At 32.1% G+C, this 72,089-nt stretch overlaps 1 long non-coding RNA gene across 12 annotated transcripts; it reads right to left on the bottom strand.

The window, feature by feature from the left end:
• Positions 1-27,794: 27,794 nt before the first annotated feature.
• On the bottom strand, positions 27,795-57,816 carry LOC105773744 (uncharacterized). Of its 12 annotated transcripts, none has more exons than XR_008196811.1 (6): positions 57,471-57,816; positions 56,441-56,499; positions 56,180-56,258; positions 54,508-55,915; positions 39,081-39,160; positions 27,795-28,008 (listed from the first exon to the last, which is right to left on the bottom strand). It is a non-coding gene; the product is annotated as an uncharacterized LOC105773744 (long non-coding RNA). The 12 variants fall into 12 exon arrangements; XR_008196819.1 differs by having other exon boundaries at positions 55,810-55,915; positions 57,471-57,809; XR_008196809.1 differs by lacking the exon at positions 27,795-28,008 and adding an exon at positions 38,137-38,768.
• Positions 57,817-72,089: the final 14,273 nt, after the last annotated feature.

Here is a 72,089-nt window from a genome sequence, read left to right as displayed (position 1 = left end):
TAATTGACATTGCAATGATGGTTGGTCGCAGCCTCGCAAGTTGTCGAATTTAGTATCTATGTACGCGGACGAGAATGCTTCTAAGCTTAGTTCAATAGGGAAAAGTATGCCGATGAAATTATAAAACGTGTGGGGATTGCTTCCGCCGACTAAAACTCTTCCGCCACAATGTAACGTCGTTGTGGAATGGTACATCTAAGGGATAGTGGTTACGTTTTGAATCTCGAACCGTGAGCCAATATCATTTTAGGGTCGGTACAAAATCGGACTCAAAACTAAGTCCTGGCCCTGTTCCCATCCGGCTGTCCCCAACTCGGCACCGTTGATGAGCCAGACGTTGTTTGGAAGCAATACTATGTCACCATGACTCTAGCTAAAGGCATAGTCTCCATTACCCATTCTAGATTCGGGTCAGTTATTTTAATTCGAGCATATGTATCCAAGGCAGCCATGGAAATACCTTTTAAAGATTGAAGGTAAGATCCTTTAGGAGCACCACTACATACTAGAACTTTAGCTTCAATGGCTGAAGCTTTCAAGTTCTTCAATGGAAGCAAAACGACTGAAGTAAGGGTCCAGTGGTGAGGCAATGATGCAAAGAAGGAAAGGAAGGAAGGAGCTGCTATTTTAGTAATATTTTGAAAAAAAAAAAAGATACATATTTTTTCTAACAAGATTAATAGTTGGGGTAAAATAGATAATTATTTAATAGCTTATGTATTAGTTTTGACAAGAAAAAGTTAAGATAATAATTTGGGAAAACTAGTATAGTTTAAGTACCATTTTATTGTTTAAATCTTATTATTAGTAAAGACTACCATAAATACACGAGAATCAATCCAGCAAAAATCTATATAATATACGCATCATTTGAGTTAAAACTCAAATAATATATATATTACAATTACAAAAAAAAAAACTAGTAAAATTATTGATGAAACGTGGATCAAATTAAAGTTTGGATGATATTGTTATTATTGTTAGTACAGAAAAATGTGAATTTGATCACGCCGAAATATGTTTATTTTTTTATTTAAATGTTGAGGAGAAATTATGAATAATTTTTTATATATTATATCAAAAAATTATTGATAAAAGTCAGAAATGAATGAGTAAGCCCCACTAATGTTTGAGAATATCTAACATCCCTTAACCTACTTGATCGTCATCGTTCCCTTCCAAACACATTCCCATTGAAAAGGAAAAGTGGAAATATTTATTTGCCAAAAAGAAAAAAAGGAATTGACTCCATAAAGTAACAAAGATTAGCAAATAATGTTAAGAGATGGAGATGTATCACTACCCTCTTCTTTTCTTCATCTACTTTTTTTTTTATTGCTTTGCTTCCATCATTTCCCAATGTTTTTTCCCCTTCTTTTTTTTTTCACTTTAACTACCTCTAAAGATAACAAAAGTAAACCTAAACAGGAAGCAATGAACCATTACATCCTAACACACCAAAACAAATTAAAGGAAGAAGCAAAGTACAACTGTAGATAGAAGATATGATCACCTAAATCCATCATTGCTCCGATCAAACGTATATCAATTGTACCATAATCATGTTATACATATATAGGTAAAGATATTAGTAATTATGTCCCATTTTGATTGACAGTGAAATTGGTTTTGATGAGATTAAAAATAGTAATGATAGTAAAATTAATTATTGTTGTGGTGAGGTTTGATAGTTTAGCTGTAAGATTAAGTACCGTGAGATAAGGACGATGCTAAAGGGCAGGCAGGGGCTTTGGCTCCCTTTAAAATAAAAAATTATCATTTTAATCCCTTTAAAATTTTAAATGGACAAATATACATACAAAGATAAAATTTTAAATTTAAACACAATTGTAACACTAAAGTAAAAATAGAAAATGATGATTACCAACATTAAATTAAGAATTATACACAGTCAAGAAACATTTTACGTAAAAGTAAATTGGAAATGTTTGCATTACCTAAAAAGAAATGCCAAGTTCATGGAATATTAAATTATTTAGGCAACTAAAGTATAAAATGCTGATTCCTAGAAATCCCAGACTTCCACTTTTAAAAGTAGAGTTTGTAGGCAGCCACTATTTATTAATTTACTTTCTATATTATACCTTCAAAGGTAGGTTTTATATGCCAACCACTGGGAGATGAGATCCCCATCATTATTCAAAGAGCTCTTCAATGTGGGAAAAAAGGGAGTATCATCCCATCCTCCCTTTTTGCCTTGGGGGCTTGCTTACTTTCTTTTCTTGGATTATAGATGTTTTTATCATAAAATAAACCCAGTTTCTAACATAGACACATTCACAAAGAAGCAAAAGAAATAAAAATTCAAGCCCATAAAACTTTCCTTTTTTTCTTCATTCTTCTATGAAAAATGTAATGCTGTAAACATGAAATGAGAGCAGATACATAATGAACAAAGAAGAAAAAGAAATGAAAACAGATAACCTTTTTAGTGAAGTCTATGGGAGAGCCTTTTCAAAGTGGGGGTGGTTAAATGAGTAATAATTTAGGGAAAAAAATGTCTGATAAAGTGCTCATGCCTTTCTAGTAAGCCAGAAAAGAGGCTAAAACGGGTCCACCGATAGCATTAATTTTAGGACATGTGCAACTGAGTTGTGATTTTTTTTTTCTTTTGAGAATTACAATACGATAGAATTACATTATTATAATTATAAACATATATCCAAACAATTTTGAAATAAAATAAATTAATATAAGTCACAAACACACTAAAACCGTTTCATTAGATTAAAATCCATACATAATAATAGTAAATAGTGGAATTTGAATTTAAATACTCAAAAATTAATAACCTCAATTTTTACTAACAATACTAAAGTCTCATCATCTGAGTTGTGATCATTAAAGTGATGCGGAACTCAAATTGTAACACTCAAACCTGATCTAGACGTTACGATCGGATTATGAAGGTTACATTAGCCATCGTGATGGCTAAAACGCTCGCGCCTTTCTAAAATATTATTTAAACTCATGAAGTTGTCTTGTGAAAAACCCGTTTTATTTACTTCAAATAACTTACTGTTGCTAAGCAATTTATTACCAAAACGTTTGTTATTTTAAAGTCGAGTTACTTTAGAAATAGTGTTTTTAAATTACGCATTTTTGGAAAACTCATTTGTGCAATTTGATTTGCAGTGGAAAAATCAATAGCATATCAAATTTTGAAAATGGTCTTCATAATCTATTAACAATAAAATCATGCATCACATTTTTATCTTACCTACTAAAACCCAAGGTCAAAGTCCACTGTATGCCATAGCATAATGGCATATCAAATAAAACACAATGTACAAAAAAATATATGTCGTATCGGAGCAGATATCAGATGACATGACATGCTTAGCAATGCAAAGTATCAGACAGATCAGATCCTACCCACAACCGCTACACACCATCTTTGACCAACCATCATACCAAACAAGGTTACTAAGAACCCATTCATCCAACACACCAGATTGTGATCATAAGCCACTAGAGTATTATGCAAACGAGCTGCTAAGTATAGTGCAGAAGTACCTCCAGAAACAAATATTGCAGATTAATTGTCAAAATTAGAATTACGAGTAAACTGCCAGAATCGCAAATCGTAGTCTACCAGAGCTTCCTCTGTATCATACATATATCCCAACCCCAATGCACAAGTAGATGTCATAACTCAATTAAACATACTTAAACCAGACATGCTCATTTACAATTTTAACAACTCAAAATCATGCTAGTAAGAACATACAGATTAACAAATCAGAGGCATGCACATAGGCATATTCGAAATTACTGAACAAAGACATGCTTCTATGCACATACATATGAACCAGTAAACAGATTTACTACATTAACTAACATGCTTTCAAAACATATGCACACAATAACATACATGCCAGATTATGTTTACCAGACATTGAACGTATCCACATAGTAAAACAATATCAATGCACTCACACATTTAGCCAACACGATCTTGTCAAACCGTTCATGATAGGCCCAAATGCTTGTGTGTGGTGGCTACACACATTCAATTACCCTTTCCATTTACGAGCTTTTAGTTTAGGGACACTCACCTAGTTACTTTTGGGAGGTCGGCACTATAACAACAATCCATGTTCTGCATAAGACATCAACCTCAACCGATTAGCATGTAACACCCTTAACCCCTCTCCGTTGCCAGATTAAGGTTACGGACATTACTAACCAATCAGAACAATTTAATTCCATCGCAAGCAATGATACAACTTAAATATTAACATCACATAATACAGGGGCAATGTATGCTAATTTAATATTTCTATAATCGTGTCCTAAACATTTCAATGACGAATCATACTATAACATACTATTAAGTATGACTCCTATTTCAGTCAAATTTGAGAAATAATCTTCCAGTTAAACTCTACTTATTTGTTTCAATCAAACTCTGATTAGTCTAGATTATTTTATTATTATTTGACCTATGAATTTAGCCTATAAATAGGCTCTTTTACAACCTTAGAATATACACCCATTAGAGATTAGAACTCATAACACATTTAGAGAATTTTGTGTTTATGTTTTGAAGGTTCTTTGTTTTCGAGGTTTAGTTTTATCTCCATCATTTGTACTCATCGTTCTTTTTCCATTATAGTAAAATTATCTTTGGCCATGGTTTTTTTATCCTATTTGGAGGGATTTTTCCACGTTAAATTTGTGTGTTCAATTTCTTAAATTCTTTTGCTTTTTTTACATGCTCGTTGCTTAATCGGGGTCGATCCGTAACACATACCAATTTAGAGTAAAATCTACCCTTACAGTCTTTAAAACGAGATTACGGGACCTTAAAAATAGTCTAAAAATAGGCAGAGACTAATTTGAAAAAATTTTAGAAGTTTAGGGTGAAATTTCAAAATGCCTAAAAACAAAGGACACATGGTCGTATGGAATATCCTAGGCTGTGTGACTTTTGAAGTTGGGACACACGATTGTGTCCCAGCCCATGTAACTCATTGACTTGAGACACACGACCGTGTCCCAACCCGTGTAACTCGCTGACTTGGGTCACACGGCCATGTCGCAGGCCGTGTGTCAGCTCCTGTGAAAACTACACTTATGCAATTATTCTATATGTTCAGGGCACACGCCCGTATGTGTTACCCGTGTGTGTCATACAACCATATGACAAACCGTGCCTTAGGCCATGTGTACTTAAATGTACCTTAAAACACAAGTTTACCATTTCCTACTTGCTTAGGCGTTAAGCAACTCAAATACCAACCATTTAACCTATCCAAAACACAATTAAACAAACTCAAAACATGCCAAAACAACCATCTTAGGTGCCTGAGTAATGTACCCTCATTGGTACCACATTTTATATCATCAAACACCCTAGCAAATCATTTAACCATTCAAAGCTTCATTCATACCAAGTTTATCAATATTGGGCTAACATTTTAGTTAATTAGAATCTCAAACTTAAAGCTACCACACATACCAAAATCTCATGTCAAGCTAACATACCAAATACATATATATAGCTTCAACCGCAACATATATACAAATAATCATCATAGTACTTGAAACCTAAAATAGCACCACATTAACAAAAAAAAAATTATCAACCAAGGACTTCCTAGGTACATGCAATTACAAAATGAAATATCACCCCACTTGAGTTCAGGATTGAGGTTGGATGCTGAGTTGATTGTAAGCTGAAATGTACCTAACCTGCGCACAGAAAAACAAAACTGTGCGCTGAGTATAACTAGTGGTATTTCCATAATCCGAACAATATAAACTTGACAAAAGTAATTAAAATATAAAAATGCATCAAGTAAAGCTATGTACATGTGTTTCAATTCTATAATATAATTTTTTTATTTTTCTCATTCCTTATTCACACCTAATACAATTTTCAGATGTTCAATCACATACCAAAGGCATTTCATATAGCATTTGCTAATCTCATCTCATGTAATAGCATGATACAAATATTTGATTTCATATCACAAATCACACTTCATTTCATCATTTCATATTCATTTATCATATTTTTCATCTCAATATCAAATACATAAAAAAATTTATTTACCCCTATTAACACGACTCGGATTCGGACGGAGACACAAATCCAACCAACACTCCAGTTTGGTACCCAATGCCTCATCGAAAAAATTCGAAGTAATAATTGCGCCCAACACTATATAAATTGACATCTAGTGTCTCACCGGTTAAACCAGAGCAAATTAGCATCCAATGCCTCATCGACTCGAGGTCGAAGAAATCCCTGAACTCTTCCAATCCTATGGCATGCCATCTATATCCGACTTAGCCCAAATAGTTAATAGGGTTCCATTTCACTTTTAATTACATCCAATGTCCAATTCTCATATATATACACATATAAACATATATTCAATTCAATATTCATATAGTCAATACATTTATAATATACCAAATCAATCCATTTCAATCAAATATGAATTCAATTCAATCTCAAAGTACCAAAATACTCACCTCAAATGCTTACCATATGCAATAATTCAAAATGCAATAATTTATAACTTAGTTCAGATTATAGAAACACAAACCGTGAATTCCGAGTTATTCGACGTCGATTTTATCCTTCCCCTTTTTTCTCGAGGATTCCAGTATGACGTTAGCTAGGAGTAAAACAATTAAAATACATTAATATTACACAATTCAATTCCACATTAATTTTCAATTTTTACACTATATTTGCTTAAATTTCAATTTAGTCCCTAAACTGAGATTAATTTTAACCTTCACATTTAACTCTATATTTTTTTTTACTAATTTCACACTAAGCTAAATTTAGCTCCCTATTTTCAATTACACCTTAAATTTTAAATTTTTCATAATTTAGTCCCTATTACTCAAAATTTACAATTTGTTCTACAATTTAGTCCTTTTCCATTTCTAACTTAAAAATCTATCAATTTACCCCTAGCATTAAGCTATTCAACAATAGTAACATTTAAAATAATAAGCAATACTAAAAATTGCAACACGAGTCGGCTAGCCCTAAGTATCGAGATTCCAAATACGTAAAAATTACAATAAAAGGGACTAAATTGCACTAACCAATTTAAGCTTGAACTCTTAAGTTCCTAGGCTATGCGTTCTTCCTTCTCTTTTCTTTGTTTTCTTTTCTTTTCTTTTCTTTCTAATTTTTGCATGTTAACATCTTTTTCCTTTTGTTTTTATTATTATAACTATTCTTATTTTATAACCTATATATATTAAATTCATTTTATTTATTATAACATATAATATATATTAGATTATCATTATATATATAATACACACCATTAATGCCCCACTATACATATATAAATATATAATTGCTACTTTAGTCCTTTAAATTTATTTCAATCTATAATTCAAATTTTAACTCATATGCGATTTAGTCCCAGTACATTAACAAATCCTAATTTCATAAATTTCACTTAACCAAAATCTAATCCACCACTAAACTAACCTCGTAAATATAAATAAAAATATTTACTTAATATTTACGAGTTTGTTTTACAGAAATAGAGTCCCGAACTTCATTTTCCAACACCCCTGACTATCGGGTCGTTTCATAGCAACCACATACACAACCGGTCTAGGGCATTTAGCCCTTGCTCCCTTAGAGCATTTGACCAAGTATTAGGGCATTCAGCCCTGGCATAGCTAACACAAGACAACCCCTAAAAGTAAGGCATTCGACTACTTACCCTTAGAGAAAGATGTTGTCGAAATACTCAGTTCGCAGGAGGGTTATGTGGCACACATTCCTCACTTGAAAAAACCACAAAAATGGTCAGACCATAGACTTATCGGCCAAACTAAAGGATCACATACCTTCCACGTGAAAGAGAGAAAAACAACACCATTTAGAGGAGAATGAACAACACTTACGAATAATATGGATACTATACCAAGACATCTTATTCACGTACGACCAGCAACAATACAAGAAGATGTAGTAACACAGGAAAAATAAGGTTTGGATAGCAACAAAAACAATATGAAGAGACGAAATAGAGGAAGAACAATAAATAAAAGAAGTTGCCAAAATGAGAATATGAAAAAATTAAAAAGTAGTGAGAGAGGACGACAAGAGATAAAATGTTGTTTAACAACAAAAGTGAAAAAAGAAAAGGGTGTGGAAGAATGATGAGGAAAGTGGGGGACGACAAATAGGGATAGATTTTAGAGGTCATTTTAAAAAAGTTCAAAAATCAAAATCAAAAATAAATCTTTTAACCACCTTCCGTTTTGATCACAATCTGAATACTCAGAATTTGAGTTTTACCAAAATTTTGACAAGTTGGGCGGAATAGCAGAGAAGAAACAAAAAAATATTTCAACTTTGAATACAACGTGATTCAAAATTAGGACACAAGGAAACTTACGACCCTCCTTAACCACTAGTGTCACACCCCAAAAATCGGGTTAGTAGAAGGTAAGTAGGATTTGGGTTAGTGAATCGGAGCTCGTAAATAGATTATATAATTAAATAATTCGAAATTAATTAAATAAAATATTTAAAAAATTAGAATTAAAAATTATGGGTTAAGACATTAAATTAGGTGTCCGGGAACTAATTTGGTTAAAACATATTTTTAAAAACGAGGTTTGATTTGAAAATTTTGAAATTAGTTTTAATAAAAATCAAGAACCTATTTAAAAAAAAAGGAAGAAACTGGAGCTGGTTAAATGGATAATGACCCAATTTTTCTAAAATTTGGTGCTTATTTAACAACCTTCACTGTCTCATTCCCTCTCATTCTTCATATTCTTCAAAAATTTTCAAAATACCAAATCAAAGTTTTCTTCCAAAATTAGTTCATCCTTTTTTATTCTTAATCTCTCTAAGAACAAAATCTCTTTCCAATTTTGAAGAAAACTCATGTTTTCATCCTTGAAATCCTCAAGAGATCTTCACACGTTTAAGCTCGAATTAGCTCCATAGCTCATCGATTTTGCAAAATTGAGGTGAGATTCTAATTTTTTATGATTAAACTAAGTGAGATATTATTTTGATTGATTTAATCAAGATCTCAATATATCATTTAAATTTAAGTTGGTTTTTGGCTTGAAAATTGTAGATATTGTATTTCTTGGATAAACTTTGGTTTTAAAGTGATTTATAACTTATTTTGATCTAATTAAAAGGTATTTGATCTTAATTTAAAAATCCTTAATGAATTTAAGCAAATTGAATGTTTTCCCTTTAAAAGATCACATATGATTTTTCGGAAAAATAAGATTAGTGTAATTGGATAAAATTTATGGTTTAGATATGTAATTAGATGATATTTAGGATGTATGAAGTTGAAGTTTAAGCTTAGAAACAAGATTTGAGTGGTTAAACACCTATTTCAACAAAACTAGTTAAGTTAAGAGGATTTGATATGTGATTTTGGAATGATTTGATTGTGTATGTTGTTGTTAATAATATCTTTGTATTGTGCTTCTTGTGTATGTAAAGTGCCAAGTCATTTGGGATCCTTTACAAGCATGAATAAAGGCAAATTAAAGCTTACTTGAGTATAGAAGTTGAAGCAAGAACTAAGGTGAATGGTACGATATACTGCATTTAAACTCCAGTACTCAAGTTAAGGTAACATATACGAGCCCCTACTTAATTAATATGTGAACATTGATTACTCCTGGTGTAAACCATTGCAATTTTGTTGAGTGTTGGGTATACATGCTGTGCGATTTTAATGAGCCAAATGCATGAATTTAAAATGTGCATGTAGTTATAGGAATAAAATAGGCAGACCGTAGCTGTAAGCCATGTACTTGACGTGATAAGTGTGTGTGAGTTGTGCATTTTATTATTGCGTGTGTGTGGGAGCATAATATTTAAGGTGAGTTGGTGTACTAAAAAGGTATATGTATATACAATATATATACGTGGGTTTTATTATATATATAATAAATATGTATATGGGTTTTGTAATGCTTGTGAACTAATATAAAAATTTAATGTGAACTATTATAACGTGAACTAATATAAAAATTTACATCTATGCATGCATGAATGAGTACATGAATTATGAGCTCTATAGTAATGCAAGCTCTGATTAGTGCAAAATTCTATTATTGTGAAATGCTAGGTGCGAGCTTAACTGTAGTGTGAGCCAATTATATTTATGCACTGTGTTATATTGTGAACCATGTTAACTTGGCAAATTATATTATTATAGTGAACTGTGTTAATTTGGTGATCTGTATTAATATGACAAATTGTATTAATTTGCCAAACTGTGTATTGTGAGATTTTATGTTGTATTGCATGCCCTATGCTAAATAAAATATGGGAATTATGATTTATGTGAGCTATGGCATGAATGATATGTGAACTGTGATTATGTGTGCAATATATGTTTCATGAAAGTTATATTATTTACGAACCATACTCTACTGTGAATTGTCTACGAATTGTGAATTGTGAACTGTGTTATAATATGCTAGCTCTACTTAATTGTGAGCCCTATTATACTGAATATTATGAATGTTTTAAAATAGATATTCTAGCATTGTGACCTTATGGAACCATGGAACCATTGGATATAGTTAGCATGCCATAGGATTGTGAGTACTCACCCTTTTTATTACAATGGAAATTGTGGCGCGGAGATGTGTTGGAGAGATAAGGGAATGTAGAGCATAGCTCCATTCCCTGGAGACAGTTCAGGGCTCTATATGAGTCGAGAGTGTTGGAGAGTATGAGAATTTGTGCTACACTTACATCGAAAATAGCGTAATGCTCTTTTGAGTCAATAACGAGGCGTTATATGGAGATCCGTTTATCCAATGTTTGGTGATAGAGTCCCCTACATGTTTTATAATCACAAAAATGCCAATTTATCATTATTTGAAATATATGAGTTATGATGTGGTATGCATTGTTATGTGATATAATCTGTTATGTGCTATGAAATGTTATGTGTTATGAACTGTTATATAGTATGAACTGCTATTTGGTATGAACTATTATATCATATGAACTAATGTTTTATGCGAATTGATATTTTATGTGATATGTCTATTTTATGTGAATAGCTTATTATATGCGCACTGGTTATTTTATGAGTTTTGTTATGTCGCCTGGGTTACTATTTTGTGCAAGCTATAATAATTTATAAATCGTTATTGTAGGTTTACCTTCTAACCTGACTGATGTGTTTATTTGTAGTATGTTTTAGCATTTATTGAGCTTCAATAAACTCATCCACTCTTTTATAAAATTGTAGTGACTTAGCTTGTAAAGAGGTGGCGAAGTGAGCCATCCAAGTGATCCAAATCGAGGCTATACCTAGGTATGTTGTATTCCCAAACCCAATGAGGAAGTCAAGGTGGGACCAAATTATGGGATTTATTATTAGACTTCTTTATAATTGTCGAGTTGTAATTGGACATTATGAGCTCTTTACTTGTTTGGTTTAAAACTTTTATCATTGCATTAGATAGATGATTGAATGATGGATTGTGATTGTGATTGTTGATAATTGGTTTGAATAATCGTTCGACTAACTTGTAAGTGTAGGATGAATAGTCGTTGGTCATCGAGGTAAGCCTTAGATTTTTTTGTGTGATTTGGTTACAAACATGTGCTTGGTATGCAAGAGATGTAACATAGAATTTGGTCAAGTCACGTAAACTGCTAAATGCTTGTTAACTAATTAAATGACAATTTAATGAAGTGTGCGTGATGCTTTAATAAATTTTCCAAAATAATACATATACATATAAATCCTACAATACTATTTTCAGACCTTGTAAAATGGAGCTTTTTTTTTCAACATTGTATTACATTACGATTTAAATCTAATCACATGTATTTAAATAAAACGATTTCCAATATCCTTTCAAACATAGCCTTTCAAAATACCTTTTTGCATGCACGCATGTGTAATTGAAGCCTTTAGGGTATTTTCTTTGCTAGATATTAAGTTTATTCTTACTGTTAATTGAATGTTCAGAGTAGCGCAACAGAAGCATGAATATAGACTTTTTAAATATTCTGAATAATTGTGTGGTGTGAATGGTTGGTTGGTGTGCTTTGTGGTGGTTTAAACAGAGAGTTACTTCAGTGGCTAATGTGATGTTCGAAATTCGAGTCGAACCGTCCCGGCTAGGTTTGGGACACCACAACTAGGCCAATGCCTCACACTTGTTAAGAATCATACAAAAAGTAAAGAAAAGTTAGGTGTGACAAGCTAGGTTTTGGGACAAAATTAATAAATAATTTTAAGGGAAAGGGATCAAACACAAAACCTCAAGTGCACAACCAGATACTTAACTGCTGAACCAGATCAGTTTACATGCCACAATTAACACTCAAATATGTTATAACATTTGGGGCATTACACAAACTCTAAGACAAATAATTGAAAGAAATCATATTTGAATTCAACAAAATGAGGATCAAAAACTTGATGGTCACTAAACTAAATATAAATACGACAAAGGCAAGCGTACCTATCGAACAATAGTATAGCTATGGTGAGTAGAGAATATCGTATCCATGAGGACTAAAAGTACTACTAATTATCGTCTTCCTATTATTTAGCCGACAAATTGGACTGATTGTGTTTTAATCTAAAATTTCTAAACTAATTTAACTAAGAACGCAACAGAGAATGAAATAGGAAAATAATCGAAGATAACCAATAAGATAGACAATACAAAATCCACCTAGACTTCACCTTTTATTATGAATCTGAATTAAACGATTTATCGACTTGTGTCTTGATCCATAGAAATCCCTAAATTATGTTAATATCTCTTTCGAGAGTAAGAACAACTGACTCTAGGTTGATTAATTGAAATCTCTTTCTATTTAAAACCCATATCGTTGCATGAACTTGATCTATGAATTTTCCTATTAGATTTGACTCTAATCCGTTAGATTTATATCGTCCTATATCTAGGATTTCATGCAACGCCACTCAATTATGCTAGATGTACTATTAAACAGGGAATTTTCCTCCACTGAAATAAGCACATTGAACAAGAATTAATATCCCGGAAATATTAAACTATGAAATAAGCATACATAATTGAGAACAAGAATCAAGTATTTATCGCGTAAAAATAGAAATTAAATAAAAGGATTCATCATAGGTTTCATTTTCCCTAGGTATCTAGGGAATTTAGTTCATAATCCTGTATAGAAAAATCTCAAAGTCAGAATAATCACAAGACATAAAGAAACTCAATAAAACTTCGAAAGAAATTAAAAGGAGATCTTAGATCTTGATGGAGATCCGCTTCCGAGTTGATTCCAATGGTGTTCTTCTTGTGTTTTCTTCGATCTTCCTTGATTACCCCTTTATATCTTCTTCTAATGGGTATTTATAGAATTTAGAATGCTAAGAAACCCTATAAATTAGATTTTTCCACAAATATGGGAAGTACGGTGTGAAATCGAACGGGATAGCACATGGGCATGTGTCCAGCCCATGTGGAAATGCGCAGGGCGTGTGGACCCTGAAAATAGCTATTTTGTCTGAATTTGGCTCATTTTTCACTCTTCTCGCTCCCAAATGTTCTCCTAAGCATAGAAACATGAATTTAAAGGATTAGGAGCATCAAATTCACTAATTTGCATAATTAATCATCCAAAAACGCATTAAAAATGAGATTAAAATATATTACTTTTATAGCTTATCAGGGATCAAACATAGAACCTCAAGTGCACAACAAACACTTAACTGTTGAACCAGATCAATTTACATGCCATAATTAACACTCAAATACATTATAACATTTGGGGCATTACACAAACTCTAAGACAAATAATTTAAAGAAATCATACTTCAATTCAAAAAAATGAGGATAAAATAAAACAATGAAAGGAAAAGAAAATAGACTAAGCAAGGGCAAAAAAACAAATAAGCTTACTAGGCAAATAGGCCTAGATGAAAAGAATAGGATACCGATCATGGAATTAAAACCTCAATAGAATAACTCAAATCTTAAACCAGGATAAATAATAAATAAAGTCAAATTTGGATGTCAAATTAACATAATAGTATAATAGAAATGAATTAAAATCAGAATGGAATACAGAATTCTATGAAACCCTTAAATAAGAATGTCTACAAACTTCAACTAGAATTCTATGAACAAAGGGTTTAACTATTACAAACATATTATTGTTTTGTCTGATCCATTTCTGACTATTGCAAAAACATTAAAAGCCTATTGTTTTGACCTTTCAGAAAATCCTATAAATAGCAATGTCACTCTCCCCATTTGATGACGAGAAAAAAACAACAATTTCTTCTCTCATTCTTCTTTTCTAAGCTCACCTGTTTTCTTTTTAGCAAATTTTCTGATTAAATTTTTCGACCAATTTTTCAACTTTATTTTCCAGTCTAGTTTTCCGATTCCATTCGAAAAGTGTAATACGTTCCACCATTTTTATTTGGGTGTACAAATATTAAAGTATTGTGTTAAACTGGGAGGGCAAAATCCACTACATGATTACACCAATCAGGGCAGATTTACTTTTAAGGTTGTGGTTCTTCCATGGTACAATGATTATTTTATTTATTTACACTCAGTTTATTTTTCATGTCAGTGCTAACAATTTCATTTTGCAGTAGTGTATTTCTAACATTATACTCCATATGCGTCAAGACACATGGCAAGCCAGAGAGACGTTTAAATAGTAAACCTACCATGAGCAAACCCGAAGGACACCCATAAGCTCTCCATTTTTCGATGACCATCCATTAAATAGCATGCCATATGTCATCCAGATTCTTAAGCTTTATTGGTAACATGAAGTTGTTGGTCACCAAACATCACGTGGGCTCAACTACTTTATCCCATCAAGTTAGAACGAATGTTAAGATCTGTCCTGTCATAGACATCCTCGTCCCATCAAAGGCATCCCCCTACGCACTTCGTAACATTGACTAGATGGCAAGTTCAACAAGTTAAAACCATTTTACATGAGGCCCCTTTCCTATAAATACCTCTAGGAGCAATGAAGAAAGGATCGAATCTTCAAGAATACTAAGGCTACAGTTTGTCAACACTTTTCCACCGCTTATGCTTTACACTCTCTTCACCTCCACTCTCCATAACCTCTAGGTCTACACCTTGACTGGGTGAACAGACCCTCATAGCAACCACCCCTCTCTCCTCTGTAATTGTAACACCCCTTACCCATCTCGGTTGTCGGACCCGAGAAATAAGATGTTACAACAAAATTCATCAATCAACAATTACCTTACTAAACAAAAATTCAATGATTTATCTTTGAATCATATATATTTGAAAATATTAGAAATTTTGAATTCTACAAGGGCCTAATTGTGAAATTTGGGCATATAATAAGATTGAATTGTAAAATTTTAAAGTTTAAATGTTAATTTTAAAAATCCAGAGTTGGTATCGATATTGATACCTTACTGAAAATCGATACCAAAATTCAATTTTGCTTTCTTTGCAAAACAAGGGTATCAATAATTATTTTATGGTATCAGTATTATATGAAAAAGTATCGATACCTAAATAAAAATTTGTAACACCCTATACTCGACTCGGTTGCCGAGCCCAAGTAACAGGACGCTAAACCATCATCTCATCATCAACAAATCATAATACATCTCATTGTCATGCGACTACCATCATAATCAAATAGTTACTAGAGTTTTAAGTCTAATTTAACTTAAAAGATATTAAAATTAAATAAACATACATTAAGCGATCATCACGTAGGTATCGATACTCATTCAATGGTATCGAAAACTCCCCTAGATGGTATTGATACCGATCGAATAATCGGTACCAATTCAGTATTCTGTTTCTTGTCAAAATTTAAAACCCAAGATATTATCAGTTCATCTCAAAAAGTATTTGTGGTTTTACCCCAAGTATTGATACTCGAGAATTCGTATCGATATGAAAAAGAACTAGTATTTTCTTACTCATTCGATTCAGCTTAGAAATATCGATACAAATGCCCGGTTATTGATGCCTCTGTATTCAGCAACAAAAATCAAACCAAAAGAGGGCATTTAACACAATTAAGCACATACCATATTAGGAAGTTCATAAAACCTTAACAATCCTCAAATGAAACATGCATATTTGTAGTTTAATGAGTTGTCAACAACAAGAATATATAAGCTAACAAATTGACAGAAAATGTCCAAAGATTCTAGCAGATAATGAAAACACGTAATCATTCAAAATACTAAAGCTGTAATCTATCACAAGTCTACCACATTACCTTATTCTCATAGTTCAAAATAATTACATAGAAATCACCTATTCAGATGTTAAGTCTACTTCGATCACTCACTTGGAAATTTTACACACCGCTAACACTGCAACGCTAACACTCTACAAACGTTTGAAAAGGAGTGTGTGAGCTAAAACAAGTTCAGTGAATGTTTAGAGTAACCAGCAAATAGACATGCATTCATACATTAACCAAAAACGATCAAAGCTCAACAACAAACACATTGTATAAAAAGAATATATTATCATATTCAATTATTACTAATCAATACATTTAGCTTATTTATCAATTTTTGTTCATGCAAACATCACATATCATAATATCACATTTATAAATATTTAACAATAATTTGGCACTTGAGGCTATGAAACATAAAAGTGAGATCTATCACCACACATCGGATACACGGATCACCAACACACCAAATGGCTCATAAATTCGAACATATCCCTAAAGCGTAGCATGTAGCTATCATTCTCCAACACACCAACATGTCCCGGCAAATGGAGCTTAGCTCATATTCCCTTGCATCTCCAAATCTGTCCCGGGCCTTAATGCCATAAAAACATAACATATAGGTGAGTACTCACAATCCTATCGCATGCCAACCATATTCAATGGTCTAAAAAATCTCAAGGCTAAAATATCTGAAATTAAACACACATTTTACTTACCGTTTCCTGCACTTTTTCACTACACAATCACATTATAAGCACAACATTACCACTATCATTTGACATGTAAAACATGCCCACAACTAACATTTTCACAATCATTATCACAAGCATATTTCACATGTCACTTATAACATCATATTTCTCATTTCACAACACTCAATCACATATTTTACAATTTAAGAAAGGGGTATAACATAGTTTACAGTCAGAACATAGAGTAGGGGTTTAGGCTACTCCTAAGTTCCCAATTAACATTATGAACCATGGCTATAAGCAGCGATTCAAAACACTCGTTGTTCGTCCTTTCGCCTTGTCGTCGAAAACTTAAACTAACTTTTCCTCGCCTTTCACTTTACTCACAGAAGGTCCTAATGACTCCGAGCTTCCCCACAATAATTCACACAATACACACAATTATTATTCAGCCAAGGAATCACCAAAATAAACTAAAAACACAAGCCTAAGCCAAATTCTCATGAAACTGAAATTTCGACAAACTTAGTTGAAATATAAAAATCTAAACACCCACTCGATCTTAATGTATGAAACTAATTCTAATCGACTAAGTAAACATCTAAGAACAATTCTCAACCTTCAAACTACTCAATACTATACAGATTCATGGTTTTGAAATTTTTGACATATTATGGAAATTTTCACAAAAATTCAATAAAACGTTAGAATTCTTTGATGAAACCTTAAGGAATGTTTAAAAACCTTCTAATCACATCAAAACTAATTGAAAATTACTTTGAAACCACGTTTTTAGTTAAAATCTCGAATTCCACCATTAACGACCCAAGTTTTAACATTTATTCAAAACTCTTGATTCAATAGTTAAAAACTCAATTTTAAGGGCTAGATAACATTGAAAACTAATAGGGAAGCAAATCGTTAACTTCAATGAGAGAAAATCAAACGTTTGGTTGAAAATTTAGAACACCTACAAGGTTGACAGATGATGAAATCAATGCTGTTTTTCATAGTTTTTATGAACTTCTATGGAGGGTTAATGTTATGAGAATGAAAGAAATCAAAAGACTGAAGTTTGGGAATCAAAATTTGATGACTATGGCTTGGGAATGCAAGGGGAAATATTTGGTTGATTTTGATGTTTTGGGTTATTTACCCTTTTACTACTCCTAACTTTAACCCTCTTTTCAAAACAGTCTTCAATGCAAAATTAAATATCTTTAAAATATCATTTTCAAAATTTGATTTGATTTTTTAAAAGTCATAGACGAAGACATTTTCAGTTTACCATGCTACCAATTTTTTTAGCACACTACATCTAAAATCCCTAAAGAACCCTTAAAACTATTTGGCACAATTTTGGGGTGTGAGAACTCTCTCACTAAAAAAAGAATTTTTTCCTTGAAATTTACTTGAGCTAAACAAATAAGGATATTTTCGTTTCATCGCAACTTCGGCTTCCCAAGTAGCCTCTTCTGTCTTGTGGTTGCATTTCAAAACCTTCTTTTCGCAAGCCAGAATCTCAATCGGCTCTTCCTTATAAGTGATTTCAGTCTGAACTTCAATCTCTTCCACTGCCACAAGATGCGACGGATCTGAACGATACTTTCGTAACATAGATAAATGGAAAACACCATGAATTCGCTCAAGTTCTGGAGCCAACTTGAGTCGATAAGCTGCTGAATTAATCCTCTCAACACCTTTATAAGGTCCAACATATCTTGGACTCAACTTACCCTTTCTACCAAACCTTAAAACCTTTTTCCAAGTTAAAAATTTTAAGAACACCTTATCGCCAACTTGAAACTCGACATCTCAACGTTTCAAATCCATAAAGATTTTTGCCTATCAGATTCTGCTTTCACCCTTTAACAAATCAACTTCACTTTCTCTTCAGTCTCTCTAACCAAATTTAGTCCAACAACCCTCTTCTCATCCAATTCATTCCAACGCAAAGCAGTCTTACACTTCCTACCGTACAACGCATCAAACGGTACCATACGAATACTAGCTTGAAAATTGTTGTTGTAGGCAAACTCTACTAAGGGTAAATTCCTTTCCCAACTACCACTGAACTTAACCATAGAGCTTTGCAACATATCCTCTAAAACTTGAGTTTCCCTCTCTGGTTGACCATCTGTCTGAGGATGATAAGCTGTAATGAAACTAAGTTTCGACCCCAAAGCCTCTTACAAACTTTTCCAAAATCCAAACGTAAAACGCGGGTCCCTGTTTGAAATAATAGAAACCGGAACCCCATGAAAACGTACAATTTCATAAATATACAACTCTACCAACATCTGCAAAGAATAATTGGTACGCATTGCCAAGAAATGCACACTCTTCAAAACTGGTCAACTATTACCTATATTGAATCCTTTTTTGTCGGGATCAAAGGCAAACTCGAAACAAAGTCTATGGTGACCCTTTCCCACTTCCATTCAGGATTCGCAACCGGTTGCAATACACCTGAAGGATACTGATGTTCTACCTTTACCTTCTGAAAACATCTAGTCACGAAATCTATAACATCACGTTTCAATCTAGGCCACTAATAAATCTCTTGAAGATCTTGATATATTTTACCACTATCGGGATGCATAGTGTAAGGGTTATTATATGCCTCGGTAAGAATTGTTTCCCTTAAATCTACATCATGCAACACACACAATCTACCTCAAAACTTCAATATACCATCACTGTCAACATCAAAATCCTCGTTAACACCTTACTCAACCTGTCGAGTTCTCTTTAACAACTCTCGATCTAATGACTCATTCTCCTTAATCTGTTGTGACAAAGTTGGATTCACTTGAAGCTCAAGTAACAACCCACCATCACTATCTAAACTCAAGCGTGCAAACATAGCTCTCAATTCCATCATCGACTTCTTACTCAAAGCGTCAGTAACAACATTCACCTTGCTAGGATGATACTCTATCACACAATATAATACTTCAAAAGTTCAATCCAAAACCTTTTCCTTAAATTGAACTCCTTTTGGGTGTGGAGGTACTTAAGACTCTTATGATTTATCTAAATAACACACTTCTTACCATACAAGTGATGGCATCAAATCTTAAGCGCAAATACCACAGTAGCTAACTCTAAGTCATGAGTTGGATAATTACACTTATGTGTCTTCAACTGTCTAGAGGCATAAGCCACAACCTTGCCCCCTTGCATTAACACACAACCGAGACCTAAATAGGAAGCATCACTGTAAAACACAAAATCTTTTCCAGGCTCTAGTTGAATCAACACAGGTGCCTTAGTTAAAATTTCATTAAGCTGTTCAAACATTTTCTGCCCCTTATCAGTCCGCTCACACACCACATTTTTCTGGAGCAGTTTTGTTAAGGGGGCAGCAATGAGAGAAAACCCTTCAATAATCTTACGATAGAAACCGGCTAAACCCAAGAAACTCTGAACCTCAATAACACTCCTAGGCGATTTCCAGTCTAAGATTGCTTCAATTTTCTTTAGATCCACACAGATTTTATCTGCAGAAACAACAAAACTTAAAAACGTCACCTCTTTCAACCAAAATTCGCGCTTTATCAACTTTGCGTACAATTGCTTATCTCTCAAAATCTACAAAACAATCCTCAAATGCTCATCGTGATCCTCCTTAAAACGAGAAGACACAAAAATATCATTTATGAAAATAATGTCCGTACTGATCCTAAAAGTCATTGTCAATATGTCAGACTCATTCACTTTTAATTGATAATACCCAAATCTTAAACCAATATTCGAAAACACTTTCGCTCCTCTAAATTGATGAAACATGTCATCAATTCGAGGCAAACTATACTTATTCTTGACAATCAACTTATTCAACTACCTGTAGTCGATACATAACCATAACGTACCATCATTCTTCTTCAAAAACAAAACCAATGCACCCCACAGAGATACACTTAGTCAAATGATCCCTTTATCATGCAACTCTTGCAACTAAATCTTTAACTCCTTAAGCATTTTTGGTGCCATGCGATAGGGCGTAATAGACACTGATGGCAAACCAAGCAATTCTTCAGGAAACACGTTAGGAAAATCCTCAACTGTGCGAATATCATAAACTCTCAACTCCTTGGTAACTGAGTTCATAAAAAAAGTTATGTAAGCTTCACATCCTTTCCCCATCACCTTCTCAACCTGTATAGCAGAAACCACATTAGACATAAATTTCGGTCTTTCAGCAACAACAACAATTTTAGACCCATCACTATTCCGTAAAGTAATTCATTTCATTTCAAAATCTACCTTACTTTTATGTTCAATTAACCAGTTCATTCAAAGAATCACATCAAAGCCATAGACAGGAAATTACATCAGATCCACAAAGAAAACATGCCCTTGAATCATACAGAGACACCTTCGATACACAGGATTTACCACAACACTATCATCGAAAGAGCTAATAAGATTCACACCCAAACAAATAGTCTCTATAGGAATCCCTAACTTACATGCCAATTCACTCAAGATATACGAATGTGTAGAACCAGAATCAACTAAAGAGAATAATGGAACAGACTTCAAAGTGAAAGTACCTATGATGACATCAGTCGGATCCTGATCCTCTGACTCTCTTACAGCATAAACTCGAGCTAAACCTCTAGACTTAACCTGAATAGCAATAGTATGAGCAACAACTCGTTGCCCAACCTGTCTCCCATTACCTCTACCACGACCATGACTTCTAGCAAGCACAAAACTCTAAGTCTGTGAAACATCAACTCTGTTTGGACAATCCCTCAACCTATGCTCCTTAGAGCCACACTTAAAACATCCACTTGTCAACTTGCAGCACTCACCAGGATGCCTACACTCATAATGTGCAAAAAGCGGCCAACTAAAACCGCCCATTGAACTACCAGTACTAACCACAACATTATTCTGCTGCTTAAACTAACTAAGTCAAAACCCACGTCTCGCACCTCTACCAAAACTCTAATTATCTCACCCTCTTTTGGAAGGTCGACCAGAAGCACCATCGGAAGTACTTTTACTCGATTTAGTTAGCACAAAATGAGGTGGCTTAGCCAAAGTCTCCTCAAATCCTTTGGCTTTCTCAACTAACTCATCAACCAATTCCATTTTCTAAGTTGCAAAATAAACCCAAATATCACGATTAAACCCAAAATGAAACCTCTTACAGCGGTTCCTCTCAGAAAAAACCATCTCAAGAGCATCCGACTCATAATCAGCCATGGATAAACTTCCTCTTAAAAACCTCCATACAATATCCCCAAGTCAAACAATCAACTATAGTACCTCTCTTAACAAAATTCCACCATCGATGAGCCTCACCATCGAGTAGGGACACAATACAATCCAACTTCACCTCATCAGAACATGACATCTAATTAAGAATCCTTTCAACTCCCTCAAACCAGTACTCAGCTACGGTCAGATCGGTCTCTTTCACTCTAGAAAATTCTTTACCACCGAACGCTCGCAGACGTTCAAACTGCAACCCTCGGTTAACAGGTGCAGGATTGGCAAGTGCAAGAGCAGGGTAAGCACCAACAATCCTCTGAAACGCTCCAATCATAGCTTCCATAAGAGGACCAACACCCTCCTAAGGTATATTCGATCCACTGGTTTCATAGGAGGTGCAGATGATGTACCATCCTCTCGAGCATTCACATTCACTCGTCTATGAAGCATATCAAATCTAATAATCTAACATACACAAACAAAAAAACAAGGGTGTGAGTGGTAGGGAAATGATCCAAGTCACGTTCCTATAAGAAAACTTTAGAATAAGGCAATTTGTTCCCGATCGTACCCCAATTTTGAATAAATTTATACAATTCAAACAAAGATATCTCAAACAATTCAAGCATTTAGATAAGTTTGGATGCATGGGTTTTGCTACCCTGGTCCACACGTTAATAACTTAGGTCTAATTGTTAGATAACCTAAGCTTTGATACCACCAAATGTAACATCCTATACCCGGCCCGATCGCCGAGGCCAAGTAACAGGACGCTACACCATTGTCTCATCATCAACAAAGCATAATACATCTCGTTGTCATATGATTGTCATCATAATCAAATAGTTGCTGAGGTTTTATGTCTAATTTAACTTAAAAGCTATTAAAATTAAATAAAAGTACATTAAATTATCATAACACACGCGAGAAGCATACTTTAAGGCCACATAATAAAAATTCAAAAAAACTCACGTAGGTATCATTACTCATTCAATGGTATCAAAAATTCTCCTAGATGGTATTGATACCGATCTGATAATCGATACCAATTCAGCATTTTATTTCTCGTCAAAATTTAAAACCCAAGATATTATCGGTACATCCCAAAAAGTATATGTATTTTTACCTCGAGTATCGATACACAAGAATTGGTATCGATACTAAAATGAGCTACTATTTTCTTACTCATTCAAATCAGCTTAGAAGTATCGATACTTATTCCCGATTATCGATACCTCTATACTCAACAGCAAAAATCAAACCAAAACAGGGCATTTAACACAATTAAGCACATACCATGTCAGGAAGTTCATAACACCTTAACAATCCTCAAATGAAACGTCCATATTTGCAGTTAAATGAGTTCTTAACAACAAAACTATATAAACCAACAAATTGACAGCAAACGTCCACAGATTCTAGTTAATAATGAAAACACGTAATCATTCAAAATAACATGGAAATAGTTTATCACAAGTCTACCACATTACCTTATTCTCATAGTTCAAAATAATAACATATAAATCACCTACTCAGATGCTAAGTGTACTTGGATCATTCTCTAGGAAATTTTTCACACTACTTACACCGCAACACTAACAGTCTGCAAAGGTTTTAAAAGGAGTGGGTGAGTTTAAACAAGCTCAGTGCATGTTTATAGTAACCACCAAATAGACATACATTTACACGTTAACCAAAAACGATCAATGATCAACAACAAACACATTGTATCAAGAGAACATATTATCATATTCAATTGTTACCAATCAACAGATTTAGCTTATTTATCGACTTTGTTCATGCATACATCACATATCATAATATCGCATTTATAAATCATATTTAACGATAGTTTGGAACTTGAGGCTATGAAACATAAAAGTGGGCCCTATCACCATAAATTGGATACACGAATCTCCAACACACAAAATCACTCATTAAGTCAAACATATCCCTAAAGCGTAGCATGTAGCTATCACTCTCCAACACACCAACATATCCCGATGAATGGAGCTTAGCTCACATTCCCTTATCTCTCCAAATCTATTTTGGGCCTTAACACCCCAAAAACACACATTTAGGTGAGTAGTCACAATCTTATGGCATGCCAACTATATCCATTTGTCTCAAAGATCACAAGGCCAAAATATTCGCAATTAAACACACATTTTACTTATTGTTTCCTCCACTTTTTCACTGCACAATCACATTATATGCACAATATTACCACTATCATTCGTCATGTACAACATGCCCAAAATTAAAACTTTCACAATAGCCATCACAAGCAAATTTCACATGTCACTTATAACATCATATTTCTCATTTCACAACACACAATCACATATCTCACAATTTAAGAAAGGGGTATAAGAAAGCTTACAGTCGAAACTTAGAGTAGGGGTTTAGGTCACTCCTAAGTTCCCAATTAACATTATGAACCGTGTCTACAAGCAGCGACTCGAAACACTCACCATTCGCGTTTTCACCTTATCGCTAAAAGCTTAAACTAGCTTTTCATTGCCTTTTGCTTTACTCATAGAAGATCCTAATGACTTTGAAGCTTCACCACAATAATTCACACAATACACACATTTATCATTCAGCCAAGCTCACCAAAATCAACTAAAAATAGAAGCCTAGGCTAAATTCTCATGAACTAAACTTTCGACAAACTTAGTTGAAATAAAAAAATCTCAACACCCACTTAATCTTAGTACATGAAATTGATTCTAATTGACTAATTAAACATCTACCATCAATTTTCAACCTTCAAACTACTCAAAACTATAAAGATTCATGGTTCTAAAATTTTCGACATACTATGACAATTTTCACAAAAAATCAATAAAAAGTTAGAATTCTGTAATAAAACTTTAAAGAATGTTTAGAAACCTTCTAATCACATCAAAACTAATTGAAAAACACTTTGAAACCTAATTTTTATTCCAAATCTCAGAATCCACCATTTACGACCCAATTTTTGACATCTATTCAAAACTCTTGATTCAATGGTTAAAAACTCAATTTTAAAGGCTAGATAACGTTAAAAACTAAGGGAAGTGAATCATTACATTCGACAAGAGAAAATCAGATGTTTGGTTGAAAATTTAGAAAACCCACAAGTTTGAGAGGATGAAATCAATGGTTTTTTTATAATTTTTAAGGAATTCTATAGAGGTTTAATGTATGAGAATGAAAGAAATCAAAGGAATGAAGTTTGAGAATCAAAATTTGATGACCAGGGCTTGGGAATGCAAAGTGACAACAACACAAGAGCATGGAAGAAAACTATTGTGGATAACCTATAGGTGAGAGGAAATATTAGGTTGAAGTTTTGTGTTATTTACCTTTTTATTGCTCCTAACTTTAATTCTTTTTCTCAAAACAGTCCTCAATGCAAAATTAAAGATCTTTAGAACATTATTTTTAAGAATTGATTTGATTTTCTAAAAGCAATAGACGAAGACATTTTTAGTTTACCATGCTATGAAATTTCCAAGCACACTAGAGCTAAAATCTCTAAAATACCCTCAAAACTACTAGTCCTAATTTTTCATGTGTGACAAAATAGATACCATTTTAGCATTCTGTTTATTTTAAAACTGTACATAAAAACAAGTATCGATATCAATGCTGAAAATACTGATACCTGGGTTCAGGAATGGTAAAAACTATATTCAAAAGGTTTATTTCATGCCCAAATTCATATAAACTCAAATGGTAATCTTAGATACATTTATAAATGCATAAATTAATTAAAAACACCAATTTCATACCAAACACACCACTAAAATCAACCAACCTAGATCTCTAAACAATGTACCACAATTCAAAACTAACTAATCACATATGTATATAAAATTAAACTAATAAGTAATCGATGCACCAAAACTATTTTCCTTATACCAAAGAAAACTAGTAGAACCTATAAAATGCAAATTCAATTCTCACTAAATAATATATTCACCTTCAACTACTCAAGGATCATATGTCCATACCATAGTGTTATCTCATCTATTTAGACATTAACCATGGAAATCATTCAACCAAACATGTCATCATCAACAAGGCTGCTACCATAACTTTTACACTCACATATATAAACACATAAGTTTTATAAATTGCCAACCAAAACACAAACTAACCATTAAATTACAAAATAAGCTTTAAAACTTAAAAGACTTCCTAGGTACATACCAAACAAAAATAAAAGCATTACCAACACTTGAGTTTAGGATTGCCATTGTATGCTGAGTTGACGAGTGAACCGAATAGTACCTAACTTGTGCATAGAAAACAAAACCGTACATTAACTCGGTGATATTTCTATAATCCAAACATTTGAACAAATTATAAATCACATAAATGCTTAAATGAAAACTAAATGATGCTATGTTAGAAATAATTTGAATGTGCAAATTCATATAAACATAAATTTCTTAATATACACTTTTCTAAGGTTACTATATGGAAATTTTATTTCATTTATCATATGGCATTACAAATCTACTTTCATATATATACACAATGATCATATCAACTATGATTCCATTCATTTCATACAAAATCAATACCATTGACTATTTTGATTTCCATTTCCCATTTAATTTCATTTCATACCTTTGCTATTTAATAGCATTATTGATTCAAAGTCATTAATTCTAAAGTTAGCATTTGTTTCCCCTATTAAGAAACTTGGAATCGGACAAACACACGAATCGAACCAACACAGTAGTTTGGCATCCAATGCCTCGTCGGATAAATCTAAAGCAAATAATTGCACCAAGTGTCTCATCGGTTAACCGAAGCAAATTGGCACCCAATGCCTCATCAACTCATAGTCGAAGTAACCATAAACTCTTCCTATCCTATGCCATGCCAACTATATGCGACTCTGTCTGAATAGTTAATAGGGTTTCCATTTCATTTCATTATCAATGAATATTTCAAATTCACATTTATTCTTAACATATATATACATTTATTCAACTTAATAATAACCATAGTATCCTAACATATATATATTCAATTCATACATTTACAAAAAATACATATATTTCTCAAATATGCACAATTGAGTTGTAATAATCTTTAGTTCATTCAATTATGTAACCCTCATAACCTGATAGTTATTAAAGATTATTAGAAGTCAAATATGTTCCAACTAGCTTGTTCTCGCTCCCATATAACCAGTATAACCGGGTTTTACATTTTCGTCCGAAAAAAGCTTTCAACGGTATGATTTTAATACAATAATGATCGTTATTATTATAAACGAATTCAACCAATAGTAAACATTTTCTCAATTGCCCTTGAACTTAATGATATAAAACTGTATTATATCTTCCAGAATCTGAATTAATCATTCTGCCTGTTAGTATCTTTGCGTTATAGCATTGCGAAATTTACTCCAGAATCTAGAGGTAAATCTCCAATACATGCAACCCAACTAGCTTTTCAAGTGACTAATCCGATCTTACTAAAATAAAATTTGTCGATTTTGTAATACCCTAAAACCCGGCCTAAAAGTTTAGACTGAATCTTGGAGGTTACAATGATCACCGAAGTGATTATAGGAAAAATTTTAGTTTAACCAGCTAGAAAAAAATAATATTTAAGTTACGTAAAACTCTCAATTGCAAAATCCCGATATCATAAAAATTTTAGTCCAAAAGACTCTTACTTGCGTTTAACACAACATTTCATACCACGATATTAAAAATAAAACTTACAATTCAAATTGTTTATTTATAAATGCGAAATTTATGAAAATACTTTTAAAGTCAATTCTAAAGTGTGGTTGTCCAAGACGTCCGGCGTGTCGACTCCAGCAACAACATACGAAAATACCTGAAAAAGGGAAACTGATGAGTGTGAGCTACACGAGCTCTGTGTGAGTTCGAAATAATTAACAACAGATTTACAAAAGAGAATTCCATATAGCTGTTCAATAGGAAAACATACTTACAGAGATATACAGAAACAAAAGGTAAATTTGAGGCCAACGTCCCAACAGAATGTAACAATCAAGCACACCACATCATAGACAGAAACTCGACCGATAACCAATCAACGGGTCAGTACTAAAACACTTATCATCATAAACACGATGTTCCAAAATGTCATTACACTAACACCTCAATACACACAAAATCAGTCACACATGTTAAGTCAACCAAACAGAACACCAACAAATAAACTTACACCCAATCACTTAACCATATGCGCATGAATGCAATCAAGTAGAAAAGAAACCCACCCATCCAGCCAAAACACCTCTTCGTCCCCGATCACACCTCAAAAATCTATTTAAGCTCATCCAACCCGACACACCACGTATGTGGACTAGGCCACTTAGATAATAATACGCAGCAAAGCTGATGTATATGTAGCACAGTGCATTGCGGTAAACCACTGTACAGATATATTGCAGTTAAACTGTCAGATTAGATCAGAATCAATCTTCTTTCTCTTCACAACCAAACCTTAAACGTTTTATACAAATGTATGTATGCAGACAGGCATACAAAATCAGAATACAAGATGTCCAAACAGTCATTCAGACATAGAAACTCACATCCAGTCAATCAGTTACAGAATTCTCGTGCAGTCACAGAATGCACACAACACACAAACACTCACACACCAATCACTTAGAATCAGAAATGCGCACATTCATTTACCTGGATTCAGTATCAATTGCAAAGTAACCTCAAGTAACAATCAAACAATCTACTTAAATAGAGGTATATCTATACAAAACACACCAGTCTAGGTTGAATCAAAGTCCTGATCACCCTTACCAAGACCTCACTAAGAGTTCGAACACACAAAATCATGATCAAGCTTTAATTTGACACAGAATAAAATTTGGCGAGATAAGACCACACGGCTGTGTGCTCCAGCCATGTGGAAAAGCCTAGACCGTGTAGGGGTCAACACGCCCATATAGAGGGGCACACACCCGTGTGGAATGAGGCACACACCTGTGGAGCCTAAAGACATGACCGTGTGAACCGGCCCTGTAAATCAATGTCCGTTTGTGATAAAATAGGATACAGGGCAAACACGACCGTGTGAGATTCTCACACGCCCGTGTGCCCACCAGACACGGGCATGTGTCCAAAACACACGCCCGTGTAGAATCCTTAAATCCCTAAATTGGCCACACGGCCGTGCGGCCAGGCCGTATGACACTAAATTTTACCCGAAACCCTAATTTCTAATTATACACGATCGTGTGAACCGTCCGAGTGGGGGCACACGCCTGTCTGGCCACCCGTGTGGTCACAAAACCACACCAAAATTGGCTGCATTCTGTACCTTTCTTCTCAAAATCGCATTCCTAACATCTGTAGTCCTAAAACCCACCTCGAAATTGCTTAACAATCCCTTCACCATCAACGAAACGAATCCCATCCACTTTAATCCAAAAACATACAAGAAAATATTTAAAAAAAAACAAACTCCAACATCGAAATTTAATGATTCAAAAAACACCAATAACCACTGAATTTCACATATCCAATTCATAATTTTTAATGAAAAAAAATGTTTGAATCCCACACCTAACTCACGACCAAAACTTCCAGACACCGACTTGGCGATAGAGAACCGAACCTTTCCAAAACAAAACCATTCTTCCTTTGTTTTTGTCCAAAGGCGCAAGAAACCAAGAGGAAAATAAAAAGAAAACAAACCATAGTGAGGGAGATGAGAGAAAGTGCAACCCAAAAAAACAGATAAAGAAAAAATAAAAGTAAAAATCCAAACTAAATACATATTTAATAAATAAATATTAAACTTTTTCAACAAAACAAAACTTAAATCGAAGTAATTCCCTCAAAGCACACTCGAGGCTCGAACTTGGAACCCCAAACTAAACTAACATACAACCAACCACTAGACCAATAGGCCCATTCTAACACTAAAACCTAGAAACAAACTCACATGTTTGATCTAGCCACTGACCCTACCTACAAATATCAAAACTTCTAACCCCAAAAATCGGGGTGTTACAGATTTCATCAGCTTGATAATAACAATTCAGAGGAAATCTTTCTTTCTTATCATCAAAGGTAGTTCAAATACGAAATTTATCATGACTCGTTCTCATTCCCATTCAGCAATCATAACAAACTGTAATAATTCAAACAGAACTTGATATTTAGTTTTTAACCTATTGACATATCAAAAATCTCGGTACAAACTCTAAAATTTCACGTTTTATCTTCAGCCACCAGTAACTTTGTCTCCAGACATTACACATTTTGTCGCCACCTAGTTTAAATCACAAAGGTGCTGCTAGGAACCTTATATAAGATACCTCGTATAATTTCAAAACTGTTTAGCACACATATTTGATTTCGAAAATATAGACTATTATGACAATACATACGAAAATTAGTAATCTTCACTGAAAAATTAACAATTTAACTCTCAACTCTGTAATAATCAAACCAACATAATTCAAAGTGGTCTGAGTGAAGCATTACTCTAAACAATGAATTCCTTCTTATATTTAGGCTGAATCAACCTCTTTAACCCGCAACTGATAGTAACCAAATCTAATATCAATCTTTGAAAATAATATGACATCTATCAGCTGATCGAATAGATCATTAATACGAGGCAACGAATATTTATTCTTTATCATGACATATTTCAACTATCAATAATCTATACATAATCTCATCAAACCATATTTCTTTTTCACAAATATAACTAGTATTCCCTAATGTGATATATTCGGTCGAATAAAATCTTTGTCGATTAATTCTTACAACTAAGCTTTTAATTCTTTTAATTTGGTTTGAGCTATTCTATACAAAGCAATCAAAATTGAAGCAATCCCTAACATTAATTCTATAACAAACTTGACTTCTCGCTCTGGCAGTAAACCCGACAATTCTGCAGAAAAACATATGTAAACTTGCAAACTGTCGGTAACTGATCAACTTTTATTTCAGAAACTCTAGAATCCAGTATAGAAGTTAAAGCATATTACAACCTTTTCATATAAATTTATGCGTGGACATTGCTAAAATCATATTCAAAACACAATCATACTTAGCAGATTCAAAAGCAGATTCAACCAAAATCAATTCACCGCTCTAACATCTCAAATAAATTTGTTTCTATCGGCAATTCACTACAACATCATGAACAGTCAACCAATCCATTCCTAGTATAACATCAAATTCATTAAATGGCAGTAACATCAAATTAGTCAGAAAATCATAGCATTAAATTTTCAGTGGACACTATTTGCAAACCAAATCAATTATGACTCTTTGGTCTAAAGGGTTTATTATTTTAACAACATATTTAGTCAACTCAACCGGTAAACTCTTTTCTGTTACTAGCGTTATGCATATATGTATGAACATGTCGTCCCATTGTCAATTAATGCATACAAAGTAACATTAAAGATAGACAAGGTACTAGCAATATCATCAAGAACGGAAGCTTCCTCACGCACTCGGATTGCATAAGTTCTAATGGGAGCTCGAGCTTCAGATTAAATGACTATGTCTTTTGTTTTGCTTCTACTGACTCTACTTGTACTTCAAATTCCTATTTGTCTTCCTCTCGTAGAAGTAGCAACAGGTCTTACATTATGACTTTTGTTCAAATTAGCTTGATATAAGTGTCTTTCGGTCTACATATCCCAAAATGATTCCATCCATAAAGGCTACATTCCAGTCTATTTACATTCTAACACTACCCACACTAGTTACTAAAGTCATCGGTGGTCTCACGATACTCTTTTTCATTCTATCACTGTCAGAAAACCTTGATGACACTAAAAACGACTACTCGATTCTTTCTTTTTCTTCGGTGGGGAAGCAAAAACTGTTCTGAGTGTGGTACGTTTACTAAGGTCACGAGCTTTCGTTTCTTTTTGCTTCTTATAATTGCAATTTTCTTCCATTAATTGATCTCAATCAGATAAAACTATGAACTTACAAATTTCCATTACATCAACCCACAATTTGATCTTGTTGTTTAATCCATCTTCAAAACGAATACACATTCCTTCCTTAGTTGGTACAATCTCATGAGCATAAATATTGAGTTGAACAAATTCACGTCCGTATTTAGCAACTAATCCATTTCCCTGTTTCAACTCGATAAATTTCTTTTTCTTCTTACCAAGGTATCATTTGTTGACATATTCAGTTCGAAATTCAGTTTTAAAGAATTCCAGTTAATTCATTCTTTTTGTACCATAGTAGTTAAAGTTGACTACCAGCGAGATGCCTCTTCTTTTAACAATGACATGGCACATCTCAGAAAATTTTTGGAAAGATGTAACATTTCATCTATCACTCTTCGTGTGTTTACTAACCAGTACTCGACCTTGATTGAATCATCACACACTTATCTACTAAACTCTTCGACTCTCCATATTCGGCCATTATCAGAAGGAATTTTTTGAGTATTTGGTCGTATAGGGGTTTGAAGATTGGGGGTGAAGGTCATTGAGCCACGTAATTGACTCTTCTACGGTCACTAAACCATTCTGACATCATATGGAAGAAGGCTCCACAGGCCTCACTTCCCTAGCCCTCAGAAATGAGCATACTATGAGCAACCTCATGCATCCTGGCTTGCACATTACTTTTTACTTCATCGAAATTAGTTTGGTTGGGTTAATATGACATCTTTTATCTATATGAAAAGCAAAATCAATTCGATTCAAGAGACATCACACTATCATAAGTTATAAGATAGCACGTATTTCTAGACTCAATACATGTTACATTCAGCCTGAGAACTAACTAAACCATAGCTCTGATACACTAAATGTAACACCCATAACCCAATCTTGTCATCGGACCTGAGTTACAGAATGCTACAATCATAACCAAAATAGAACATATTCAATTTACATAGATTATCTCAAATAAACATAGAATACTTCATAATTGCATAATTATTACTCAAATTTGACAAAAAAAATATCCAAGCATAGTCAATTCAATTTGGTATTAACAAATACGTCATTTCTCAGATCATATACGGGCTAATGTATGCTCCAATACCATCTAGAATTTAACCAGGACTAATTTGAAACATTCTCAAAATTTCAATTCAATTATAAATCAAAATTCCATAAAATACTATATTTGACTCTATTTACGAACTCATTCATCAAATTTGTGGTCTCAAAACCAATGTTTCCAATACCACTAGAAAACGGGTTGTTATAAATTAAGCCCAATTGAACAAGAAATCTCACCTAAAATGTTTACCATAAACAAACAAATCAATCTACAACAACTTGTAAATTAGCTCGAATCATAGAAACACAAAGCGTAAACTCCGAGCTATTCGTCTACGACCTTATCTTTTCCCTTCTTTTTCGAAAAATATGGGTCGACGTTAGCTACTGAAATAAATAAACCATATACATCATTAATACACAAACAAATTCACATTTAATTGCTAATTTATACAAATTTTACACTTTATTCAATTTAATCCTTAAAAGCTAAACTAGCTTAACTTTCACATTTAACCCCAAATTTAATTCCATAATTCTCATTTCTACCCTTAAATTTTGAAATTGTCACAATTTGGTCCCTATTACTCAAAATCAACAATTAACTTCATAATTTAGTCATTTTTCACTTCTAACCTAAAAACCTATCAAATTAGTCCCTAAAGCTTTAACTACTCAACAATGGTAACATCAAAAATCTTAAGCAGTACCAAAAAATAAGACATAGGTTAGCTAGCTTATGGTATCAGGATTCCGAAAATATAAAAATTACGAGAAAAGGACTAAATTACACTAACAAAATTGAACTTGCAAATATTCAGCCCTAGGCCATACGTGCTTCTCCCATTTCACCTTGGTTTCGAAATGAAGAAAAATTAAAAAAGAATATGGCTTCTCTTACTATCCACTTGCCTAATATTCATTCTTTGTTTTATTTTAATATGATTTTATTATAACATAGATTAATGTTAACATAATATATAACTTATATATAATATATATACATCGTCCAATACAATTAAAAAAGGTATATTTTCCTTTCAAGTCCCTTAGTTTTATTTTAGCTTATTATTTAATAATAATTACATTTTTACCACTTAAGCAATTTAGTCTCTATACCCTAATAAAAAAACTAATTCAACAAAAATTTCTAACTGAAATTCAATTCGCTTCTAATATAAATATTTACAAGTTTGGGTTACGAAAAAAGAGTCCCGAAACCACACTTTTCGACATCACTGACTTTCGAGTCGTTATAGTAATCCTCCCTTGTTGTACATGATATCAGCAATTGGTGCCATGAGCATGGAGAACATGGCTTCAAAATCCTAAAGTGGCACTCCCGCTGACCAAATCAACCAGACCAACAATCTTGCTTACCAAGTCAACTCTTCCACCCCACTCATCATACCCCATTTCACCAGCCTCAGGAACTCCCACTAGCTTAAAATTTACCCAAGTTTCTTCTCCTTCCACCTCTTAAAGGAACCCTTTTTATATATTTGACTGTCGTCCTCCCCACCTTAAAGTAGCTAGTGAAAGCCCTGAGAGATTCTATAACCACCAATCCTGTCACCCTTACTGCAGCAACAGGTACCACACGCCAAATTGCCCTGATTCCCCTGGTTACTACAGAGCACCAACCACTTGTTGGTAGGGGTGAGTAAAACTCGTTTCGATTCAAAAAATCAAAAAAAAATTCAAGTTAATCGAATCAAGTTATGCATAAGCTCAATTATGAATTAAGGTATATATAAGCTCGATTACTCGATTTGTTCACATTATGTCTATATAAGTATATGAGTGTTTGCATTGTGATACGATGCTATCTACATTGAAAATGGTTTGATATATGCATAAAACATGTATCTACGTGTTTATTATATTATCATCACATTATTTGTGTTATAAAGTGATTTAATGCGGTTGCTATATATCAAAATGTATATATATGTTTACGTTGTGGTAATGTAATGTCATTTTATCTTGAATTATAATGTGTTTTAATTATGGTTAACGATAAATAACCTTGGTTTGATTTTCATTATATATTAATTATTCATAAATGGTAAATTGTTGTGACAAGCTTACTTGGTTGGAATTGAACATGATAAGATTGTAAAGTATTGTTCGAAATAAAGTAAGTCTTAACTAAATTGTCGGTTAATAGTATATGATGTTCTTTGGTGAATTACTGATGAGATTGGCACATGAAATTAATATTGTTCTATTATGTTGTAAGATTGAATTTTATTTGATAATTAATAATGCCCTATTAATAGTGTCTGATATAGTCACAGGTACAATTGGCATGCCATAGGGTCTGTTTTGACAATAGGAGATTCAACACATAATGCGTGTTATATGTATCGTTACCTTAGGTTTTGGTACCTGCATGAAATTTTTAAAAAATTTGAGTTATAGAATTTGATTTTGGTATCGATACTTGTTAGGGGAACAAATACCTTGTTATATGTATCAATACCTTAGGTTTTGCTACTGATACTTGCCTCATGTTTTAAATGAAAATTTTATTCTATTTACTTCCAAGTGAACTCGGTTAACCGACAAAGTTTCGAAACATCCGTAATTATATTAATAAGTCGTAAATGTTAAAATTTAGTCATAAAATGTTCAAATTACCTTTTGTTTAGCCAAGAGCGCTTTGGAAACAAATGTAATAGTTCTATACTGGGTCCCAAAGGTCAAATCAAGTATAGGGGTGTTACTAGACTCATCCATGGTAAAGGGCGGCCTACTGCCCGACGGCCCGCCTTAGAAATATGGGAGGTTTGGGTAAAAATATAGGCCCGAAATATGGGCCTGGGCAAAAAAACGAGGCCCGTTTAAAAAATGGGTTGGGCTTGGGCTCAACTTTTTTGGCCCGAGCCCGGCCTGACCCGAATATAATAAATATATATTTTTATTTTTATTTTTTAATTTTAAAATACTTTAAAAATATTTTTTTTTATTTTTTTATTTTTAAAATATTTGTGTTTATTAAAAATCAGGTCGGACCGGGCCGGGCTCGGGCTTATTATTTTTTTCCCGGGCCGGGCCTGGGCAAAATTTTAGACCCATATTTCGGGCCGGGCCAGGCCCGGGCCTAAGAGTCGGGCCAAAATTTTTTTCGGGCCCGGCCCGGCCCATGGACAGGTCTAGGTGTTACAGAGATAGATTAGGTTGAATTGGTATGTTTGGGTGTCAAATGTGGCATAACGAATTGATTGCTATGAATTGGTTTTAAAATGATGTTTTGAAATGTTATTGGAATGGTCTTGTGTAGGTAAATGTTGTACAAAATCCACCATTTGGTTAAGTTGAAAGGTTCACATGAAATAGATACCAAATGGCCTAAGTTGTGCCAAAAACAGAGTCCACGTCATGACGTCAAGTGATAGTCGTCACGTCGAAGCATAGGTTTTAGGCCATGGTGTGACCAAAAACCCTGTCATCACAATGAGGGCCAAGTTAGTGAGTCACGTCGCGACGGAACTTCCTCACGTCATGACGTCAGATTTTAATTTTGAAAATGTTACAATTTGATCCTTGTTTAATTCTAGGTTAATTTTAGAGCATACGTAGACTCGTATAAGACCCGAGGAGGATTGTATAATGTGATTATGAACTAAATTGGTTATATTGGGATGATTTATATTTAAATTGAATGTTATTTCTTTTTAGTTGCTTCAACGACTATAGCATTTTGTAGCCCGAACTTGGTAATCAGGTTGGGTAAGGGGTGTAATAGTTCATTTACTAGTGTGTTAGTGGATTGATCCGCGTATCCTTTCTCAAATCTGAGTCAATTAATAGAGGTTGTAATATGAAAATAAAATGTGAAATGCTTATGATAGTAAAATGGAAATGGAAATATAATATTGGAAATGAACGTCGATTGTAAAATATAAAACGAGATGCAAATACCATGATAGTGCATAGATAATCTAATAATTGGTAAACGAGGTGTTTCATTGATTTCATAAATAACTATAATGGTATGGCAATACGAATCAAATATGGATACCTTGAGAATTGATCAGCTAAATGATTTTTGTTTATATAATAACTATATTGAGAAGAATTTTGGTTACTATGTATCTTAATGTTATTTAATTTGCTTATTCATTTTATGTATTTACATTGATTTCTAATTGTTTTAGCACCATTGAGTATTCCATACTTAGCATATGGTTATTTTTTTCCATGCGCAAGTCTCAAACAAGTTTCTAGTATATTGAAATCAGAAAGCATCCAAATTTAGTAGCTCAACTCAGCTCGGGTCAAGTTTGAGTTCCTTTGTATTCATATATATATATATAGCTAATGGCATGTACCAAGGCTAATCTTGGTGTTTACATAACATTTTGGTTGACTTGGTATGCTTCTTTAGTAATGGACCTATAAATTTTTCTTTGATGAACTTTAATGCTTGAGTTATAAATTATTATGCATGAAAACAAAGGTTTGTTTACTTGCCAAGCTTGGTTAGGTTGAAGAGTATTTGCTATTCAATTATTGGAAGATTTGATCATGTTTTACTATATTAAGTTTAAGCAATTGAGATTGGTATAATAATGGTGTAAGTAAGGCTTGAATAGGTTGGTATTTGAATGCTTAAAAATGTTCATTTAAGGGAAATATTGCATTAGTGTCTTAAGATAAAAGGAATATGTCTTGACACCTCAAGAACAAATTCAACCATTTAGTGCATCTCACAACTTTAAGTCTCGAGACTAAATGAATAAGTCTTGAGACAACATCGCTTAAGTCTCAAGACAATACCACATCGAAGTAAAAATAATGACACAAGGAAGGTCTGTCTCAAGATACATCGAGTTCAAATTCGAATCCAAAGTTTGTATTTGACCTCGTACAATTCCTAAATTACTTTAATTAAAATCGTTTAACATTCATTGTATGTGTTTTTGCATTGGATTGAAATTATATACGATTTATTCGATTGAATGCCATGTCACCCAGGAAAATGATATTGATTTAGTCTAAGTTTCTTCAACAACGTAATGTGACATCACACATTTTAATCTAGTGATCTAGTAGGACGTGGGTTTCACAACCCTAGGGTATTACAAAAAGGCGCTGCCACCCTTACTTTTTTTACTTAGAGTAGAAGTTGTATCATCTTTTACAATATTAGTATTTAATCAAGCCCTATCCGAATAGAACTGTTGTATAAATAAGAACTATCAGTTAAACAATTTAGACACCTTCTCATACGCCGTTATTCTAATAAAAAGTAGTGGAAATTTATTTCTAAGAATAAAAACTATTTTTTAGGAAAAACGTACAGTGTTCGGTTATAGAAAGATATATATTTTCCTACTGAAAGTAAATAGAAGTCTTCATTCTATGATTTGGTTCGTGTTGCTCGGGCCCATACTTGAGGCCAGGGATTTAAATAGCAGTCCGATACCAAAATAGCAGCCTCTATATAGCGGTAGCGGCACCGTTCGAAACTGCTACTACTGAAAATAGCAATGGGAAGAGGAGTCACATCGTTAGCGGTGGATCGCAGCCGCAATTTAACGGGTAACAGACAATTGCGGCAATAACGGTCTGTTATTCCCGTTATTTTTCGTTACTGTAAAATTAAAAAAAATTCATCTCCTCTAAACAAAAATCAACATAAATACAATAAGACAAAAGGGAATATATTCCCTTACCTGCAAAATTAGAGAGTTTTCAATCAAAAAAAGTAAAAAGAAGTCTAAATAAACAGAAAAAACAATCCAAAACAATAGAAAATATAAAATTCTCATATTTCGATTTAGACTCTAAACGCCAAACCAAACGGCAAACAAAATCACAACACAACTACCATTGAACCCGAGAAGCAAACCCTGATCACTTGCAGTCTTGCACATTCGAAGATTCATAATTTTCAAGTAAGTACCTGAAATTTTTTTTCTTCATTCTTGCTTGTTTTTGCCATAAAATGCAAATATTGTTGTAAGTTACAAACAAGTCCTGAATCTGCAGTGCAAATATGTTTAGACTTTAGGTTAGGGATGAAGGGAGAAGGGATTAGATGACTCGAATGGGTTTGAAGATGGATGTAGAGAAAAATGATGAAGGATGCCAAAGATTTTGAATAGTTTTTTTTCTCTCTTTTTTCATTTTTAATTTCTCCTTTCTGTTTACTTTTCAATTTTGACATTTGGTTTTTTTAAAGGTCGGATTTTATTATGTCAAGGTAGATTTTTTATTATTGTAAAGCATTAAATATCATTTATTAGCTCCTGCTCCTGGCACAGGCATTGATGTGCTGGATAGTGGATAGTTTAACGCATTAAATCTTCAAAAAAAACATTATTTAATGCATGGTCTAAAATTTTCTAATTAAAATTTATTGAATGCATAATGATATTTTTATTTTTAAATAATTTTATTTTAAAATAATAAGATTTAATTTTTTAATATTAATATTTAATTCAATTTTAATATATTTCAATTTCATAATTTATTTTATTATGCTTTTAATGAAAAATTATAGCCTCCATCACTTATGACTTATATTATTAAAGGTAAAAATCAAGACAAATTAATTCGTGTTTTCTTCATCAAATCCGATAGATGACTTCAATTCAACATTAGATAAATCTCTATTGATTTGGTTTGCATAATATGAAAAACTTAAATTTTTAATTTGATCCAATTTGAATTTAAATTTTATTAAGATGGAACAAAACAAACTATTTATAACAAAAACTTTGAAACCAAGTAATAATGGGTTATGATATTGTTGTTTTTAAAAATAATAAATTATGGATTATGCAATAAATTTAATTTTTCCATGTTAATGATGTTTACTTTTTTTGTATTATATTGTTGATAATATAAGTAATGAGTTGATTATATTTCAAAATATAATTTTATGTTTCTTATATATAAATAAAAATAAAGCATGCCACCAGGTGAAGAGTTCTCGAATAAAGGATTGGAGGGTGCACCAAGTAATGATATAGGTTGGCACTTTAGAACTCCAGTGGCAAATATGAAAGGAAATGTCGTATGTAAACTTTGTGGTAAAGTTGTGAAAGGAGGAATAACACGATTTAAAGAGCACATTGCTCATAAAACCGACAATGTTACAACATGGCCTAATGTTTCTGGAATGTGATACTTTATTATTATTTTTAAATGTTATTGTAAATTTATCAATAAAGATTATATATAATTTATAATAATATAAAGTGTGAATTATTTTTATTTTATTAATAGGTGTCATTAGAGAAAGTATGATGAATATACTGAAAGAAAGCAACACAAAGAAAATAGACAAAAAGAGGAGAAAAGATGAATTCTTATCTCAATTAAGAGAAGAGGAGGATGAACACAAGGAATTCATTGATAAGGTTTCTGCTATAAGGCAAGCAACTCGAGAAAGTATCCAATCACGACACGAGTGGCATAGAAGGGAAGAATTCAGACGAAATACTGGTGATTGGAATAACATTTATGAAGAATGGCGATCTTCTCATGGATCAACTAGAGAATACATAGAGAAAGAACAAGTAAATTCATCCCAAATAAGTTGAGTTTACCTTAAGGGAGCTATACCTGAAATGGTTAGAAACAAGAGTTCAAAGCAACCAAAGGTGAATGACTTTTTTAAAGAGTTTTCGAAGGAAGATAGGTGAAGCGGGATCTAAATTTTTAATATATAAAAGACTTCCTTTTCAATTAGCAAGCTCTCCATGGTTGTATAACTTGATTCAAGTGTCAACAGAAGTTAGATAATGTGTAAAGCTCCCAACACCTTATGAGGTTTCAGATGTGTATTTGGAGTCAAAGTATCAACGAGTTCGTGATTGGGTAAATAGACTAAAGACTCATTAGAAAGAATTGGATGCAACTCTAATGTATAATGGTTAGACCAACAGTTTGAATCAAATGCACATCATTAATTTCTTTGTTTATTGCTGTAATGGAACCATTTTTTGAAAATCGGTAGATGTCTCAAGTGTCCGTAATAGAAATGTTGAATTCTACTACTGTTTGTTAAATTCAGTTGTAGAAGAAATTGGAGAAAATTACATTGTCCAAATAGTGACTGATAATGAGGCAGCAATGAAAGCTGCTGGAAAAAATTAATGTTGAAAAGAAAACATCTATATTTGACCTCATGTGCAGCTCATAGATTTATGCCTTGAAGATATTGGGAAAAAGCCCAGTGTAGCAAAAGTGTTAGATGAGGCAAAAAAAGTGACTCGCTTTATATACAATCATACTTGAACTATTGATTTGATGAAAAAGTATACACAAGAGAAACAAATACTTCGACCCGCTCTTACTTGATTTGCAACTCATTTCATTCAACTTGAAGAGATAACAAGACAAAAGCAAGGTCTGAAAGAATGTTTAATTCAAAGGTCAGTATTTTATAATTAGTTAATATAATTACTTAAATATAGCAACTTTTAATGACTATTAGTTCCAAATAATTTAAATTATATTATTTTAAAATTTTTCTTATGAATAGATAGGAATTTAAAGAATCAAAATGGGGACAGCAAAAGTCAGGGCCTGCTTATGAATCTAAAAATACTGTTTTGGGAAAAAAATTTTGAAAAAAAGCCAATGACCTCATAAAAGTTTACGAGCCCCTAGTAAAAGTATTGAGACTTGTGGATAGCGATGAAAAACCAACAATGAGCTTCATTTATGAGGCTGTTGATAGAGCTAAACGAGCAATTCAACAAGATTGTTGATATTTCACCGAGTACGAAAAGATTATTGACAATAGATGAAATTTTATGCATTCCGACTTTATTCAGCTGGTAAAATAAAATGTTTCATATAATTAAGAACTATTTTTATATTTTATTATTTTAAGCTTTAGATTATTATTTGATGATATTCTTATAAATTATACTTAGGTTATTTTCTCAATCCTCAATTTCAATTTGGGGTGGAGCATTCTGAGAATGTACTAATAGAAATATTAGAAGGTACACGATCAACAATTGAAAGATTAGAACCTTCTCTTGATACTCAAGTTAGAATGGTTAATCGAGTTAGATTCAAGTATTATTATTTGTAACTTAGTTACATAATTTGAAATAGAATTTTTTTTTTACTCTATCTTTTATTTTTGCAGTTGTTACTATTTAAAGATAAACATGAGACATTCGGTACTCTACAAGCACAAAGAGCTTGGAAGCAAATGAATCCAGGTAAACAGTTAATTAAATTATTTAATTTAATTTATATTATTTAATTATATTGTACATTTTAAAGTTATTTTGAAATTTAAATAATATTATGCAACTGAGTGGTGGATAATATACAGCACATGTGTTCCCGAATTACAAAAATTAGCAATTAAAATGCTTAGCCAAACAACTTCAGTATCAAATAGCGAACGAAATTGGAGCACATTTAGTTATATTCACACTAAGGCAAGAAATAGGTTAAAGTATAAAAAGCTTGAGAAACTAGTGTTTACCTATTATAATATGAGGCTTCAGATAAGGCATCAAAAAAATGAACATTGATATAAACGCTAGTTTTAATTCTATCAACCTTGATCATATCTTTGAAGATGTTGATCCACTACCAGAATGACTTCATGAGAAAGAGATTCCATTATTAGATGGTGAAAATACCGGTGTGTTGCATGTGGATACCTCTAATGATGAAATAGATGTTGATCAATCTCAACAACAAAATTTGTCTCATTCAAGTTCTAGTTCAATGCCAAGTCAGAGTGGCAATGGACTCGATGGTGGTGGTTTAAGTCCAATTGATGAGGATGATGGATATTGTGGTAATAGAGGTGAAATTAGGTCTTCTAGTCAGTATGGAGGAGAATGTGGGGTTGGTACCTCTAGTGGACATTTTTGTGATAGATCAGAGTTTGATGAAAATATGTTTCCTGAACCTAAGAGAGATAGAAGTGAACCTAGAGCTCCATCAAAAGGAAAGGCAATAAGGATACTTCTATAGGCTTTTCATCTGGTAGGAGATCGAGTTCAGTAACCTTAGGTATAGTGATTCATCTACTAGCACTCAATGATGGTAATGAAACCATAATTCAATATAATGCTAAAAATATTCCAATCTACATAAATAATGTAAGATTTGTAATTCCTAAAATTTTGTGTTTTCTTGAAATGCATGGAGATATATTGTTAGAAAATAATTTTATATGTCAGTATTTACCATTTTCTATTAATAAAAGTCAATTAGTTTATCATAGAAAATTCTTATATAGAAATATCATTAGTTAATAATAATAAATTTGTGTGTAATAAAACTTTTACACCATTAAAAGAATAAATTATGTACTTTTATGTACTAATAAATTATTGTTGATTATCTTAGCAAGCCTTAAGGATAGAGGTAAAAAAACCTCTAGAAACAATTGGTGAATGGACTACTGTTTATAAAAAACCCAACAAAGAGAAAGCAACAAATTCCAAACAATGATTTGTACCTGCACAAGTACCATTTTATCCTAACCAGGGATATTATGTGTCATATCCAATGGTAAACCAACCAATTGGAACTTCTTTATCATTGACACCAAAAACAGTTAGTCAATCACAATGGTCCCAAAATCCAAATTTAGCGTTTCAAGCCAGTTATGCTGAAATGATTAAGGGAACAAAAAATTTGTTGAAACAACAACAAATTCAAGATATTAAAGATCTTTCTAAAATAAAAGATTTTTATAATCTTGGTTTATCACTAGAATTTTATAATCTTATTAATGAAATATGGAACACCCATGTTTTTAAACAAAGAGCAAGTTTCGGAAGAGCTCTTACCAAGTTTTCATTATTTTGGTTGAAAAAATCCAAAGAAAATGAAGCTAATGAATTTTGTTAAAATCTATTTTATATAGGGATTGGGATGAATTAGAATATTTATTATGGATATTAAGGAGATAAACAATCTTCTTCATATATTTCAATATTTTATTAATAAAGGAAAAATAATCTCATTATGAATAAAATGTTTAGGTTATGTTTATATAATAAAGCTAGAAATATTTTACCAAGAGAGATATTTAATAAAATAGATGGAGCAATTAGCAACCACTAGCTCTATTTCAAAAACATTTTCGAATATTTCTTACAAGCTTATATTTTTACAAATGATATAGGAGAAGAATTTCCTACTATCAAATTTAGATTAGATCATGAACCGTTCGATATAACCAGTATTGAATGGGGTTTTATAAAAAAATTAATAGTACAAAATTTTTCTTTTCATCTTTTAAAAGATTTTCCTGCAGCTGTTAAATCAGCATTATCAAGCATCATACACAATAATGATTTTTTTTATTATTTTTATATTCAAATAAACAGCCTTATTGGTATTGCTGAAAAAGAAAAATTTTATCAGCCATATCAACTATGAATTACTCAAAAGATGATTGCAAGCCCGCAATTATCTACTATCAAAGAAAATAAAGAACACTTGGGAAAAACAATTGACAGGTGTCACAATGATTTAAGCTATTATCAAACCCAAGCTGGGATTGATTTAATAGCTAAAGCCAAATATCTTTAAGAAAAAGATTATCAACTCTGGACAGATGGAAGAAGAATATTAGCATACCATTCTGGTATTATTGAAGAAAGAGATAAAGAATCCATGCGACTACTAAAAAAGATAGCCGACAAAGAAATTAAAGATTTTCCATCTCATATTCTAGAAAAAATCAAAAGCACACGGGAAAATTAGAATTCACCAAGACTTTCATTTGATTCATTAAATTTGGATGAAATCGAATAAATGAATCTTGATAACATCCAACAAGGATAAAGCCAAAAAAGGCTAACACCAAGAAAGAGGAAGCAACTTGAAAAACAAGGCATCCAGATACAACAAAACTATCATCAAACTAATGATGTAAGCAATGATGATGGAAGCAACCATTAATTCAACGATGCAAAGTGGAAGCAATCAGGTTCATGCAATCAAAGAAGTAATACGACAAATGCAACGTGGAAGCAACCACATCCACAAAGAGATAGGATCTGTATCAGAAACACTGCGTGAGATTCAAAGAACAATTGTATAGAGTTTTGAAACTCAGTTATAAATAGAAGGAAACCAATTGTATGGCATCGAGAAATACTTAGCTTTCTTCTCTTTTGCTAATAGTTTTTTCCTTTGTAAATTTCTCTACTTTAATATACATTCCACATAAACCCTCGCACTAACCCCCCGAAATTGGTGATTTTTGTACAGAAACATGGGTTCTCCATATTTCATTAATAAGATTATAAAATTCTGGTGATAAGCCAAGATTATAAAAATCTTTTATTTTAGAAAGATAATTAAAATCTTGAATTTATTATTGTTTCAACAACTTTTTTGTTCCATTAAACATTTCAGCATAACTGGCTTGAAACACTGAATTTGAATTTTGGGATCATTGTGATTGACTAACCGTGTTTGGTGTCAATGATAAAGAAGTTCCAATTGGTTGGTTTACCATTGGATATGGCACATAATATCACTGGTTAGGATAAAATAGTACTTGAACAGATACAAATCCTTGTTTAAAATTTGTTACTTTCCCTTTGTTGGGTTTTTTATAAACAACAATCCATTCACCAACTGTTTCTAGAGGTTTTTCACCTCTATCCGTAAGGCCTGCTAAGATAATCAGCAATAATTTATTAGTACATAAAAGTACATAACTTATTCTTTTAATGGTGTAAAAGTTTTATTACACAAATTTATTATTATTAACTAATGGTATTTCTATATAAGAAATTTCTACAAATAAACTAATTGACTTTTTATTAATAGAAAATGGTAAATCTTGACATATAAAATTATCTCCTAATAATATATCTCCATACATTTCAGAAAAATAAAATTTTAGGAATTACAAACCTTACATTATTTATGTAGATTGGAATATTTTTAGCTTTATATTGAATTATGGTTTTATTACCATCTATTCCTCTGCTTTTATAGAATTTTAATAATTTCCCATTTTTCTATATGGTTTAGAAGAAATTCGAACTCGAACAACAAGATATAAAATTAGGAAATTTAATTGGAGAAGAAAAGATCTCTCTAATGAAATAATAGAAAAATTAATAAAAGCATATTTCTAAAGAAGAAATATATAAAATATCTAAGTTTAAAATATGGACTCGAGGCATATAGAGAAGATAGGTGGAAATCACAGTAGCTAAGGGTACAAGAAGAGGATTAGCAAAATCTCATTATTTACTAAAGATAAAATTAAGAGGATTAAAAGAAATATCCTCAAGTACGATATATCCATCTAGGGATAATAATGATTACTATTAGAGCACTATTTAGGAAAGGTCATTATATTCCTATAATAGCTATTCTTTTAGATAAAAGATTTGAAAATCCAATAAAAGCACTAATTGAAGGAATTCATCTAATTTGCATCTTGGTGTAATAAGATTTAAGGTTAAACCAAATTACTTTATATCCATTACAAATCCTCTAATAGAAGAGTGTCTATGCTTTAGAATTGAGACAAAAATTCGATATTCATGATCTAGCAAAAGATCTAGCAATAAGTTGGACTTCTATTAATGAATATACAAATACTACAGAGGTTGAAATCAAAGAGATAAATAACAAATTTATTGAGCTCTTCGAACCTAATAAATTTACTACAGAAATACAACCTAAATTATTAAATTTAAAGGATCTATCAATTCCAAAAGATTGGATGATAGAAAGATTGGATGCATTTACCATGCGCGGTCATGGTTTGCAATATTTCCACCTGACTTTATTGCATCCGATGATTGTAATCTTGGTGGAAATGCTTTTACCAAAACGGAAAGAAGTGTACTTGATTAAGAGTCAAATGGAAAAGCGGCGAAGTTCTACACGTTACTTAATGAAATGAATGAAGAACTTTATGAGGGATCAAAATTTTCAAAAATATCCTATATTCGTCTTTTTCACTTAAAATGTTTGGGAGGTTGGACCGAAAATTCTTTGACAATGCTGTTAGAGTTTTTGAGAGATATGTTTTCGTTTATAAAAATCCCTCATTCATGCAAAGATATGAAGAAACTGTTAAAATATTTAGGCTTTGGGTGCAACAAAATTTATAGTTGTCTAAATGACTGCATGTTGTACTGAGGTGATCGAAAAAACTAACAGTCTTGTCATATTTGCGGTAAATCTCGTTGGATGAATAGAAATACAGAAGATGTGAATGATGATGAATATACGGCACAGTCAAAAAAGAAGCCAATTAAGATTTTACGATATTTGTCGCTAATACCAAGACTTCAAAAGCTTTTCATGTCGTAAAAGACAGCCGAGTCTATGACGTGACATCATGATCAACGAACCGATGATGGATTATTAAGGCATCCTGCGGATTTTTTAGCTTGAAAATCATTTGACAGTAAATTTCCAAGCTTTGCAAGCGATCCTCGGAGTGTGAGGCTTGGGCTAGCATCTGATGGATTTAATCCTTATAAAATCATGAGCACTTCGTACAGTACTTGGCCTGTAGTGCTTGTTTCTTACAATTTACCTCCATAGATTTGCATGAAGCAATCTTCTTTTATCTTATCTATGATTATCTCTAGAGAGAAAGATCCCGAAAATGATATTGACATTTATTTGCAGCCACTTATTGAAGAGTTAAAACAATTATGAACGGGTGTTGAGACATATGATGTATTGAGAAAGGATAACTTTTATTTACGTGCAGCTTTTTTGTGGACTATTAATGATTTCCCGGCTTATGTCAATTTATCTGGTTGGAGTACCAAAGGACATTATGCTTGTCCTTATTATGCTGCGCAAACATGTTCGAAGTGGTTATATAATAGGAAGTTCTCTTATATGGGGCATCGTCGGTGATTAGATAGAAATCATAGATTTAAATTTTAGAAGACTCTATTTGACGGTACTGAAGAGTTATGAGAAGCTCTTAAGTAGACCATTGGATTTGAAATCTTGTTCATATTAAAAGGTATCAATTTCAGTTATAGTAAGATGAATCAACCACCCAACACGCAAATAAAGAGAAGATCGAGGGATGAATCTAATGAAGAGGATAATCCTAATGAGGTAGACTTGTGGAAAAAAATAAGTATTTTTTTGAGTTACCTTATTGGAAGCATCACATTTTACGACACAATCTTGATGTCATGCATATTGAGAAGAATGTTTGCAAGATCATTGGGACAATTTTGAATGTCGATGGAAAATCAAAAAACAATTTTCAGAGGCGACTTGATTTAGTTAACATGGGAATTCGGCGTGATCTTCATCCCCAAGTACTTTGGAATGAGAAATATCAGTTGTCACCTATTTTTGCAATGTCGAAGAAAGAAAAAGAAGTGTTCTACACGGTGTTAAAGGATATAAAGGTCCCAGATGCGTATGCATCAAATATATCTCAATGTGTGTCTTAAAAATCGAAGACTATTCCTTAAAATCACATGATTATCACATCTTGATGCAAGATTTACTATCAGTTGCTTTACGGTGTTATATGTCAAAAAAAGTGGCATCTTGTATAATTGAATTATCCAATATAATGAAAGCTATTTGTGGAAAAATTTTAAATGTTGAAGAACTTGAGAAAGTATAAGACCGAGCCGCTTTGACTTTATGCAATTTGGAGAAGATCTTTCCACCTTCCTTCTTCACTATTGTGGTGCACTTGCTAATTCATCTCTCTCATGAAGCAATACTTGGTGGACTGATTTTCTATCGATGGATGTATCCTATAGAAAGGTGCTAATTTATTTGTAAAGTATTCATCCATTCAACTCTATACCTTTAGTTACAACTTTTGATAATGTTGTATATCGTGTTTAAGTTCCTATGCAAATTGAAGTCTTATTGTCGTAATAAACGCTATCTAGAAAGATCAATTGCTAAAGGTTACTTGGCAGAGGAGTATATGAATTTCTGTTTTAGATATTTAGAATATGTTAAAATAAGACTGAATAGACCAAGAAGAATGGGCTGCATATAATAGTACAACAATAATTTTAGTAACTAATTACAACAATAATAGTATATATAAAATAGTTGAAATATTTAACAAGATCAAGATTTAAATTATAATATTACATATAATTAAAAAATCATAAAATATTATTACATTATAATTCGTAAATATCTTCATCCACATCCTAGTGAACCCATTGAAATTGTGTACTAGTACTAGGGATAGTTTCATTTAAGTTTTTTTTCTAGAAAAGACAATTTCTGATCTTTTGTCGATGGCATCTCTACTTCCATTGCCCATGCCAAACATGTCTTTAAGGGTGTTACAGAGTACAACGTACCAACCCTCATCAGTTGGATCTTTCAAGTAAAAAACTTGTTTGACTTGAAATGAAAATACATACGACTCATCTATCAATTGTTGTCCAGTGTGAATTAATCAAGAGAAGTTCACCATTGTAAAACCAAATTGATCTTCTTCTTTTTTAATTCCACGAGCAGTATTAACATCAGCCCAATCATATTGAAATAAGACAACTTTCTGTTTGCCATAGTAGCCCAACTCAATAATGTCAGTAAGAAGCTCGTAATACTCCACATTTTCCTCAACAGGATTACTGTCCCTAGCACTAGCATAACTTGTAATTGAAGAATTAACAACTATTCCACAATTTTGAGTCCTCCTCAATCTTTTACGAGATTTTGTATGAAACCTGAATCCATTAATGAGGAAGGCAGTATATCTTTTTACTACTATATTCGGACCTTGGAAAAGCCATTTAACTTCGTCATTGACGTCCTTTCCACTCCAAACCTATTAAATCGAAAGTAAATTGATTAATTATAAATGTTATACGAAAACATTATTATGTCAATGAAAGCTTCAGTTGCATACCATTTGCCCTAACCATTCATGAAAAGATTCTGTAAATAACTTATGAATCTCTCAATATTGTAATCTTCGAGAGCGTGAACGAGATCTCAAGACTTGTTTGTACTCACTACGTTAAAAAGTGGATTACTTGGTTAGAAGATAAACAAATTAAAAAGATGAATATTTATCAAATTTTAAAACTTACTTGCGTAATGTTTCAATTGAATCGTGGTGAAAAAGAACATATTAATGTGCTTGTACCAAGATCTATCATCTAAATGTGCAATATACCGATTGGTTCTCCATAACTTCGAAATAGATAAGTTTCAGGTAAGTGATGATTAGTGAGTCCAGCATTTCTACTTGGTCTATTCATTCTTGTTTCAACATCTTCTAAATATCTAGATCAAAAAGTCATACTCTTTTACCAAGTAACCTTCAGCAATTGATCCTTCTGAATAACGCTTATTATGACAATAAGACTTCAATATACATAGGAACCTAAACATGATATACAACATTATCAAAAGTTGTAACTAAAGGTATATTCATGAATGAATAAAAACTTTACAAATAAATTAGCACCTCTATAGGATACATCCACCAATAGAAAATCGGTCCACCAAGTTTTGCTTCATGAGGGAAATGGATTAGCAAGTGTACCATAATAGTAAAGAACGAAGGTAGAAAGATCTTCTCCAAATTGCATAAAGTCAAGACGGCTCGATCTTATACTTTTCCAAGTTCTTCAATAATCAAAACTTTGCCACAAATGGCTTTCATTATATTGGATAGTTCAATTATATAAGACGTCGCCTTTTTTAACATACAACACCGTAAAGCAACTTGCAGTAACTCTTGCATCAAGATGTGATAATCATGTGATTTTAAGGAATATAGTCTTCAATCTTTAAGACTCGCACATCGAGATATATTTGATGCATATGCATCTGGGACTTTTATATCCTTCAACACCGTGTAGAACACTTTTTTTTCTTTCTTCAACATTGAAAAATAGAAGGCGACAATCGAGATTTTCTATTCAGAAGTAATTGGGGATGAAGATCACATCGAATTCCCATGTCAACTAGATCAAGTTGACTTTGAAGATTATCTTTCTATTTTCTATCAACATTCAAAATTGTCCCAATGATGTTCTCACAAACATTTTTTTCAATATGCATGACATCAAAATTATGTCGCAAAATGTGATACTCCCAATAAGGCAACTCAAAAAAAATATTTCTTTTTTTTTTCCACAAGTTCGCCTCATTAGAATCATCCTTTTCATCAGATTCATCATCAATCTACCAATCAACATCACCAATGTACGCCTCCCTCAGTCTTCTCTTTGTTTGCGTGTTAGGTAGTTGATTCATCTTCCCATAACTAAAATTGATATCTTTTAATATGAATAAGATTTCAGAACCAATGATCTACTCAAAAGCTTCTCTCAACTCTTCAGCACCATCAAATAAAGTCCTCTGAAATCTAAATCTATGATTTTCATCTAACCACCGACGATGCCCCATATAAGAGAACTTCCCATTATATAACCACTAACCACCGACAATGCCCCATATAAGAGAACTTCCTATTATATAACCACTTCGAACATGTTTGCGCCGCACAATGACAAGCATAACGTCCTTTAGTACTCCAACCAAATAAATTAGCATAAGCCGAAAAATCATTACTAGTCCACAACATAGTTGCTCGTAAACAAAAGTTCTTTCTCAAGACATCATATGTTTCAACACCCGCCAATAACTATTTCAACTCTTCAATAAGTGGCTGCATATAAATGTCGATATCATTCCCGGGACTTTTCTCTCCAGGGATAATCATAGATAAGATAAAAGAAGATTGCTTCATGCAAATCCACAGAGGCATATTGTAAGGAACAAGCACTACAGGCCAAATACTATACAAAGTACTCATGATTTTAAAATGATTAAATCCATTAAATGCTAGTCTAAACCTCACATTCTGAGGATCGCTTGCAAAGCTTGAAAATTTACTGTCAAATGATTTCCAAGCTAAAGAATCCACAGGATGCCTTAATAATCCATCATTGGTTCGTTGATCAAGATGTCACCTCATAGACTCGACTGTCTTTAACGACATGAAAAACCTTTGAAGCATTGGTATTACTATTCATCCTCATTCACATCTTTTGTACTACTATTCATCCAACGAGATTTACCGCAAACATGACAAGACTGTTAGTTTTTTCGATCACCCCAATACAACATGCAGTTATTTGGGCAACTATGAATTTTGTCGTACCCAAGGCCTAAATCTTTTATCGGTTTCTTCATATATTTGCATGAATGAGAATTTTTTGCAAACGAAAACATCTCTCAAAAACTCTAACAGTAATGTCAGAGAGTTTCCGGTCTACCCTCCCAGACATTTTAAGTGAAAAAGATAAATGCAGAATGACAATTTTAAAATTTTTGATCCCTCATAAAGTTCTTCATTAATTTCATTAAGTAACTTGTAAATCTTTGCCGCTTCTCCATTTGGCTCTTCATTAGGTACACTTCTTCTTATTTCGGTAAAAACATTTCCACCAATATCACAATCATCGGATGCAATAGTTTCAAGTGGAAACGATTGCAAACCATGACTGCGCATATTAAATGCATCCCGCAACATACCTTCCATGTCATCTTCTCTAACAGACTAATGGTAAGCATTATGAGGATAAGCCGAATTAATCGTTGAAGAGGTTCTACGAGGTGTACACTCTCCATGGAAAATCTATTTTTTATACTTCCGAATAAAGCCATTAACAATTAGATGTTTGTAGAAAACTTCACGAATATGCCAATTGATGTTGCCACACTTTTTACACGGGCAAAGAATCATATTCTCTTAGTTTGCATTTTGAAATGCAAAATTTAGAAAAGTTTGTACTCCATTTCGATAGTCATTGCTTACCCTTGACAAATTCATCCAACTCTTATCCATTTCGTAGCTCTTGAAGTCTAAAGTTGACAATAAATTACGGTTACTTAAGTGTTCTAAATTGATTTAAATCATGTCATTATACTAAAATAGATAATACATATCAAGTATCAAGTATCTAATGGGTGTAAACTAATTCGTAAGTTGTTTATTTATAAGTTTTATGTAATACATACCCAAATTTCGTGATTTTTATATATTTTGATTCAAAGTTTTATGTAAGTTATGATATGATATATATTTATATAAGTTATGTAAGTTATGCAAGTTATGATATGATATATATTTATGTAAGTTCATAAATTATGGTCCAAAGTTTTTTTATTCTTTAAATGATTATGTAAGTTATGATAATCATAAACTTTAAATGTTTATGTAAGTTATGATTATCATCTTTAAATTTTAAGTTTAAATTTTAAGTTTAAATTTTAACCCTTTAATTATACTCCTTTAATTTTTAAATTTGTGTTTTCATCACCTTTATGTTTACTATACTTAAAAGACAAAATTAACAAATTAATAATTATATGTTAATAAAGTTAGTAATTATTAATTTTTCATCTATTTTGAGTTCATTTTAAATTAAATTTCCATGAACTTTTAACTTTATACTACACATTAAAATCGATCAATTTATTTTTATGATAATATTTATGAAAAATATTAAAATAATTTTAACATTAAGATAAATATTATTTTCCTTTAAAATTTTATTTTAATTAAATAATATTTATTTCTATGATAAATATTATATTATGTTTTATTTTTGAAAATAGAACTTTAAATTATATACTTTTAACGATAAATAAAAATATTATTTAAATTAAATTTTCTATGAAAATTTTAACTTTAAAACTAAATATAAAATTAATGAATTTAAATTTAGAATTTAAAATAATAAATTAATAACACAATTAAAATCTAAAACTAGAACTCAAGTTATCATCTTCCTCTTCTAATTTGTAATTTTTATTTGGCTATTATCATGAGATAATAATTAATATAAAATATTTTTAAGAAAACAATTACTTTAAAATTTTAATATCCTTGAAATGAGTAACTTTATTAGAAGAAAAATTAAATTCAATCTAAATTCAAAATATGATATTAATTTAAGTCATTTTACTTAGTAATTAATTTATCTCAAATGAGTAACTTTTGCTCCTCAACGCGAAGAAATAATAATATATAACAATAAATTTAGATCTTAATATTTATATTTTTTGTCAATTTAATCCTTATTATTTTAGCTAAATTTAAAATTATAAAATAAAAAATATATAATTTAACATAGTATTATATGTTACATTAACAAATAATTTAAAATTATAAAAATAAAAAATAAAATCAAAATTAAACATAAATGTTTAAATTTCAATTCTGGTTATCTGAAAATCTATACATATATAATATCGTATTTGAGTAGTGAAAAAATAGTAAAAGGGAAAAGCATAATGGTTGAAGATTGAAGATGGAAGTTAGGTTGGTAGAATAAATGGGTGTGTCCAAAATCAGCCAACAAAAGGAAGCTTACAGTGTCAGCCAATAAAGTGGCAACAAAATTGTAAGCATAAGCTGCCCCCACCATAGTTGGTATGTATGAACGATTTTCCCATCACCTCAATTAATACCATCAAGTTAAAAGTAAAAAGATAATGAAGTGTTAAAACATCATTGGCAATAAACACGCTTCATTGGATTCCAATTTCTTTAAATAAATAAATAAAACAAAGTGAAATCTCTAGGAAAGGGGGTATCATCCTTAGATATGATCATTTATGTTTGTGTTTTTATATTAAATGTGATAAAAGTTAAAACATTAATTTTTATTTATTCAATTAGATCAAAATCATGGAATCTATTTATGAATAATTTTATACATTCAAAGATGGTTGCATCAGTGAGAGTTGAAACACTGGCTGAATTCCAGTGTCCCACAACCACCACATATGATCAGTGCAGCAGAAGGATTTTAGTGGGGTTCAACAAATATATTTTTGGACTGCAATTTTCAGCATTTTGATCATGACTTGGGGGAACATTTTTCACAAATATCAAGATATTTTATTTGCATGCATAAATCATTTCACTTTTATTTTAATATAATTTTCACTCTATTTATTTTATTGGTCTATTGGAAAAACCCACAATAGAGTTTTTTCTCATTTTAGTTTTTCCCGGAAAATAAAATAAAAGACAGAATTTTATATAGATGGAGACAGGGGAAGAGGAATAGTAAAATTGGTTTAATTTAAATAAATTGAGTAGTCATACACTTAGAGCATTCTTCCCACCCAACAATAATAAAAAAGTTACTCAGAAAATTCACAGAATTGGAAGTCCTTAGTTTGTTATTTTGGCAGCTTAAGGAAAATGAATACATGTAAAAAAGGGAATGTCGGTGCTCCTCACCACTTTGATTTTATCCTAACCCAAAAGGAATAAACAAAAATTCCACTAAAATCAAATGTAACCATTGTTTCTACCGAATAAAAGCAAAACAAAATCATCACCTTCTGCAGATGAGATTGCTTGCTTCTATCATTATTTTATTTACATTTTGGACATAATTTTTTTAATATATTTACTACTGCAAAAAGCGAATGTTGGAGAGTGGATAAGAAGGATTGTGACCCCTTTGTTTTTTGTTTTATAAAAATATTCGATTTGTGTTTTCGTGTTAATTCTACAATATCTGGAAAACATATACCAAGCATTATGCTTCTGTTTTTCAATATCAAGCTCTTTATGTGATAGTGGTCAAAGACTAAAGAAAACAGGAATAAAAACAACCATTAATTCTAGTCTGTACCAGATATTAAACAGGATAGCGCACCTTGGCAAAGAGCTGCAACCTGCACTTGGACGATGTTATCTGCCAACTAATGCTGATAACTACGTATCTCCAACCCCAAACTTAAATGTTTCCCCAAACCAAAACCCTGCAAGAAAACAAATTAACATTCATAAACCCAGTACAGTAGATACACACACCAAGTGCTAGCAAATATTTACCTAAACCAGCTTGCAAATAGGAAACAAAAATTCGTGAAGCTTCCTCAAATGCTAACAAATTTCCTAAACAACAATCTAACACAACTACTCAAGAGGCTGGCAACATTTCATCAAAGGAGAAAATAAATAACAAGTACAAGTGAAGAGAAAGCAGCAGTTATAAAAATAAGGGTGAAATTCACTGCTATTACCTTTACACACTTTGGCCTGCTTAATTCAGTCTGACCAAAAAAGAGAAAGAAACAGAATATTTGCAGCTTAGTAACTGCCCTGCAAAATCGTGCTCTATATCAAGAACTTGCCGATGTAATCACATAACATGACTATATGTAGCTATTTTAATCACATAAGAAACTAAATAAGTGAACTGAAAACCAGTAACACCAAAACTGTCACCACATATGCTTGTTCCATAAGATAAACCAAATTCAAACATATGATCTTATTCGTACCTGGAAGACAAGAGGTTTATTCAAATCAACAGTGAATTTGTGTGCAACCATCTTCGCAACTGCATTAAAGAAAAAATCTGTTTAGCAAAGGATTAATAAATTACTAATTTTTTTTTAAAGAATAACAAAAACAAGTATAAAAAATATAATTACTATTCTAATAATTACATTAGTTTATTTTATTGCTAACAAATACTATTCATGCTATCAAATACTTCTTTTGTCCCATTGTGGGCAGTCCAAGCAAGGCCATCAGGGCAGGCTCAAGTCCATACAATTCAGAGCTGGAAGGAAGAACTATGTAAGCAGAAAATGCAACATATATGTTCTTTTATATGCTTCAATAAAAAAAACAATCATACCCTGGAATGCCACTGTGATTAATTGTATTATTGCCTATAGATGTTTCATCAAATTCAACCCAATGGCAATGACTCCAAATTTGAGATAGTTCTAAATGGTGTAAAGTGTACCCCAGATTTGAAACACCACAGATCTGCTCTCATTCACTATAAAGTTGCCACTAACTCAAGCTGAGAATTTGGGTAATCTTTAACTCTAAGGTCTCATGAATTTAACTTTTCTCTAACAAGGTTAAGTCCCTACTGATTAGTAAAGTCACTGAGTTCAAATTTTGTGAACAAAAAAAATAGTCGGAGAGAGCTTTCCTCGCTTTGAGGTCTTACATTTTGATAATAAAGTCTTACAACAAAATCCTGACAACTACAAAAAAAATTTTAAAAAAAAAATTATCATCCTTAAAAGAAAAGAAACAAAAATCTATCAATCATTTAAAACTTAGCATTGCAATTGTCCAAATCCCTCTGAATGGATTTCTTCACGTAACCCATCGATCTTAATGGCATGTAATTTATTAATCTAAATCCAAAATCCGAATTCTAGGTCAGTTAATGAATAAAGCACATTTGAACTACTCAAATTAAAATTTCTAAAATTTTAACACGATTGAAAACTAAAGGAAGTAAATTTTACCAAACCCAAACAAAAAAACATCAAAAACCTCACATACTTGCTAAGACTAAGTTCGCTGCTGGGTAAAGTGGCTAGGCGTCGGGAAACTAGGTAAACGGTTGCTCGGTTACAGCCTCTGAGGAAAGGGGGCACAGTGGGTGTTTAGGTTTCGAGAAATCAAAGAACAGACTGAGAAATAAAATAGAAGAACAGGTAGAGAGGATTTTCGGGTATAAAATAGAACAGGTTTTTAATTTTAGTCAAGCAAAGAATTGGCTGAGAAAGGCTGAGAAAGAAAAGGGTATCGGGAAAGAAAAGGGAATCGGGGGAGAGAAATAAAACGGTACCGTTTGCAAAAGAAAAGGGAATCGGGGGAGAAATAAAATGGCGTCGTTTGCGAAAGAAAAGGAAGCAGTTTGTAGCAAAGAATAAAAACCGCGTTGTTTCAATCCAAATTAAAAATTTGCGACCTTTACGGTAAAAACGTCGCTATTGCTTACATTTTGCGGTATTTTTAATAAAATGTCATTAATGGTACATATTTACAGAGTTTCCGGTCCAAACGTCATTTAAAGCTTAATTTGCTGCAGTGTTAGGATAAGAATACCAAGCTTGGAAACATTAAGGTTCGATGTTAACTTCAACATATATATGTTTTGTCGAAACCACTTTTTTAAGTTTGAAAAAACAGGATCGACTTTTAAAAATGAAAATAGGAGTCGCCACCGATCATTTATTGTGGTGTGATCGGTTCACCATTAAAAATAAATTTTAGGTCTGCGAAATTTGAGAAAATAGGTTCGGGAGTCGGTTACGCACGAGGAAGGGTTAGCACCCTCGTAACGCCCAAAATTGGTACTGAATCGATTGTTTAATGTCTTAATGTCGAAACCTTGAAAAGATTTTAAAATACGATCCTTTAACGAGAAAATTCGAATAAACCAAATTGAATGACAAGACAAACTCATTTCGCAGAAATAAATTGCCACACTCAGTGAGTTAGAATGCAATCAATTCGATCTTTGAAATTAGATTTGTCCCTTAAAAAATGTTTTTTAAGAAGGTTATTCGATTATTTAAGTTAATCGAGAAATCATAATCCAGTAAGTTAGGGTTCAATTTCTCAAAATTCTTAAACATCCAACATTGCCTTTATTTTAAAATCGGGATAACGAAATGTCATATCCAGTAAGTTAGAATCCAACATTTTGAAGTCTCAAAAACTGTATTTTAAAATTGTATGGTTTTACCAAAATAAATACTCGGCTATTCAAATTCATCGAGAAGAATTGAAGCCCAGTAAGTTAGGGCACAATTCTCTCGAGAACTTATAAACACCAAGTTTTCAGAAAATTGTGAAATTGAATGATTGTAGCGCTTTAATAAAATACAATTTTTTTATAAACGAGATAGGATTGAATAGCAATATAATATAAAAGATAAATAGCAACCCAAACATGCACTAAGAATTAACAAGCAAGTGAAAGGTAAATACAAAGAAAAACAGCAATAGTAGTTCTACACATATTATACAAATGCCATTCTTAACAACTAACCATCAAAGAAATTAATGAGCAAACTTCATAAAACTAAGCCCAAATGATAAAAGAGGAATTACACTTAACTAATCCTAAGTACAAAAGTTCTAAAAATTTATGCATGAACTCAAAGTAGACTTGAAATAAAATAATAACAACATTGTATAATAGTATTTTGAAATGAATTTGAAACGAATAATATGTCTATTAATTTAACATACATAGTATATTCAACATAGTCATATAAAAAATAACACATATATAGATGCAAAAATGAGGTAGTCATATACATAAATAGTTTAAAAACCAATTACATGTAAGTAAAATCGATTTAAAATACATATATAAACATATTAAAAGACTTGAAGTCAATAAACTTAAAATATCTAATATCATAATATTAACATATATTTTTAAAATATTTAATAATTTATGTGTACATGAATAATAGCATTATATATAAAATATATATTATCCTATAAATATTTGATATAAAAATATTCAAAAGGTAAAATTTAAAATGGAGATAAAACATTGAAATATATAAAGATTTCATCCAATCTTCATAAAATATATGTATATTAATAAACGACGAATTAAATAATAATATATCAAAAATTTAAACGGGTATAAGGGATAAAAGACTAATGTATGATAAATTTAAATTACATTAATAACAATTTAAATAATAATATATTGTATTTTAAAAATTGTATTAATAATAAGTTAAAAAATATCAAACTTAAAGATTAAAATAATGTTGGAAATAACCATATCAAAATAATAATGAAATATATTTAACCATAAATAAATAAAGATTAAATTACAACTAGAATTAAAAACGAACTAAATTATTAATCTGGTTAAATCTAAGGGACCAAAACGGAAATTAAACGCAAAGGTTCGGGCATTCAAGTCCAAACAATGGAAATGACGTCGCTTAACAGAGGGCTTAAATGCAATCGAAGTTAAATAAGCAGTATAAATTAAAAACAGAAGAAAACTGAATCGAAACGGCACCGAATACAGAGGAGTCTATTGCGCAAATAGACCAAAAAGTCAGAATACGCAGATCCTCCCCGTGTCGGGTCACACACGCGGGTCGGGCTCTTAGAACGCTGCCGTTTCCAAGCCATTACATTGGCTCTATCCGGCGACGTTTCAAAACCTAACTTCAAAAGGCCTAAACCTAAAGATCTCCTCACTTCCAAAACCTAAAGGGAGACCATTTGTCCCTGCGCCGCTCGATATTCACGCCCTTGAACAGTCCCCATCCTAGCCCGTACTCCGATGACGACAGATAGAACCAAGATCGCACTGTCAGGTACGAGTTCTAACTTCCCCCTCTTTTCTGTTATTTGCTCTATATATATGCTTATATGAGGCTAATAACAGACGAAAAAGAAAAAACCATTGGAGAAGAAAAGAAAGCGGAAGGAAAAGAAAACCTTTTCTTTTTGTATTGATTTTCTGCGTATGTGATACAATATGCCTTTTTTTGTTCGTAACCTTTACAAAATGGTTTTATAGCCGAAAGTAACAAATGAAAAATTACAAAAGATCTATTTTCTTTTTTTTTTTTTTTGCTGCCGATTTCTGCCCCCTTTTTGTTGGTTCGTCCTCTGTCGTGTTGTGTGTTGCAGGTGTTTGTTGCATTGCAGGTACGGGTACGGAGACACGTGACGTGGCTCGGCGCGTGCGAGAGCAGAGGCTGGCGTGGAGCAGCTACACGCACGCAGGAGTAACACGTGCGAGGAAAAGGCCTAGTGGTTGCGGCACTGGTTGGGGCTGATGCTAGGGTTTCCCCTGCTGTTGTAATCGGGTTTCTGTAGTCGGGCTAGGGATTTGGGCATTAGTTTTAGGCCTGCTATTTGTTGTAATTTGGACTTTATTTCTGGGTTTGGGTTAACTGGGCTTACTGTTGTAAACTGGACTATTAATAATTTATTTATTATTATTTTTGTTTATTTTGTTGGTTTAGGGGCAGGGCAAAAATGGGCTCTTACATGTTTGCTTAATGGTCAGTTTCACGATATGGCCCAAATATTAGGGCCTTTAAACCTCACAACCTGTTAAACCTATTTAAAAATTGGGTAAATCACAGAAATAGTTACTAAAGCAGTGTTCATGTTCCATTTTGGTTACTAAACTATTCGAAATCAAATTTTTTTCACCAAATATTAAAATTTTAACAGAATTGCAGAAGTTCTTTTTATTGGTCTAATAACAAATTTAGCCATCTATACACATTCTATTAATTTGATCCTAAATATAAAAAAAATCATAAATTTAACGCTTAATGTTTACAAAATTTGTATTTTTAGTTCAAATTCTAAAGTAATTCAATAAATTTATCCAAAAATGCCAAATTTACAAAATTTTGGAAAAGCTGCCTGGTTACTGTTATCTTTTACAATTATCGACTACAAGCTCAGATTTATAAGCCGAAAGAAACTGTAGAAAAAAATGCACGAAGATCATCTGTATATGTATATCATAATGATATAACTCCATAGTGGTGTTTTTTTTTATATGAATATATGTATATAATAATTAGAGGTGATCATGGGTTGGGCAGGGCCCAGACAAAATTTTAGGCCTGTTTTTTAGGCCCGGGCCCGGCCCGACCTAAAATATGGGCCTAAAAATTTGTCCAAGCCCGGCCTAAAAGAAAATTGCTAAGTCCGAGCCCGGCCCGGCCCGACCCATATTAAATTTTACAACACCAAAATAGCATATTTTAAAAAGAAAATAGCATATTAAATTTTAAAAAATATATTTGATTAAAACTAAAAGATATATATACATTTAATATATAATTCGGGCCGGGCCCGGACAAAAACAGTTTTACCCGAGGCCCAGCCCATTTTCTAAACGGGCCTCGTTTTTTTGCCTAAACCCATATTTTGGGCCTATATTTTTACCCGAACCCTCTCATTTTTTGGGCGGGTCGTCGGGCCGAACCGAGTAGCCCAACCGATGATCACCTCTAATAATAATTATATGTATAATTTCATTCTGTTATTTATTTATCTGAAACAAGTAAAATTGACATATACGCATGCTTGTTTGTTTTATTATTTTAAAAGTAATTATTTAATTTTGAGTAGTTTAGTAACCAAAATAGAAAAAATTAAAAGTTTAGTGATCAAAATAGAACATATGCAATACTTTAGTGACCATTTCTGTTCTTTACCTTTTAAAATTGTATAAACGATATTGGTAGTTACCTAACTATTATTTAGTTTTTTTTTACACCCAATTTTGAAAAGTTATAAAATGGCCATTCAACTATTCGATTTTTTCTTTTTTAGTCACCAGTCATTAAATGACTAACAAAAAGATAACGTATCAGGTTTCAAAATTGGCATAATAGCAACTGTAATCCTCAAACATTTATACATTGTGTCAATTTAGTATTGATTCTAAAAAATTAACCCTCAACATTTATACATTATGTAATTGGTTCTTCTTGCAGTTTTTACTTTTCTTTATGGCCCTTTCACCTAAAAAGCTAAGAAAACAAATTTATCAACTAAATTTGATTTAAAAAATACCAAAAATGGAAACACCCAAAAACTCAATATCATAATTTTCAACTTTCCTCATTCTTTCCTCTTGATCACTACACCAAAACAGGGTTTTAGCGGCACTTTTAGTGGCGTTTTGATAAAAAATGCCAGTAAAAATCAGGAATTAGCGGCGCTTGTGAGAAAGCGCCGCTAAAAAATGAGCTTTAGCGGTATTCGCTAAAAATATGCATTAGCGGCGTTTCCGCCAAAAACGCCGCGAAAAAAAAATCTCAACGGCGTCGTTTGGTAGTCTTCGAATGGCTTTAGAGGCGTTTTTGTATTAGCGCCGCTAATGCCGTGACTTTTAGCGGCGTTTTTAAGTATTCGCCGCTAATGGTCGAGGGTTTTAGTGGCGTTTTTAATCAAGCCGCTAATGGTCGAGGGTTTTAGTGGCGTTTTTAATCAACCGCCGCTAACGTTAAGGTATTTAGCGGCGTTTCAAAGGAAACGCCGCTAATGTCTGGTCTTTTAGTGGAGTTTTTAAATAAGCGCCACTAAAGTTAAGATTCTTAGTGGCATTTTTTTGAGAAGCACCGCTAATGTTAGGGGTTTTAGCGGCTTTTTTGTTGAAGCGCCGCAAAAAATATTTTACCTTAATTGGTTTATTATTTAGATTAATTAAATAAAATTCAACTTAAATCTAATTAAATATTTAAAATATTCAGAAAAAATAACACATAGAAATAATTTGAAATAAATCACATGGAAAAATTAAAATACTATTATTTAAAATAATTTTTAAGATTTTTGGGTACATGATTAATCTTGATTATTTTTATATTATATATAGTAAAAAATTTATATAATCGTAAAACAAATAGTATGATTTTAAATTTAAAATATTGAATTAATTAATTATCAGTATAGTTAATTTAGGGTTTTAGGTTTAAGGTATATATATGATTATTAATTTAATATAGTATTAATTTAAATTCAAATTCAGTTATTGTGGATATGAATATCCAAAAAAGGTTAAAATTTTAAAATTATGTTTTTTATTAGGATTAAAAATTGATGGATAATATTATTTAATTTAAATTCAAGGTTGGAATAGTAATACTCAAATAATTCATGACAAACATTTAATTAAATACTTAAATAAATTTGTGAATTTGAATTGAAATCATTCAAATTAAAATATATGCATATACCTAACTCGCTATCATTCCTTTTGTTATCACTTCAATATTAAAAAATACCATATATATATATAGTTGTTCGTCCTTCTTGTTTTCATTTATCTATTTGAGAAATTAAGAATATAATAAATTTGTTAATTAGAGAAATTTATTCATTTATCAATAAAATAAAATATTAAAAATTCCATACTTGACATAAAAAATAAATTTTATAAAGATTAATATTGTTTATTGCTACTTTATACAAAATTTTTAACTATTAATTATTGTTTAATCGATTTTAACTATATTTTATGATTATTAAAGATTTAGGGAATTTTTTGGAAGGTATTTTAAGGAGTAGGGGGTATGGATTAGGGGTTAGGAGTTAGGGATTTAAGGGTTAGGGGGATTTAGGGGTTAGGGTGTCAAGGGTACTCAAGTTAGGGATGGTTGCTTATATTAATTAGTTTTATTAATTTATATATTAAATATATTCTTATATGTTTGTAAAATATATAATAATAAATTTAATATTAAGTAGTGACCGCCCGGTTTTGTTTCTCCAAATTTTTGTCACTACTCTACAAAATTTGGTTCAGCCTTCTAATTTATAGTAGAAAGGATCGTTCTAAAAATATTTGTTGATGAACGACGGGATTTGGAGTGTTGGAAGCTAGAAGCCCCCTTTCGGTATTTGGAGTGTTGGAAGCTAGAAGCCCCCATTCGGTATTTTGGTAATGTTCCTAGGGCACCGATAGCACATGTCAAGAATCCTACAATTGGTGGAGGTTCAGTGATCATTTAAGATATTTCAAAGATGTATAGTTTATATTATTAAATTAAGAGATATAATATATATATATATATATATATAGATAGATAGATCACTTTATATATGCATGTATACTTGAATGGTTAAATTAGGGTTTAAGGTTTATTTGAGACTTGTTAAATGATACATTTAATTAATACTTTTATATTTAAAAATATTTAACCTTAACAATTCAATATTTTTATATGGATATATATATAAGTAATTACTTATTTAATTTGGATAGGATCAAAATATAAGAAAAATATAAAAATATAAAATCAAATAAAAACTAAAATTTATAATTTTACCAAATACTTTTAAATATTACTTAAAATTTTAATAATTAATTAATTAAAATTCTAATGAAACATAGAAGAAATAAATAAATAAATAAATAAATAAAAGATGTGAGATTTAACGGCGTTTTGAGCAAAAATGCAGCAAAAAGTTATTAATAATTTGGTGAAAACGGTGTAGTTTTTGGCTGGGAATTTAACGGCGTTTGCGGCGCAAGGGCGAAAACGCCACTAAAGTTGGGCATTAGCGGCGCTAGGAAGAAAACGCCGCAAAGTTGCTCTGTAGTTTAATCAAAACGTTGTCATTTTCTGTGGCATATTAACGGTATTAGCGGCGCTCCGTTGAAAACGCCGCAATTTGTAATTATATATTGTGTTTTTTAAATATTAATTAAAAAAACAATGTTTTAAAATTTCTAAAAAACGGTGCCGTTTCAATAGAAGAATTTAATTTATAAAAAACGCCACGAAAATGGGCATTAGCTGCGTTTTATTCATAAACGCCGTAAAAAATTATTAATAGTTTGGGCAAAACGATGTAGTTTTTGTTCGGGAATTTACTGGCTTTTTCGGTGCAATTGTAAAAACGCCACTAAAGGTATGTTTTAGCGGCGCTACGCTAAAAACACCGGAAATTTTCTTTCCAGTTTTAAAAAACGCTGTCGTTTTTCTGCCACATTAACGGCATTAGTGGCGCTATATTACAAACGCCGCAATTGTTCATTCTGGTTAGACGCTGTCGTTTTATAGTGTCTGTATTTCATCCCAATTACTCCCAACACTTAGCCGAAAAAGCTATTTTCTCCCCAAAAATTCCCCCCAATTTTTCCCCAAAAATCCCCCAAATCTAGAACCCTAGTCTGCTCCGCGCCAACCATCTCTGCTACATTGCCGTAGACTGACCCTTCTGTTGTCGCTCGTCGATCGTTGACCGTCAGAGTCCTGTACCGCCGCACTCCTCTACCGCCGCTAGGGTAAATCGATCGGTAAGGTTTTCCTCTTTCTCTCATGCACTCAAATAGTTTTGCACATGGTTCCGTCTATCTTACAACCTCACATACATTGTTTTACACCTTCATTGATAACTAAATGCGCAAATTGTTGATGGGTTTTAGACAATTTTTCACTATCCTGTTTGGGACAGAAAATATCGGGAAATTGTTATTAGAATTTTATCTATACCCATTGCATAATTTAGTTCATTATTTGTTTATTTCTTGTTTGTAGTTTAAAATAGTTTGAAACTGTTCATAATTTTGTTCATAATTTTCACTATCCTGTTTGTATTATAAAAAACGATAAAATATTATTAGAATAATAATGTTATATGAATAATATTATGAAAGTGTCAAAAAAATGATGGTGACTGTGACTGATCCATATAGTCTACAAATTTTATGTTATGTAGCCAATCGTGGATGCGGTGGAAAACATCTTATTTTGTATCTGTTTCTAAAGGTAAAAAGAAAATGTTATATGATCAATGACGCCATTGATAGTGTTGGAAAACATCTTATTTTGTATATAAATCTAAAGGTGCTTTCTACCCAATAATTCTTACTGTATACCTTATCAAATAATTGTTGTATTTGGTCCCATAGGCTGTGAAGTAATTAAATTGTAATAACAATTCTCGTTGCATAATAATTCTTACTCTATAGCTTATCAAATAATTCTTACTCTATAGCTTATAAAATAATATAAATCTATTTTTGAAATGCCTAATGAAGATGGTTGTTATATGGTTCCATAAACAATACAATTTCGCTATCTTTGAAATACATAAACAAATTTTAAAATATAATTATTGTTGTTCATAGTAATATATATGATTTATAATTGTAATTAGACTTTGAAAATCAATGATTAGTTATAAAATAAAGAAATGGTAGTATGAAACGATATATAATATTTATAGTTTGAAGATAAATAAGTTTAAAAATGATGAAAAGACCTTCCTGCTAAACTTGTAGAAATAAAAAAGAAAAGCATGCAACTTTAGAATCCACGGTTTTTATGCTTTTATATTAGCTTTTCTTTTATCTTTTCTCTGCAAATGCAAATCAGCAAACATATTCTATAGAAAGTAGTGTTTATTTTGTTGTCAAATCAGTAACACATATACATTTCCACCCCTAATTCAGTGGAAGATTAGTTTAAAAGCAAAGATTGCTTGTAATCTTATATTTTAACCCTTAATATGCCGACTGATCTCATTCTTTTTGGCTTAATCCTATTTTATTTTTCATATATATAACCTATTTTTCTAAAAATTGTGAGAAAATATTAACATCTATATTTTCAATAATAAATTTTATAATTTTAGAAATAATTCTAAATGTTATTTTCTAAAGATTAACATCTATATTTGGAATAATAAATTTTACAATTTGAAAAATAATTGTAAATGTTATTTTCTAAATATTAACCCCTATATTTTAATATATCACCCCATATATATGGTATGGATATGTAACTTATATTTCAAATTTTTAGAAATAAATATTTTAGTTGTATAATTAATTATAAATAAGATACATAAAAGTGATATACTTACATAATATGTAAATTACATAACCAAAAATTGTAACATATAACTTACATAACTTATTAATATTTATATACATTTTTAATATATATATTTAAAATTTATATATTTTTCCAAAACTTGCATAATACATAACTTACATAACTCATTTTTTGTCAAGGGTAAGCAACGGTTATTGAAATGGAGTACATACTTTTCTCAATTTTGCATTTCAAAATGCAAGCCAAGAGAACATGATTCTTTGCCCGTGTAACAAGTGTGTCAACATAAACTGGCATTATCGTGAAGTTATATACGAGCATCTAATTGTTGATGGGTTTGTTCGGGGTTATAAAAAATGGCTTTTTCATGGAGAATGCCCGCCTAGTACCTCCTCTTCAACGATGGATGTATTTTATCCTGGTACTGCTTACCATCAGTCTATTGGAGGGGATGACATGGAAGGTATGTTGCGGGATGCATTTAATATGCACAATCATGGTTTTCAGTCGTTCCCAGCTGACTTTATGGCATCTGATGATTGTAATGTTGGTGCGAATGCTTTTACCGAACCGGGAACAAGTGTACCTCATGAAGAGCCGAATGTAGAAGCGGCGAAGTTCTACGCGCTACTTAATGAGATGAACGAAGAACTATATGAGGGATTAAAATTTTCAAAAATGTCTTTCTGCGTTCGTCTTTTCCAGTTAAAATGTTTGAGAGGGTGGACCGGGAACTCATTGACAATGCTGTTAGAGTTTTTGAGAGAAATGTTTCCGTTTGTTGAACAGACCAAATAGAAATGCTGGACTCACGGTTCATAACTTTGCCGATACTTATTTGTTCCAAAGTTTTGGAGAACCAATCGGCAAAGTTGAAATTGCAGAATTAGATGATTTATCGTGGGTACAAGCACATCGATATGTTCTGTTTCACCACGAATCAATGGAACCTTTACGCAAGTAAGTTCTAGAAATTTGATAAATATTCATCAATTAAAATTTTTTTATATTCTAACAAACTGAACATATTTTTAACAGAGTGAGTACAAACAAATATTGAGATCTCGTTCGCGCTCTCGAAGAACACAACATCGAGATATCAATAAGTTGTTCATAGAATCTTTTCATGAATGGTTAAGCCAAACGGTATGCAATTGGAGCTTTCACCGACAAATAATAATATTTACTCAAAACATTTTTAATTACTCAGTTTACTTTCCATTCAATAGGTTTGGAGTGGGAAGAACGTCACCGACGAAGTTAAATGGCTTTCCCAAGGTCCAAATCGGGTGGTTAAAAGATATAATGCGTTTCTCATCAACGGATTCAGATTTCATACAAAATATCGCGAGAGATTGAGGAGAACGCAAAATTGTGGAATAGTTGTTAATTCCTCAATTACAAGTTATGCTAGTGCTAGGGACAATAATCTTGTCGAGGGAAATGTGGAATATTTCAGACTTCTTACTGACATAATTGAGTTGGATTACTACGGAAAATAGAAAGTTGTCTTATTTCGAGGTGAGTGGGCCGATGTTAATACTGCTCGTGGAATTAAGCAAGATCAATTTGGTTTCACAATGGTAAACTTCGCTCGATTGATTCGCACAGGAAAACAATTGATTGATGAGCCGTATGTATTTTCTTCTCAAGTCAAACAAGTTTTTTACTCAAAAGATCCGACTGATGAAGGTTGGTACGTTGTACTCCGTAACATCCCTAGAGACTTGTTTGACATGGGCAGTGGAAGTAGAGATGGCATTGACGACAGAACACAAACTTTGCCCTTTCCAGAACAAAACTTAAACGAAAACATCCCTAGTACTAGTACACAATTTCAATGGGTCCGCCAGGATACGGATGAAGATATTTACGAATTATAATGTAGTAAGCTTTTACGATTATTTAATTATATATAATATCATAATATAAATATTGTTCTTATTATATATTTCAACTATTTTATATGTGCTATTATTGTTGTAATTGTATACTAAGCTTTCAACTATTTTATTTGTTTTGCAGATAAAATGCCTAGAAGAAAAGTGCGAGAGCTAAGCATTCTTCAAGGGACTCCAAACTCGGCGGGAACAAACAGCACTGAACAACAAACTGCTATTAGATCTTTGAATGTTCCGATTACACTTGAGGAACCTACAGAAGATAAAAGTAATTTAACATTTAATTTACATGCGTGTTGACTTATTGCTTATTTATTTTTAAAATTCTTATATTACAAAATAACATTTTCCAGCTGAAAGTGGTGGGACGCAGAGAGTTCGAGGATGTACGCTATTGAGGGATTTATACAAGCTAGATCCAGTCGAGCGCGTCAAAGTATCCACTTTGGTTAGCCCGTTGGATCAGAAGCTCACCTTTTAGCAGGATACATGGGCATTCTAGCACGTAATGCAAATATGTTGCCAATTAACTTCGAGTCATGGCATAAAATGCCCGAGAGTAACAAGAACCAAGCTCTCGATAACATTAAGGTAACAAAACGTTAATGTCATTTATAATACTTGGGTTTAAGTTTCATTTATATTTACTTTCTTAACTTGTGTTTTTTGTAGGCGAGATTTGCTCTAGAGGTCTCCGATGCTTATGTAAAGAAGGCATTGGGAAAATATGGAGAGACCATAAGAGCACTTTAAAGAAAGACTATTTTAAAATAAAAACAATACTCGATGAGAAATTACAAAATGTCCCGCCGGGAATGCTGAGGTACCAGTGGGAAGAGGTCGTTAGATTTTGGACTTCAAAGAAAGGAGAGGTATGTGTTACTACAAAAATCTTGTAATTATTTTGGTGTATAGTATTTACTAATTAACATACTAATAATTTCATAACTTAGGATCATGAATGAGTTGGAAAAAGTAGTAGGCAGATACAAAAATTCACTCACACAACTGGGTCGAAAAGTTTTGTGTGTGTAGCTCAGGCCGAGGTATTTTGAATTTTTTAATACTGGCAGATATTTATTACTTTCTATCAAATAATAATTTTACTATTGTATTGTAGGAACTATCGTCCGGTCAAAAAGTTAGACGCCTTCAACTTTTTGACATTATACATAAGAAGAAAGATGGAAACCCTATGACTCCTGAAGCTGCAGAAATTATGGTACGTTTGTTTAATACAATTTGACTTGTTTTAATTATTTATAGTGTTTATTTTATAATGGTTTATTTCATTTCTTGTAATGCAAATATTATTAAGTTATGTTGCATTTGTTTTTTTAATATATATTGCGTTCCTAACTATGTGATTTATTTTTTAATATATATTGCGTTCCTAACTATGTTATTTATTTTTTAGGAAAAACTAAAGGATAAAAAGGTGGAGTACGAAGCGATTGCTTCCAGTGATAGTTCTGTTCATATTGACGACATTGATAACCGGATTATCACTGAAGTTTTGGGTCCTGAAAGGTATGGTCGGGTTCAATTTTAAGGATATTTTGTTAACCCATCCCAATATTTTGGATCCAGCTCGCAACAATAAATGCCTTCGTGGAGTTAGGCTCAAGCTGAAGTTCAGATGTTAAGAGACCAGATGGCTCAGATGCAAGCGACAACAGTTGAGCAAATTACACAACTTAAAGTGGAGGTAGCATCGAGAGAAGCTGAGGTTCAAAAAAGATATGAAGAACTCTAGCTACAACTTAAAGCAGATGCAATAGCGAGAGAAGCTGAGGTTCAATGAAAGTATGAAGAACACCACCGCAGACTTAAAGCGAATCTGGCGAGAGAAGCGAGAGGCTGCAATGAGGAAGCGAGTAGCGTAGAAAGTACGATGAACTCAATGACAGACTTGAATTTGATGAAGATGTTTCGACAATGCATAACGTTACCGTCTTAGACTATCGTGTAAATATACTTCAATTTTGACTTTTAATTATCATTTTAACTTTTAACATTTTTGTAAGAATAATACGAATTTTATTTTATTTATTGATATTTATTATATATTATTCGTTTAATTTTAAATATTATATAGATTTATTATTTTCGGTTGGTTTAGATTTGGTTTCTTCTGATTTGTTTTTACAGTAGGGCTGAAAATATAAAAAAATATTATTTACAAATCTGCCAAAATTAGTGTCATTTTAAAAAAAAACGCCACTAAAGGTCATTGTCTTTAGCGGCATTTGTCGGATAAGCGCCGCTAAAGGTCATGGTCTTTAGCGGCGTTTGTCGGATAAGCGCCACTAAAGGTCATGGTCTTTAGCGACGTTTGTGGGAAAAGCGCCGCTAAAGGTCATGTGGTCAAAGCACCGCTAAAGGTCTTGGTCTTTAGCGGTATTTATTTCTAAAAACACCGCTAAAGTTAGCGATGCAGTCATTAGCGGCATTTTTTGCGGCGCTTCTCACAGCACCGCAAATACTTTTAGCGGCGCTTTTTGCCTAAAAAAGCGCTGCGAAAAGCCTGTTTTGGTGTAGTGGATATTCCAATTCTCTATTGTTGGACTTAACACTAATAGCTAAGATGACTCAATTCTCGTCAATTTACTCTTGACCAATTTCATAAAATTCGCGCTTGAATCGTTCAACATCAATTCAATTGAGCTACTTTTGTTATTAATGTCGTCGTTTTTATAATCTCTAACAAACATAGAGAGCCTTGCCACTCATTCAATTAACCCACCATTAAAAGGAAAATGAAATTGCCTTTGGAATCATCAACTTCTAGAGCCGGAGCCACAAGAAGCTTAGTCGAGTCTAGGAAGTGGATAAGTTGAACAACTTAGGGATCCGAGAATCAAAATAGAGCCATGAATGAACTCGCATCATAGGTTGCCAAAGTT

The sequence above is a fragment of the Gossypium raimondii genome, chromosome 6 (assembly GCF_025698545.1).
Source record: "Gossypium raimondii isolate GPD5lz chromosome 6, ASM2569854v1, whole genome shotgun sequence".
In the NCBI taxonomy this organism is placed as follows: Eukaryota; Viridiplantae; Streptophyta; class Magnoliopsida; order Malvales; family Malvaceae; genus Gossypium; species Gossypium raimondii.
The sequence above is the reverse complement of the archived record's forward strand: the minus strand, read 5'-3'. Positions and strand labels throughout refer to the sequence as shown.